Source organism: Triticum aestivum, chromosome 3B (assembly GCF_018294505.1).
Source record: "Triticum aestivum cultivar Chinese Spring chromosome 3B, IWGSC CS RefSeq v2.1, whole genome shotgun sequence".
NCBI lineage: Eukaryota > Viridiplantae > Streptophyta > Magnoliopsida > Poales > Poaceae > Triticum > Triticum aestivum.
In genome coordinates, this window is record NC_057801.1 from 760,798,431 (window position 1) to 760,869,948 (window position 71,518).

A 71,518-nucleotide genomic window follows, 5' to 3' on the forward strand; every position below is an offset into this window, starting at 1 on the left:
ATTTTAGAAAGACATCATATAGTTTTGTCATGTCATCCTGTTTAGGTACTCATCATATGTTGAATTATGCCATTATATCCTGTTAAGTTATCCATCATATATCTGAAACTGTGTCATGCTATCCTGTTTAGTTAGGCATCATATATGTGAAATTGTGTCATGCTATCCAGATTGCACACTTACACCGTTGGGCAGAGAACCAGCTACAACCCATCTAACCGCAACCCCAGTGGATAGTAACCCACTTATAGTTGACAAAGCACCATGTCCACCATAGAGTACCCCCACACGAGCAGTTTTGTAAAGCTACTGCAGTGCCCAAAGCACGAAGACCACCACAGCTAACCCAAACTCCACGTTTAAAGCAGAAGAGCAACTGTTCTCAGGTTAGATTTCGTAGCTATGGTCCATACTCCTTTGCTGTTGCATCACTGTATTTACTCATACCAACTACTTTCAAATTTAAAGGATCCAATTGAAACTCCAATGGCGCAACAGGTATGTTTTAAACCTATTTCTTTAACTGGATTGTTGTTCTAACTTCTTGCTCTATGTTGATTTCAGTTTAAGTTGTATAAACAGTTATGTTCTCATGTGATGCACATTACAAGTGCTGCCAATGCTGTGTAGTTTCTCACACTTATATTCAGTCTATGCTATTGTGTCTTAAAAATATATGAGTTGAACTGTGTCTCTATCTTGATTAGGGACAATACAGTGACCATAGTTCATAGATATATGTTTGTTTCATGCTGTTATCCTGTCCACCTTACTACTGAACCGGTTTACCAAAATGAGTTTCGTATACTACAAGCTAAACCTGTCATGTGTCTGCTTGTTTCTCTTGTAGTATGCAAACAGGATATTGGAGAAGAGCACCCCACTATGCAATGGTAGAGAAAGTAATGCAGATAAGGTTAAAGATAGTGAGACAACCCTGTTGGTCTCCAAGAAAGGTGATAAAAACGATCTTGTAGACAGTGAGAAAACCCCACAGTCCTGCGTTGATGTAGTGTTCGAGTTACTGGCTAGTACCGCTGGCACAAGCTCTTCGAACTCGCTGCCTGAATCACTTCGGCTTCTTCAGTCTCAGCTACAAGCTGAAAGGCATCAGTCAGCTGTGCTGCGGCAAGAAGCCGAAGGACTGAGGAAGTCCCTGCAGAATTCAGATGCGTACTTTCTTGTGCAATAGCAAGCGCTGGAGGATTTAAGCGCCAAACAAGAGAAAGTTAATAAGCTTGCTAAGCATCTTTCTAGCATTATGGGTACCCAGGATATTGTTTCTTGAACTCTTCTGAAGTGGCTTCAGTTCTGGACTTGTTTTGCTGCAGCGTTTATATGCTGCTTTGTTCCCTATATTTGCACTGGTGGCGAACTTTGATGCCCAGTGGATATAATATGTGTAATAGCCGTGATAGCCTAGCATAAGTTGCTTGCTTATTTATTCCTTGTTGTCTTGTTTATTTGTTTGCTTGTAGTCAGTGCAGTTCTTTTTCCGCGGTTTGCTAGTGGCTGCAATAACCTATTTTTTAAAACTAGGCCGCAATAACCATGGGCTAATATTTACTGTAGTGACACTGGGCCTCCTACGGGTCATAGAAACAGTGGGCCTTCTACGGGCCGTAGGAACAGTAGGCCTTCTACGGGCCGTAGAAACAATGGGCCTTCTACGGGCCGTATCATCAACGGGCCTTATACAGGCGGTACGATCGATTGGCCAAACATGGGCCAATAACAGGCCGCATTATGGCCGTAAATGGTCTAGAGTTGGAATCGTCCGTTCATGGGCCGACCGTAATGGGCCATCGTTAATAGGTCGTATTTGATGACGCTATGAAAACGGCCCAACATATTAACGGACCACAAATGGGCCGACTGTAACCACGGGTTGAATTTGGCCCACAAGCAGAAAATGACAGTAACGGGCCGTAAGTAAACCAATGCTGGAAATGATCCCAAGAATAAATGGGCCAGTTTCACCATGGGCCGTTAGTGGGTGTAAAGTGATACATTGTTCATTGCGGTCCAGTTTCACCATGGGTCGTTAATAGGCCAAAGGTTACAAAGGGCCTCATATGGGCCGAAAGACGTCATGGGCCAGAAGTGAAAACGGGCTGGAATCATATTGGATGGCCCAGATGACGCTACTGGGCCTAATTCGGATAGGGTGTAATGGACCTTGGGTTAGCGGGCTGTAAATGGGCTATATGCGAACAAGCCGTTAACAGGCTTTCCATGGGCCGGCCCGCCACCTTTTGACCAAGTCAAACGGGCCGGCCTTTTCACAGGAATGGGCCTCTGTTGGGCCGTGCCATGTGTCGACGTATCATTGGCGCCTTCTGTCCAATGAGTGGATGACATCTGTCCCAACGATGAGTCGACACATGTTTCCTCCAACCAATGATGATTTTACACGTGGAAAATCCCCATTGGTCGGGGCTGTTAATGGGTTATCAGATCCAAAACCCAACCCGATAGCTTAACGGCATTACGTTACGGTGGATGCCACGTGTCGGTCACCCTTGACGAAAGCACTTCTGTGACGCGTGATTTATCGTCATGGAAGTGGACATTTTCGTGATGATAATGTTGGTAATGTCATGGAACACTTCTACGACAGCACAGGTATGACTATCTTGATTCTGTCATAAAATCGTCATGGATGTACATGCATGACAAAAAACGCGACCTACTGTGACAAACATGTATTATCACGGAAGTGTATTTTTTTGTAGTGTTGTTTGTCTAAATTTGAGGCTAGAGCTCATGAGGGCATATTTGTTGGTTATGCTACAAACTCTCATGCTTACCGTGTCCTCAACAAGTCCACAGGAATCATTGAGGAGACGTGTAACATGGAGTTTGACGAGAATAACGGCTCCCAAGTGAAGCAAAGTGTTACTTGTGATGTAGGTGATGAAATTTCTCCCCAAGCCATAAGAAGAATGGGTGTTGGTCACAATAGCCATGCATGACGAGAATAACGGCTCCCAAGAGGATCCGGATTGGCTCAATGCCATGCTTGAAGAACTCAACAACTTCGAGCACAACCAAGTGTGGAGATTAGTGCCAAGGCCAACAGGGAATCATAATGTCATTGGAATCAAGTGGATATTCAAGAACAAGCAAGATGCTCACGGGATCATTGTTCGCAACAAGGCTCGTTTGGTGGAACAAGGCTACTCCCAAGTCGAGGGTATCGACTACGGTGAAACCTTTGCTCCCGTTGCTTTCCTTGAATCTATTTGCTTGTTGATTGCTTATGCTTCTCATCATAATTTCAAGTTGCAACAAATGGATGTGAAGAGTGATTTTCTTAATGGTCCCATTAATGAGTTGGTGTATGTCAAACAACCCCCGGAGTTCGAGGATCCCTATTTCCCCGATCATGTGTACCAACTCGACAAGGCACTCTATGGCCTTAAACAAGCCCCACGTGCGTGGTATGAGCACCTTACCGAGTTGTTGCAAGATCGTGGGTTCGAAATTGGGAAAATCGACCCCACTCTTTTTACTAAGAAGGTCAAAGGGGAGTTTTTTGTATGCCAACTAAATGTTGATGATATTATCTTTAGTTCCCCTAACAAAGCTTTCAATGAGGAATTTGCCGCTCTCATGACCTCAAAGTTCAAGATGTCTATGATGGGAGAGTTGAAGTTCTTTCTCAAGTTCGAAATCAAGCAAAGAAGAGAAGGAACCTTCCTCAACCAAGCCAAATACACTCAATACATGCTCAAGAGATTCAAGCTAAGTGATGGCAAGCCAACTTCCACTCCAATGCCCGTCAAATGCCAACTTGACATAGATTCCAATGGTAAAGTGGTGGATCAAAAGGTATATCGCTCCATGATTGGCTCCCTGCTTTACATTTATGCATCTAGACCAGATATCATGTTGAGTGTGGGAATTTGTGCACAGTTTCAAGTCGCACCTAAGGAAATCCACTTTGTGGTGGTCAAGCGAATCTTTCGATATTTGGCTCATACCCCAAACTTTGGCTTATGGTACCCAAGAGGAGCCAACTTCGATCTCTTGGGCTATTCAGACTCAGATTGGGCGGGAGACAGAGTGGATAGGAAGTCCACCTCAGAGGGTGCCAATTTCTTGGTTGCTCTTTGGTGAGTCGGTATTCTAAGAAGCAAAGTTGTGTATCCCTCTCGTCCACCGAAGCAGAGTATGTGGCTGTCGGTAGTTGTTGTGCTCAACTTCTATGGATCAGGCAAACTTTGAAGGATTACGGTGTCACTTGTGATGAAGTGCCTCTTTGGTGCGACAATGAAAGTGCCATCAGGATCTCTCTCAACCCGGTGCAATACTTCAAGATGAAGCATACTGAGATTCGGTATCACTTCATCCGTGATCACATTAGCTAAAGTATGTCAACACTCATGATAACCATGCAGATATTTTCACGAAGCCCTTGGATGAAGCAAGATTTCACGAGTTAAGGCATGAGCTAAATATCATTGATTCGAGAAATGTAGCTTGAACCCTTGCACACCCCACCATACTCAACTTGATATCTTGTTTAGGTGTAGGCATGGACATAGGGGGAGTGTTGTTCTCTCAATGAACTCTCCCTCCCCCCATTATGCATAAATTGATCAACTCTTTCACATTAGCCATTTTTTATGGTACTTGTGCTTCAAAGACGAGTTTTGGTCATGGGCCCAAGGATAATTCTTCGCTGTGCCATATCAATTGACTCATACATAGGTTGCTCTAGCCACCGCCCTCTCTTCTTGAGAGTTTTGTTTCGTGTTTTGGTCTTCGTTGTCTTTTGCCTTCGTTTGAGCCGTGTTTGTGTTTGTGTTGCCTCGCGTGTTAGCTCTTGGTTTATACGTTTGCGTGAAGGTTGCGTTGCAAAGGTTGTTTTCCTCTCTCATTTGTGAAACTTGCATTTTCTTGGGTCTATGGTACTACCATGGCTTGCCACGGTACTACCGCAACCAGCACGGCAGTAATTTTGACTGCCGCTGGTTGAGCGGTGCTACCGCCGAGCGTGCGGTACTTCCGCCCAGGCGGTACTACCACAATGACACGCGGTACTACCGCGCATTCATGAGCGCGTGGGGGTTAAGAGCGGGTAGGGGGAGTTCTAACTCCCCCATACCCATTCAACTCCTTTTCCCCCACGACGTCTCTCTCTCTCTCCTGCCCAAGAATGGCGCCAGAGGACCTCGCTGGATCTCCGTCTCTGGCCGCTCTCCTTGCATTCCAACCAGTGAGATCGTTCCGTAGGGTGTAGGAGAGTCGTATTGCAGTAGAGATGCTATTTGGACTGTTGCTACTCGGTAGTTTTGATCAACCGTAGTACCGCTCCATTGTTGCGGCGTTTTGAATCTGATCCTGTTTGGATCTGAACTCGAGCGGTACTACAGCACCTCCCGTGCGGTACTACCGCTCTCGCCGTGTTTCTCGTATGGTACTACCACTCCCCCAGAGCAGTACTACTGCGTGTGGCGCGGAAGTAAAATTTTACTTCCACTCTAGGTGCGGTACTACCGCGGCTAGAGTTGTAGTAAAATTTTAGTTCCGCACCATGGAGTAGTCCTACCGCTGACTTCAAACCTTCCTCGTAGCAACTACCCAATGTTGTTTCTACTTGTTTCATTTGTTTTGCTATGGTCTTTGCATTGATCCTTCTCGCTTCTTTTGCGTGTTCTTGTGTTGTGTGCTTAGGTGGTGGCTCCGGTTCCAATGTCCGTCGATCGAACCCTGTCCGTGACACGGGATCGAAGCGCCTGTGCTACCAAGATGAAGCTCCAGAGGGCTCTAATGCCTCCCAACGCAGAACCAAGCACACCTCCACCAAGCTCAAGGATCCCACGATGGGCATGGATGGGATACCACTGGCTGAGTTTATAACTCGAAGGAAGATCAACCCCTATGTGAATCCCCGTGCAAACTTCAGAGGGAATTATTTGTTCTGGACTAAGCAGCAGAATCTTATCTATCTGGATGTGATCAAGGCCAAGAAGAACATCTACGTGGACGTGCACTGGACTGACAAGAATCACATGAGGCAGGATAAGCACCGTGACTACTTTGGTGAGGCTTTGGACCTGGTGGAGCAATTTGGCATTGAGCACATGCTTACCTTTCGCCTGGACTTTGACCCAGAGATTGTGGCTCAGTTCTTCGCTTCGGTCCACTTCCATTTTGATGAGGCAAGGACCATGACCTGGATGACCAATGGACAACCGATGACTGCTAAGTGGGAGGACTTCATGGATTTGCTTCAGGTTCCTGATGAGGGCTCGACACGCCCGTTGGTGTTCGCCCTCATGCTAATCCCAAGTCAGCCAACAAGAGCAAGCTTCGGCCCTTCTTTGTTGAGAAGACGCTTCCCAGTAAGAAGAAGGCGTGGGTGCTGAACTCTTTCCTTGACATCATGCATCGGATCTTCCGCAACAATCTCTTTTCGCACATCAGTGACAAGGACAAGGTGCATGCCTATCTTGTGGATATGATGCTCATTTGTGAGGAGGCGTGTCATGCTCAAACGCAACCACTTGATGTCTCACATATCATGTGGTGCGAGCTACAGTTTGCGGTGTTCAACCATAAGGTCCCCATCTATGGGCCTTACCTATTTCTCTTGATCACAAAGACTTGGGAGAAGCTCTACCCCGATGATGGTTTGTTGCCCCCGGCTGGATTCGTCATGAGCCCATCAAGCTCCGCATCAAGAGTCAATGGGCTAACACCACTACCAGTGTTGAGGCAGAGGCTGCCAAGATGGATGTGTTGGGGAACGTAGCAGAAATTCAAAAAATTTCCTACGTATCACCAAGATCTATCTATGGAGAGACCAGCAACGAGTAGAAAGGAGAGTGCATCTACATACCCTTGTAGATCGCTAAGCGGAAGCATTCAAGTGAACGGGGTTGATGGAGTCGTACTCGTCGTGATTCAGATCACCGATGATCCTAGTGCCGAACGGACGGCACCTCCACGTTCAACACACGTACAGCTCGACGATGTCTCCCACGCCTTGATCCAGCAAGGAGAGAGGGAGAGGTTGAGGAAGACTCCATCCAGCAGCAGCACAACGGCGTGGTGGTGATGGAGGAGCGTGGCAATCCTGCATGGCTTCGCCAAGCACCTACGGGAGAGGAGGAGGTGTCACGGGAGGGAGGGAGGCGCCAAGGGCTCAGGTATGGATGCCCTCCCTCCCCTCCACTATATATAGGGGCAGGGGAGAGGGGAGAGGCGCAGCCTTGCCCCTTCCTCCAAGGAAGGGGTGCGGCTAAGAGGGGGGAGGAGTCCATCCTCCCCAAGGCACCTCGGAGGTGCCTTCCCCCTTTAGGAATCTCCCCTTTTTCCTATATATTGGCGCATGGGCCTCTAGGGGCTGGTGCCCTTGGCCCATGTAGGCCAAGGTGCACCCCCTACAGCCCATGTGGCCCCCCGGGGCAGGTGGCCCCACCCGGTGGGCCCCCGGGACCCTTCCGGTGGTCCCGGTACAATACCGATGACCCCGAAACTTGTCCCGATGGCCGAAACAGGACTTCCTATATATAAATCTTTACCTCCGGACCATTCCGGAACTCCTCGTGACGTCCGGGATCTCATCCGGGACTCCGAACAACATTCAGTAACCACATACAAACTTCCTTTATAACCCTAGCATCATCGAACCTTAAGTGTGTAGACCCTACGGGTTCGGGAGACATGTAGTCATGACCGAGATGTTCTCCGGTCAATAACCAACAGCGGGATCTGGATACCCATGTTGGCTCCCACATGTTCCACGATGATCTCATTGGATGAACCACGATGTCAAGGACTCAATCAATCCCGTATACAATTCCCTTTGTCTAGCGGTATGGTCCTTGCCCGAGATTCGATCGTCGGTATACCGATACCTTGTTCAATCTCGTTACCGGCAAGTCTCTTTACTCGTTCCGTAACACATCATCCCGTGATCAACCCCTTGGTCACATTGTGCACATTATGATGATGTCCTACCGAGTGGGCCTAGAGATACCTCTCCGTTTACACGGAGTGACAAAATCCCAATCTCGATTCGTGCCAACCCAACAGACACTTTCAGAGATACCCGTAGTGTACCTTTATAGCCACCCAGTTACGTTGTGACGTTTGGCACACCCAAAGCACTCCTACGGTATCCGGGAGTTGCACAATCTCATGGTCTAAGGAAATGATACTTGACATTAGAAAAGCTTTAGCATACGAACTACATGATCTTGTGCTAGGCTTAGGATTGGGTCTTGTCCATCACATCATTCTCCTAATGATGTGGTCCCGTTATCAACGACATCCAATGTCCATGGTCAGGAAACCGTAACCATCTATTGATTAACGAGCTAGTCAACTAGAGGCTTACTAGGGACATGGTGTTGTCTATGTATCCACACATGTATCTGAGTTTCCTATCAATACAATTCTAGCATGGATAATAAACGATTATCATGAACAAGGAAATATAATAATAATCAATTTATTATTGCCTCTAGGGCATATTTCCAACAGTCTCCCACTTGCACTAGAGTCAATAATCTAGTTCACATCGATATGTGATTAACACTCAAGGTCACATCCCCATGTGACTAACACCCAAAGAGTTTACTAGAGTCAATAATCTAGTTCACATTTACCATGTGATTAACACTCGATGAGTTCTGGGTTTGATCATGTTATGCTTGTGAGAGAGGTTATAGTTAACGGGTCTGAACCTTTCAGATCCGTGTGTGCTTTACAAATCTCTATGTCATCTCCTAGATGCAGCTACCACGTTCTATTTGGAGCTATTCCAAATAACTGTTCTACTTGGAGCTATTCTAAATTGTTGCTCCATTATACGTATCCGGTATCTCTACTCAGAGCTATCCGGATAGGTGTTAAGCTTGCATCGACGTAACCCTTTACGACGAACTCTTTTACCACCTCCATAATTGAGAAAATTCCTTAGTCCACTAGTTACTAAGGATAACTTTGACCGCTGTCCTGTGATCCATTCTTGGATCACTCTTGTACCCCTTGACTGACTCATGGTAAAGCACACTTCAGGTGCGGTACACAGCATAGCATACTGTAGAGCCTATGTCTTAAGCATAGGGGACGACCTTCGTTCCTTTCTCTCTATTCTGCCATGGTCGAGCTTTAAGTCTTAACTTCATACCTTACAACTCAGGCAAGAACTCCTTCTTTGACTGATCCATCTTGAACACCTTCAAGATCACGTCAAGGCATGTGCTCATTTGAAAGTACTATTAAGCGTTTTGATCTATCCTTATAGATCTTGATGCTCAATGTTCAAGTAGCTTAATCCAGGTTTTCCATTGAAAACACTTTCCAAATAACCCTATATGCTTTCCAGAAATTCTACGTCATTTCTGATCATTAATATGTCAACAACATATACTCATCAGAAATTCTATAGTGCTCCCACTCACTTTTTTTTTGGAAATACAAGTTTCTCATAAACTTTGTATACACCCAAAATCTTTGATCATCATCAAAGCATACATTCCAACTCCGAGATGCTCACTCCAGTCCTCAGAAGGATTGCTGGAGCTTTGCATACTTATTAGCATATTTCAGGATAGACAAAACCTTCCGGTTGTATCACATACAACCTTTCCTCAAGAATCGTCGAGGAAACAATGTTTTGACATCCTATCTGCAAGATTTCATAAATAATGCAGTAATTGCTAATATAATTCCAACAGACTCTTAGCATCGCTACGAGTGAGAAAGTCTCATCGTAGTCAACTCCTTGAACTTGTCGAAAAACATCTTAACGACAAGTCGAGCTTTCTCAATGGTGACACTTACCATCATTGTCTGTCTTCCTTTCAAAAATCCATATGTACCTAACAGCCTTACGACCATCAAGTAGTTCTTCCAAAGTCTACACTTTGTTTTCATACATGGATCCTCTCTCGGGTTTTATGGCCTTGAGCCATTTATCGGAATCCGGGCCCACCATCGCTTCTCCATAGCTCGTAGGTTCATTGTTGTCTAGCAACATGACTTCCAAGACAGGATTACTGTACCACTCTGAAGTAGTACGTATCCTTGTCACCCTACGAGGTTCGGTAGTGACTTGATCCGAAACTTCATGATCACTATCATAAGCTTCCACTTCAATTGGTGTAGGTGCCACAGGAACAACTTCATGTGCCCTGCTACACACTTGTTGAAGTGACGGTTCAATAACCTCATCAAGTCTCCACCATCCTCCCACTCAATTCTTTCGAGAGAAACCTTTCCTCGAGAAAGGACCCGATTCCAGAAACAATCCCTTATTGCTTTCGGATCTGAGACAGGAGGTATACCCAACTGTTTTGGGTGTCCTATGAAGATGCATTTTATCTGCTTTGGGTTCGAGCTTATCAACCTGAAACCTTTTCATATAAGCGTCGCAGCCCCAAACTTTTAAGAAACGACAACTTAGGTTTCTCTAAACCATAATTCATACGGTGTCATCTCATCGGAATTACGTGGTGCCCTATTTAAAGTGAATGTGGTTGTCTCTAATGCCTAACCCATAAACTATAGTGGTACTTCGATAAGAGACATCATGGTATGCACCATATCCAATAGGGTGCAACTATGACGTTTGGACACACAATCACACTATGGTGTTCCAGCCTGTATCAGTTGTGAAACAATTTCCACAATGTCTTAATTCTGTGCCAAACTCGTGATTCAGATATTTATCTCTATGATCATATCATAGATCTTTTATCCTCTTGTCACGACGATCTTTCAACTTCACACTGAAATTACTTGAACCTTTCAATAATTCAGACTCGTGATTCATCAAGTAAATATACTCAACATCCACTCAAATTATCTGTGAAGTAAGAACATAACAATATCCACTACATGCCTCAGCACTCATTGGATTGTACACATCAAAATGTATTACTTCCAACAAGTTGCTATCTTGTTCCATCTTACTGAAAACGAGGCTTTTCAGTCATCTTGCCCATGTGGTATGATTTGCATGTCCCAAGTGATTAAAAATCAAGTGAGTCAAAACGGTCCATTTGCATGGAGTTTCTTCATGCATATACACCAATAGACATGGTTCGCATGTCTCAAACTTTTCAAAAACGAGTGAGCCCAAAGATCCATCAATATGGAGCTTCTTCATGCGTTTTATACCGATATGACTTACGTGGCAGTGCCACAAGTAGGTGGTACTATCATTACTATCTTTTGGCATGAACATGTGTATCACTACGATCGAGATTTAATAAACCATTCATTTTAGGTGTAAGACCATTGAAGGTATTATTCAAATAAACAGAGTAACCATTATTCTCCTTAAATGAATAACCGTATTGCGATAGACGTAATCCAATCATGTCTATGCTCAACGCAAACACCAAATAACAATTATTTAGGTTTAACACCAATCTCTTTGGTAGAGGGAGCGTGCGATGCTTGATCATATCAAGCTTGGAAAAACTTCCAACACATATCGTCAGCTCTCCTTTAGCTAGTCTCCGTTTATTCCGTAGCCTTTTGTTTCGAGTTACTAACACTTAGCAACCGAACCGGTATCTAATACCCTGGTGCTACTAGGAGTACTAGCAAAGTACACATTAACACAATGTATATCCAATATACTTCTATCGACCTTGCCAGCCTTCTTATCTACCAAGTATCTAGGGTAATTCTGCTCTAGTGGTTGTTCCCCTTATTACAGAAGCACTTAGTCTCGGGTTTGGGTTTTACCTTGGGTTTCTTCACTAGAGCAGCGGCTGATTTGCCGTTTCATGAAGTATCCCTTCTTGCCCTTGCCCTTCTTGAAACTAGTGGTTTCACCAACCATCAACAATTGATGCTCCTTCTTGATTTCTACTTTCGCGGTGTCAAACATCGCGAATACCTCAAGGATCATCATATCTATCCCTGATATGTTATAGTTCATCACGAAGCTCTAACAGCTTGGTGGCAATGACTTTGGAGAACCATCACTGTCTTATCTGGAAGATCAACTCCCACTTGATTCAAATGATTGTTGTACTCAGACAATCTGAGCACAAGCTCAACAATTGAGCTTTTCTCCTTAGTTTGCAGGTTAAGAAAGTCATCGGAGGTCTTATACCTCTTGACATGGGCACGAGCCTGAAATCCCAATTTCAGCCCTCAAAACATCTCATATGTTTCGCGATGTTTCAAAAACGTCTTTGGTGCCTCAACTCTAAACCGTTTAACTGAACTATCACGTAGTTATCAAAACGTGTATGTCAGATGTTCGCAACAACCACAGACAACGTTCGAGGTTCAGCACACTGGGCGGTGCATTAAGGACATAAGCCTTCTATGAAGCAATGAGCACAATCCTCAGTTTACGGACCTAGTCCGCATAATTGCTACTATCAACTTTCAACTAATTTTTCTCTAGGAACATATCTAAACAGTAGAACTATAGCGTGAGCTACGACATAATTTGCAAAAACCTTTTGACTATGTTCAGGATAATTAAGTTCATCTTATGAACTCCCACTCAGATAGACATCCCTCTAGTCATCTAAGTGATTACATGATCCGAGTCAAACTAGGCCGTGTCCGATCATCACGTGAGACGGACTAGTCATCATCGGTGAACATCTTCATGTTGATCGTATCTTCTATACGACTCATGCTCGACCTTTCGGTCTCCGTGTTCCGAGGCCATGTCTGTATATGCTAGGCTCGTCAAGTTAACCCTAAGTGTTTCGCGTGTGTTCCGAGGCCATGTCTGTACATGCTAGGCTCGTCAACACCCGTTGTATTTGAACGTCTGAATAAAACACCCGATCATCACGTGATGTTTTGAAACAGCGAACTGTCGCAACGGTGCACAGTTAGGGGAGAACACTTCTTGAAATTGTTGTAAGGGATCATCTTATTTACTACCGTCGTTCTAAGCAAATAAGATGTATAAACATGATAAACATCACATGCAATCAAATAGTGACATGATATGGCCATCATCACTTTGCTCCTTTTGATCTCCATCTTCGGGGCTCCATGATCATCATCATCACCGGCATGACACCATGATCTCCATCATCATGATCTCCATCATCGTGTCTTCATGAAGTTGCCTCGCCAACTATTACTTCTACTACTATGGCTAACGGTTAGCAATAAAGTAAAGTAATTACATGACGTTTATGTTGACACGCAGGTCACAAATAAATAAAGACAACTCCTATGGCTCCTGCCGGTTGTCATACTCATCGACATGCAAGTCGTGATTCCTATTACAAGAACATGATCAATCTCATACATCACATATATCATTCATCACATCCTTTTTGGCCATATCACATCACATAGCATACCCTGCAAAAACAAGTTAGACGTCCTCTAATTGTTGTTTGCATGTTTTACGTGGCTGCTACGGGTTTCTAGCAAGAACGTTTCTTACCTACGCATGAACCACAACGTGATATGCCAATTGCTATTTACCCTTCATAAGGACCCTTTTCATCGAATCCGATCCGACTAAAGTGGGAGAGACAGACACCCGCCAGCCACCTTATGCAACTAGTGCATGTTTGTCGGTGGAACCGGTCTCACGTAAGCGTACGTGTAAGGTTGGTCCGGGCCGCTTCATCCCACGATGCCGCCGAATCAAGATAAGACTAGTAACGGCAAGCATATTGAACAATATCGACGCCCACAACTACTTTGTGTTCTACTCGTGCAAAGAATCTACGCAATAGACCTAGCTCATGATGCCACTGTTGGGAAACGTAGCAGAAATTCAAAAATTTTCCTACGTATCACCAAGATCTATCTATGGAGAGACCAGCAACGAGTAGAAAGGAGAGTGCATCTACATACCCTTGTAGATCGCTAAGCGGAAGCGTTCAAGTGAACGGGGTTGATGGAGTCGTACTCGTCATGATTCAGATCACCGATGATCCTAGTGCCGAACGGACGGCACCTCCGCGTTCAACACACGTACAGCTCGACGATGTCTCCCACGCCTTGATCCAGCAAGGAGAGAGGGAGAGGTTGAGGAAGACTCCATCCAGCAGCAGCACAACAGCGTGGTGGTGATGGAGGAGCGTGGCAATCCTGCAGGGCTTCGCCAAGCACCTACGGGAGAGGAGGAGGTGTCACGGGAGGGAGGGAGGCGCCAAGGGCTCAGGTATGGATGCCCTCCCTCCCCTCCACTATATATAGGGGCAGGGGAGAGGGGGGAGGCGCAGCCTTGCCCCTTCCTCCAAGGAAGGGGTGCGGCTAAGAGGGGGGGAGGAGTCCATCCTCCCCAAGGCACCTCGGAGGTGCCTTCCCCCTTTAGGACTCTCCCCTTTTTCCTATATATTGGCGCATGGGCCTCTAGGGGCTGGTGCCCTTGGCCCATGTAGGCCAAGGTGCACCCCCTACAGCCCATGTGGCCCCCCGGGGCAGGTGGCCCCACCCGGTGGGCCCCCGGGACCCTTCCGGTGGTCCCGGTACAATACCGATGACCCCGAAACTTGTCCCGATGGCCGAAATAGGACTTCCTATATATAAATCTTTACCTCCGGACCATTCCGGAACTCCTCGTGACGTCCGGGATCTCATCCGGGACTCCGAACAACATTCTGTAACCACATACAAACTTCCTTTATAACCCTAGCGTCATCGAACCTTAAGTGTGTAGACCCTACGGGTTCGGGAGACATGTAGTCATGACCGAGATGTTCTCCGGTCAATAACCAACAGCGGGATCTGGATACCCATGTTGGCTCCCACATGTTCCACGATGATCTCATCGGATGAACCACGATGTCAAGGACTCAATCAATCCCGTATACAATTCCCTTTGTCTAGCGGTATGGTACTTGCCCGAGATTCGATCGTCGGTATACCGATACCTTGTTCAATCTCGTTACCGGCAAGTCTCTTTACTCGTTCCGTAACACATCATCCCGTGATCAACCCCTTGGTCACATTGTGCACATTATGATGATGTCCTACCGAGTGGGCCTAGAGATACCTCTCCGTTTACACGGAGTTACAAAATCCCAATCTCGATTCGTGCCAACCCAACAGACACTTTCAGAGATACCCGTAGTGTACCTTTATAGCCACCCAGTTACGTTGTGACGTTTGGCACACCCAAAGCACTCCTACGGTATCCGGGAGTTGCACAATCTCATGGTCTAAGGAAATGATACTTGACATTAGAAAAGCTTTAGCATACGAACTACATGATCTTGTGCTAGGCTTAGGATTGGGTCTTGTCCATCACATCATTCTCCTAATGATGTGATCCCGTTATCAACGACATCCAATGTCCATGGTCAGGAAACCGTAACCATCTATTGATTAACGAGCTAGTCAACTAGAGGCTTACTAGGGACATGGTGTTGTCTATGTATCCACACATGTATCTGAGTTTCCTATCAATACAATTCTAGCATGGATAATAAACGATTATCATGAACAAGGAAATATAATAATAATCAATTTATTATTGCCTCTAGGGCATATTTCCAACAGGATGTGGATGAGGATGAGATCGAGGAGGAGGAAGCGGATGAGGATAGTTCTGATGGATACACTCCTCCCTCTATTGAGCCCTCTTGGGCTAACAAGCTGAAGAAGAAGATGAAGGCTTTGTTCTTCATGTAGGCCCAGGGGCAGTACAGGGCCCATGTTGCCTCCAAGGAGAGTCGCCAACACGATAAGAAGATATTGAGGACCTTTGGCGAGATTGTGCACAGTGGCTTAGAGGAAATCATCACTCCGAGGATGCCTGGATAGCCCAGCAGGGGTATCAGTGGATGGAGTCAAAGGAGGAGACCATTCCAGCTGCCGAGACCGATGAGGAGTGTGTGATCACTTCAGCCTGAGCTACCACCTGTGTCGTAGGTGTCCTCTTTGCCTTTTTGGTGTCTCGATGACAAAGGGGGAGAGAGTGTAGGATTTGCGTGTCTTTGTCGTGTGTTTAGCTTTGTCGCTTTGCTTTCAGTCTGTTGTACCTTGTTTGCTTTGGTTTGCTTTGTGCTCGTAAGACCAAGTTCTTTATCATATGGTGTAAGAAATATGCACTCTACCGTATCTTATTGTCTTCGTTACTTAAGTATTTCGTGATCCTATGCTATCTTGTGCCCTTCTCTTTATGCTCATATTCATTATCTTGCCTACTTGCTTAGTGTTAGTTATATTGTTGCAAGAGATGCCTTGTCTATAAAATATAGGGGGAGTGTTGATCCTAGTATGTGTGTCGTGCAGTCCAAAGCACTTCTCTAGAGTGCACACATCTAGGGGAGCCCGTCTATATTTTATAGATGGTGGGTTTGCCGTTGTTTCCTTTTATATCCCTATATGCAAATCCCGTATTGTCATCAATCCACCAAAAAGGGGGAGATCGTAAGGGCATATTTATCCCTTGGTAGTTTTGGTGATTGATGACAATGCTTTTGCGGACTAATCGTGTGCATTGAGCATTTCAGATATATCATGTCTAAACACAAGACGATTTGGTGCCCCTCGAAGACCATTGAAGATGGTGCTTCTCTATGTTTCTTTTCGGTGGATTTGAGTCATAGGAAAGTCGTACTATTAAGAGGGGGTCCGTGTTGCAAAGGTTTGGTGGAATCAAACGTACACGTCTGTTCCATTTTCGCACCACCTTTCCTTTGGCTCTTTGGAGCATCCTCCATCTCTCCGTATCTCTGCAAAATGAAGGACTCCTAATGTTGCCGAACTGAGGCAGGCGATAGTACTGCTCTCTAGAGCGGTACTACCGCAGGCCCTTGCGGTAGTACCGGGCTCCAGCACGGTAGTACCGTAGGTGCTCATGGTAGTACCGCTCCTTGGCAACGGTAACGGCAACGCAGCTCCGGCTGGTTCTGGGTTGTCCCTGCGTGTCAAATGGCTCGGCATCATCGTCGTAGTTCGCCTAGACCCTGCTCCCCCACCATTTTCTTCTCCGGCGAGCCATGCCAACGATCGAACAGTGCACGCCTGTGAGCTCGTCTTCTTCCTCGCCGGTGTCCTCTTCCTCCTCTCGTCTCCGAGCGCTGCTCATCTCCGTGACTCTCCGGAGCTCGTCTGCATCCCCCTCGTCGCCTTCCCACTCCTCCCTGTGACCGCTAGAGCATTGGCCGGACTTGCCCGGCGGCACTCCGCTCGGCCACACCTCGCCCCGGCTATATAAAGAGCCTGCGACCCCCCTCAAGCACTTCAGCAGCTTCCCCACTCTCCTCTACGCCTCCCCAAGCTCCTCAATTCCTCCCGTAGCAATTCCCCGACCCCCACCGCCGACATGGCCGCTGCCGCGATCTTCTCTGATTCTGGCGACCAGGAGCCACCCTCGCCATTCCACCTCCACCGTAGCCTCACCCGGACTCCGACGAGCCTCTCCATGGCCTCGTCCCTTCCTATCCCCCACCGGAGCACCTTGTTCACCGGCAACCGAATCCCCTCCCCGCTGCGAGCTCGGCTGCGGCCGCTACAGGGCTCGTCGGCGGCAGCAACCACCCCCATCCAATGTGCATATCTGCCCTGATCGTCTGGGTAGGTCGTGCGCCCCGAGAGGTGGCCGGAGTCGCCGGCGAGTGCCGTCGGGGCGGATGCCTCCCTCGGCCAGGCGTGCGCCCGCGCGGGAGGAAGATGTCGGTGTAAAAACCGGCGGATCTCAGGTAGGGGGTCCCGAACTGTGCGTCTAAGGCTAATGGTAACAAGAGGCAGGGGACATGATGTTTTACCTAGGTTCGGGCCCTCTCGATCGAGGTAATACCCTACTTCCTGCTTGATTGATCTTGATGATATGAGTATTACAAGAGTTGATCTACCACGAGATCGTAGAGGCTAAACCCTAGGAGCTAGCCTATAATTATGATTGTTCTTGTCCTACGGACTAATCCCTCCGGTTTATATAGACACCGGAGGGGGCTAGGGTTACACAGAGTCGGTTACAGAGAAGGAAATCTACATATCTGAATATCCAAGCTTGCCTTCCACGCAAAGGAGAGTCCCATCTGGACATGGGACGAAGTCTTCAATCTTGTATCTTCATAGTCCAACAGTCCGGCCAAAGTATATAGTCCGGATGTCCGAGGATCCCTTAATCCAGGACTCCCTCAGTAGCCCCTGAACCAAGCTTCAATGACGATGAGTCCGGCGCACAGATTGTCTTCGGCATTGCAAGGCGGGTTCCTTCTCCGAATACTTCGTAAGAGATTTAGAACACAAGGATCATGTCTGGCTCTGCAAAACAAATTCCACATTCCACCGTAGAGAGTATAATATTCCACAAATCTAATCTGCTAACAGCTTTTTATAGCATGACATCACGCCACGGTTCGATCATTATTCGAACCGTTTTTCACAACCAGCTACCGCACGTAATGCGAGGCGGTTTTCTTGACACATCTTGTCGAAGCAGAGATCGTGTCCCCTTATCACGGGATTCTCATCAATACGGGTATGGGTAACCCAACCGCGCCATCAATCGTGGCGCTTGGGAAATAAGCGATCTTAATGGGCAAGTGGGGAGGCGCACAGTTTCTACCGCCTTTATAAAGAGATAAGGATTCTCCTCTTTCACCCACGCCTACTTCCTTCTTCGCTCCTCCATTCTCGCACGCTCGAGCTCCAGCGCCCCAGTTCTCACCTTCTCCGCACAGCCAAACATGTCCGGAGCGGGAGGCAAGTGAGTGGCCTCCTCCATCAAGGAGGAGGACATTACAAAGCTCCGGGCGGCCGGATACTTGGCCGCAGATATTGCGCACCGGCTCCCAGACGCAGGGCAGATCATTCCGACTCCGGGGCCCCATGAGAGGATCGTGTTCCTCGCCCACTTTGTCCGCGGACTGGGATTCCCCCCTCCACCCATTTGTCCGCGGGCTCTTGTTCTATTACGGGCTGGATTTTCATGATCTGGCCCCTAACTTAATCCTCAATATCTCGGTGTTTATCGTCGTGTGCAAGGCTTTTCTCCGCATTAGGCCCCACTTCAGCCTGTGGCTAAAGATCTTCAACGTGAAGCCGAAGATAGTGGTTGGCCAGCAGGCGGAGTGTGGTGGCGCCATGGTGTGCAAGATGCCCAGCGTCACCTGGCTTGAAGGCTCCTTTGCGGAGACCGTGAAGGGGTGGCAATCGGGGTGGTTCTACATTACCGAGCCGCGCGACGCCGACTGCGTGGTGGCCCCCGAATTCTGATCCGGCATCCCTGTGCGGCTCACTTCCTGGAAGAAGAATGGCCTAGCCTGGGGCACATCCACGGAGCTGACCGGACTCCAGAACTACGTCAAGAACATGATAACCAACAATATCAATCTTGTCAACGTCGTCCAGGTCATGCTATTTCGTCGGATTCTCCCATGTCAAAGACGGGCATTCAACCTGTGGGAGTTCGACGCGGCCCAACACCAGACGCTACAAGAGCTCTTTGACACGACGCACAAAGACGTCTGGAAGGTGTCGTTCAAGTCCAGCGAAGTCCCTCCTCCCACTTCCAAGGACCGCGGACTCAGCGCCAAGCGACATGCCAATGCAGCAAGCATTCTACATTTTGCAAGATGTGCCTTTCCTCAGTATATTCATGGGAGGAACTTAAGCCACCATACTGATCTAACAGGAATACGTGGCGACGGCGGAGCAGATCGACTGTGCGGCTCCGTTGCCTGAAGATCCAGCAACCGCTCTCCTGACGGAGATGCTGGTCCCGGCGCCTTATGAGGTGCCGGAGAAGAAGGCCAAGAAGAAGGTCATGAGGACCAGGAAAAGTCTTCAGCGCAACATGGTGCCGAACTCATCGTCCGAAGACACCGAGGCACACTCCTCCAACGACAACGTGGAGGAAGAGGAGGAAAACCCTCTCCCCCAAAACGAGGGGGAGAAGAAAAGGAAGGCCGCCCCTTCTGGGGAGGCCGAAGGGTCCAAGAAGGGACGGACCCTCCCTCCAGACCACTCCACAACCACCGCCTACAGCGAGGAGGAGTGGCTACCCAGGGCCAAGCCCCTGGCGAAGTCGTAAGTATTCGTATGCCAGGATACTTGCATATTTTAGCTTTATGGCTTCTTATTATGTCAAGATTTGTTTGTGCAGTCCGCCCAAAGCCCATATCGACTTGCCCTCCTCGGATGGGTCCTTGAGCTCATCGGAGATGAATAGCTATTTGCTCCCGATGGCTTCCACTCCCCGGCCCACGGATGACACCGAGGTGTTATCTCAAAGGATGCCGGGCCGGGAGGAGGTAGTCCTGGAGATGCCTCAAGGCAAGACTCCCGATGCTGGGCTCATGGGGGGAAAGATCCCCATGGATTCGGATGAGGGGGCCGCAGCAGGCTTGGCCCCCAGCCGGATACTGCACTGGAACCTCCAGTGGTTCCGAATTCAGGCAGGCAGCCACCCGCCAAGGGGGGCGAGCCGTCTGTGCCAATGACCTCTGACCATCCAGAGGCATCGGATAACCTAGTGGAAGCGCTTCAGAGCGCTTCCCTTGGTGAGGGACACCGTACTCTTATGAGTACGGTGATTGCGAAGATTCAATCCACCAAGATCAGATTAACCGAAGCCTGCGCCAGCCTCCTAACAGGCTTTGAGGTAAGTAATTGAAATTATGAGAAAGTATCACGGTGTAGACAGTAGCCCCTGATGCTCTGTTTGGTGTTCGGCAAGAGAAGCCGAACAGAGGATCAAATATTGTTCCCAGGAGTCTAATCATATTATGTCTATGTGAATAAGCAGGCGTCGCTGCTGGCCGCCGCCGCCACTGTGGAGGTCTCCAGACTGAGGCAGAGCCTGGGGTAGGCCAAAGAAGAGCTCGGCCTCGTGAAGAGGCAGCTCGAGGAGAACAAAGGTAAGCAATACCCCGTCTGAATGTTATACAAAGGAAAAATCGTGGATGCTAATAGAAGCATGATAAATTTTGCTAGGGGCCACGACCGAAGTGGCGGCCCTTAAGAAGGCGATGTGCGAGGCCGAAAACAAAGCGGCTAAGGAGAGCATTGAGTGCAAAAAACAAGAGGCGCGAGTTGATGAGGTCCAGCAAGAGCTCCAGGACTTCGTCAAAGAATTTGAGTCCTTGGAGAGTGACTCCAAGACGCACGAGTCGGAGCTTGCGAAGGCCCATCAGAGCGCACTAGACGCTAAGGCCAAAGCCCAGAAGGCCCTCCAGGAAATTGAGGCGGCCAAGAAGATAGCTACGGGTAAGACTTTCATTATACAAAGCAAGCATGTGGAGGAGACTTTCCTTTTACTTACCCGAATTCGGAGCTCTCCAGGAGCATTCGCAGATCTGCCGCACAGCATCTCTGATGCCGCAGAGTTCTACCGGGCTGTGGAGGGGAGCTCGGCGGAGAAACTGTTTTGGTCCCAGTATATTGGGGCCGAACACCTGATGTCCTTGAGCGGCCAGCTAAAGCAATTGGTCGAACTCCACAAGGTGGACGAACTGGCCATGAAGGACTTCATAGTCCGGCTGTGGCCTGGCGAGCCCCTGCCCAGCAGCTAATTCGGCTTTGTCAAGCGGATGGTGAATGCCTGTCCGCAGCTTGAAGTCGTTAAGTGGTCCGTCTGTATTGAGGGTGCACGCAGGGCTTTCGCCCGTGCGAAGGTGCACTGGGGGAAGATGGACACCGAGAAGCTGGTGACAGAGGGGCCGCCGAAGGGCAAGCAACATCGCCACCCCGAACAGTACTATGACAATGTCATTGAGGGTGCCCGCCTTGTGGTGGATGAATGTACGAAGGATTTGATATTTGAATGAATGTAATCATGTCATCATGTATTATGAAAACTAGTTCATGTGCGCTATGTAGCACTTGTTAATTTAAAATATTACCTTCTGTGCGGCCGTTTTAAAAATTCTTGAGAGTTGGCCAGTCATCGGCTTCCGCCCCCATGTAACAGTACCTGGGTGTTCGGGATAAGTATAAACACTCTTTATCCAAGTTTTTGGTCCTTTTAAGGAGGTGTTTAGCGCCACGAACGAGGCAATCGGACTATACGGCTTTATCGCCCTCACTTAGCCATAGAAGTCTACAATTTTAAATTTTGGCGAAGCCCCTAGTATCCGGAAAGCCAAACTTGGGGCGCTATGCACGCCTAAATCGGACGAGGCCAATTCCTTGCCTGATGCGGAAAAATCTTTAAGGATTTGAGACCTCTCGAATAGCGACCAGCTCTCGCCTTATCATGACAGTCAGTTTTCAACTTTCTCTACTGAGGTGCTCGTCCGAAAGAACCGGGACACAATCGCAGTAGTTCTCCCTGCGCTACCTTAGCCGATATAGCGGAACGTAAGGTACCAAAACATAGGAGCCGGGCAAACCAAACTATTGACCCAAGACATGATTCGGAGCTGATGCATATAGTGCTATAAGTTCGGAGTGCCGCACTGTCGAAAGTGTTCGGACTTGTCTTGCCAGGTTATGGGGTACTGAAGCCCCCTGGCAAACTGGTCATGCCAAAATGCACTTGTATAATAAATAAGCAGTAAAGAAAAGGGGGCAAATATACTTAATAGCAAGCTGATGTTGTATACTATTTTCCCTTGTTATTCAAATGATACGTCAAAGCATACATATACAAGTAGTGCGATAAGCAGAATAGGACTGTTTGACACATCCTAACCAGGAGCAGGTGGTATGCGGTTATGTAAAACAGGTATAACGATCGTTATCAGAGACCACCTAAGGATTCCCTCGTATGCCAAAGCTTCGTGTCCTCCTGGTGTGTCCGTCCCGCTATGTGTCCGATAGCCGGTCTTTTGGAGGAGCCTCCTGAAGGTAGGGACCTGAAAGAAAAAGGGGTGCAAAAATGCGTGTGTCCTGGGGCGTTCGAACCGCATTATGGACCATGTCATGGCCGTGCCTCCGCCTATGCCCATGGTATTTTAAGTGTGTAGTTATGTACGCGCGGCACGAATGTCGCCGCTTGGCTGGGACTAGGGTGGAGGCTGAATTGCTAGTCGAGCTCTGGACGTGCCGGACGATCCTATTGTAGAGTACTCCGGACTCGCTTGACGGTATCCGCGTTCTTTATCTCCGAATTGGCTGTTTGCCTAAGAAGGCTGTTTTGTACTTCCACCGCAAGGGCCGCAGTGTGCTCCTCCATACGAAGCGAGCGCTCTGTGTTTCTATTAACTGTAATAACCCCACGAGGTCCCGGCATTTTGAGCTTGAGATATGCATAATACGATACCGCATTGAATTTGGCAAATGTGGTTCGTCCGAGCAGTGCATGATAGCCGCTGCGGAAGGGGACGATGTCGAAGATTAACTCCTCGCTTCGGAAATTGTCCGGAGATCTGAAGACCACTTCCAGTGTGATTGAGCCCGTACAACAGGCCTCTACACCGGGTATGACACCCTTGAAGGTGGTTTTTGTGGGCTTGATCCTTGAGGGGTCAATGCCCATTTTGCGCACTGTGTCCTGATAGAGCAGGTTCAGGCTGCTGCCGCCGTCCATGAGGACTCGTGTGAGATGGAATCCGTCGATGATGGGGTCAAGGACCAATGCGGCTAAACCTCCATGACGGATACTGGTAGGATGGTCCCTGCAATTGAAAGTGATCGGACAAGAGGACCATGGGTTGAATTTTGGGGCGACTGGCTCCATCGCGTAGATGTCCCTTAGTGCACGCTTCCGTTCCCGCTTGGGGATATGGGTTGCGTATATCATATCACTGTTTTCACCTAGGGAGGGAATTTCTTCTGTCCTCCCATGTTCGGCGGTCGGGGCTCCTCGTCATCGTTGCTATGTAGCCCCTTTTCCTTGTTTTTGGCATTCAACTTGCCGGCATGTTTAAACACCCAGCATTCCCTGTTGGTGTGGTTGGCTGGTTTATCGGGGCTATCGTGAATTTGAGATGAGCGATCGAGTATGTGGTCCAAACTGGACGAGCCCGGACTGTTTCTCTTGAATGGCTTTTTCCGCTGTCCGGATTTAAAGCCTCTGAATCCGGCATTGACTGTCGTGTCTCGGCGTTGTCGCCATTATTGCGACGCTTGTGTCTATTCCGTCGCGGCTTGCCGTTGCTATCCCTGGCGTCTGAATCGCCTGAGTTTTTGGGTGTGATGTTGTTACGAGCCAGCCAGCTGTCCTCGCCCACGCAGAAGCGGGCCATGAGTGTCGTGAGGGCAGCCATGGACTTTGGCTTCTCTTGGCCGAGATGTCGGGCGAGCCATTCGTCGCGGATGTTGTGCTTGAAGGCCGCTAAGGCTTCGGCATCCAGACAGTCGACAATTTGGTTATTTTTGGTTAGGAACCGAGTCCAGAATTTCCTAGCTGACTCTCCGGGCTATTGGGTTATGTGACTTAAGTCATCAGCATCCGGTGGTCACACGTAAGTGCCCTAGAAGTTATCGAGGAATCCGTCTTCCAGATCCTCCCAACTGCCAATGGAGCTTGCTGGCAGGCTATTAAGCCAATGCCTAGCCGGTCCTTTGAGCTTAAGTGGTAGGTACTTTATGGCATGTAAGTCATCACCATGGGCCATGTGGATGTGGAGAAGAAAGTCTTCGATCCATACCGCGGGGTCTGTTGTGCCATCGTATGATTCAATATTTACGGGTTTAAACCCTTCTGGGAATTCATGATCCATAACTTCATCAGTGAAGCATAGGGTGTGTGCGGCGCCTCTATGCCGGGCTACATCCCGACGTAGTTCAAATGAGTCCGGTCTATTGTATTCGGCCTGGCCGGACTTTGGTTTATTGTATCCGGCGTGACAGTCATCATCACGTCTTCTGGCGCACCCCCGTGATCCGTAGATCGATCTTGACTGTCCTGCTTTGTTTTCCAATACTTCTCGCAGGTCCTTCGTGTAGCCCGGGGCCTTGGTATTATTGTTTGATTGGCGACGGGGTGCGGTCTGGACTTCGGGCTGGTACGCCGTTTTGTCGCGACCGCGGGGTGGCCGGTCAGCCGCATCATGCGCTGGTAGTGTGGGCTTTAAAGCCTCCTCCTCGAGTTGAGGTAGCAGTCTGTGCTTTGGGTAGATTTTGCTAGGGCGTTCGAGTCCGTATTCCTCGGCAGCCAGGACCTCGGTCCATCTGTCAATTAGCAGATATTGATCAGCTTGAAGCTGTTGCTGCTTTTTCTTCAGGCTTTTTGCAGTGGCTATAAGCCGGCGTTTGAAGCACTCCTGCTCGACGGGATCCTCAGGCACGATGAATTCTTCGTTGCCAAGGCTCACTTCGTCTTCGAAGAGAGGCATGTAATTATCGTTCTCTGATTCTCCATCAGTTGCCTGTTCTTTAGGGCTAGCTTGCCCATCCTCTTGCTCGGCCTGCTTAGGCAGGATTGTCTTCGTCTTCGGCACCATCCGGATTGTTATCTCCTGTGCCGGCATCACTATTTTTGCTATGGCAGGGCTTGGAGCGGCGCCAATGACGCCGGTGTCTAGATTGCTTCCCCAAGGGGTTATCTTCCGTTGCCTCATCGACATTGTTTTCTTTAGGGGTGTCCACCATATAAATATCATATGATGAGGTGGCGGTCCAGCGTCCTATAGGCGGTGGTTCCCGTTCTTCTCCTGCATCGTCATCCATACCGTCGATGTCTTCGTAGTCGAAGTCAATCACGTCGGTTAAGTCATCGACAGTGGCTATAAAGTGGGTGGTGGGTGGGGGACGAATTTCTTCGTCGTCCGCTCCCCACTCGAGCCAGACATAATTCGGCCAAGAATCTCCTGACAAGGAAAGATACCTTAATGAGTTTAGCATGTCACCCAAGGGCGAGTGCTGAAAAATATCCGCGGCGGTGAACTCCATGACCGATGCCCAATCAGATTCGATAGGCACAGACGCACGCGGTTCGGATCCTGTGGCTGGAGACGAGTCTGAGGGTCCGATGACGCCACTTTCACAGGAGGTGGAACTAGTGTTCGGCTCCAACTCCGATGAGTGTGTAGCTTCCGTGGCGGGGTCCATCCACCCACCCTAGGAAGGCACGATCTGCTCCGGATTGATTCCCGGTGCCACCGCAGGCGCGATCTCCCGAATACTGTCTGATGGCAGATCAAAGTCATGCCTGTCGTGGCCATTCGGTGTGCCTGGTATGGGCTCGAATCCGTCGAAGATCAAGTCTCCGAGGATGCCGGTAGTATAGTTTAAGCTTCGAAACCTGACCTGATGGCCAGGGGCGTAGCTATCGATCTGCTCCAGATGGCCAAGCGAGTTGGCCCGCAGTACGAAGCCGCCGAATACGAAGATTTGTCTGGGGAGGAACACCTCCTCCTGGACCGCATCGTTGAAGATGATCGAAGGGGCCATCAAGCCTTATAGCGATGGCACAGTGGAACTCTCAATGAAAGCACCAATGTCGGTGTCAAAACCGGCGGATCTCGGGTAGGGGGTCCCGAACTGTGCATCTAAGGCTAATGGTAACAGGAGGCAGGGGACACGATGTTTTACCCAGGTTCGAGCCCTCTCGATGGAGGTAATACCCTACTTCCTGCTTGATTTATCTTGATGATATGAGTATTACAAGAGTTGATCTACCATGAGATCGTAGAGGCTAAACCCTAGGAGCTAGCCTATGATTATGATTGTTCTTGTCCTATGGACTAAACCCACTGGTTTATATAGACACCGGAGGGGGCTAGGGTTACACAGAGTCAGTTGCAGAGAAGGAAATCTACATATATGAATATCCAAGCTTGCCTTCCACGCAAAGGAGAGTCCCATTTGGACACGGGACGAAGTCTTCAATCTTGTATCCATAGTCCAACAGTCCGGCCAAAGTATATAGTCCGGCTGTCCGAGGACCCCTTAATCCAGGACTCCCTCAGAAGAAGAGAGCAGGCCAGGTGGGCCCCTCCCCGTGCGACCCCACCTGTCGGCGACAGAAGGGCCAGGCCCAGTGCCAGCAAGGATAAGTGGTCGTGCCCCCGCCGCGAAGCCGTTTTCCCCGCGCAAAAGCGTATTCCTGGTTAGTACGTTTGCCTCTTCAGAAAGCATATTTTTCCTCTTCTCCGGCCCGAAATACGTTTTCCTCTCTGGAAAATGTATTCTCAGAAAAGACACGTTCTGTTTAAACTGCCAGGGACCTGTTTGTAGAAGTATTTTTACAGACTAGTCCCTGAGCTTTAAACGTCCATATCTTTTTACCCATAACTCCGAATGAGGTGATTCCAGCGCTCATGTTCTCTGCTCGTCGAGTTCTTTCTAATGGAATTATTATCACCATGTTTGCAAATTCTGAAAACGACCATTAAACAGCCCCTCTGAGAGAGAACTGTTTCTGGCAAATCTTTCTGCGATCGTCTCACACTTCTTCCCGGAGTATTTGTCAACCCCAGGCAAGCCAACTTCTTATCATGAGCCCCGAACTTGCATGTTGGCTTTGCTTGCACCTCGTGTGTGTGTTTAGTTACAGTAGTTTCTTGTCTGTTCCGCCTGCTATTATTTCAGTCGTGCTATATGTTATTGTTATCTGCCTTACATGCTTGTGCTTTCATAAAATAATTTGACATGCTAGCTAGATGTTGTTGCTGATAATATCAAGCCTCTGTCTAGTTTATTGTTAGTAGTATCGATGTTATGATGATTCTGTTGCACTCGTGGAATTACTAGTATTCAGTATTACCATGTTTCCCATGATATCATAGTTCACTGGAAAAGATTGATGTTTTGTTACCGCATCTGTATGTTGCATTCATGTTAAAAATACTTGCATGATGATTGAGATGGAGAAGTTAATAATATGACTTAATAACAAACCTCCTCCGTCATCGATGGGATTGACTCATAGTGCCACCAAATCGAGCTTTTCTTTTCCAGTGCAGCCACATTTGCCTGTTATGGGTAGGCCTTAACTGGGTCTATTGTCATGCCTCTCGCAGGTGCCTCCAACAAGGGAAGGTTATGGGCGTGCGCTACGCTAATCAAGTAGGCGGACATAAGCCTTGTGTGCCCGGGTTTGGTTTTGAGCTCATGTCCCCGTTTGGGACCATTTTGTTTTGCCACGACAGTGGTTGTTGGTGTCTTTGATAGGCATGGGGCCACCCAGGACTAAACCCAAGGGGGTGTCGGTCGGAGTGGCCGGGAGAGTGTCATGGCAGTAGGACGGTTTTGTCGAAATGTCGTTGGTCCACCCGAATGGGAGTGCGAGGCCATGGATTTCATGGTGTGGGTATAGTGCGCTACCTCTACAGAGTGTATTTAATCTATCGATAGCCGCGTCCTCGATCATGGGCACAAGTTCGTAGTAGGTCACATTATCAGGTCTTGGTCAAAATGGAGGATGAACCTGAAATAACTAAGTTGATGAATAATGTGCAATAAATAATGTGATGACTTGGACTATGAGATAGTCGTGAGAAGTCACAGTGATGTTGATATGATCACGAGATGAGGTCTTGGTGAGTGTTGAACCAAGTGTGGTTCCGTTTGTGATCCATGAGTGATCACCGTTTGGTTACAAGGTAACCCGTTGAACCGAGCATGGTTCCGTTTGTGATCCGTGAGTGATCACCATTTGGTTACAAGGTAACCCGTTGAACCGAGTATGGTTTCGTTTGTGATCCGTGAATGGTCACCATTCGGTTGCGAGGCAACCCGTTGGTAAGAGAGTCTGAAAGACTCGGTGCACAAGTTTGGTTGCATTGCATGAGTAGTATGTTATTTTTTGCATTTAAAGAACCATGGTAGAATAGGATATGGTTGCATAAATTTAACATGTTATGTCTGCATTGGATATGACTGGTAGTTTATTTTCAGCATAGTTTCATGATGCCATGCCATGTTTTGATTGAGCTTATGCCATGTTATGATCAAGATGTTATGCTATGTTTTGTTGTTGCCATGATAGAAGTAAGTTTGATATGCCATGTTATTGCCATGCTAGTAGATGCCATGATGTCGTTCATGCTTATTTTGATCCATGCCTCTAGTTAATATCATGACATGCTTAGAAATTGTGTTGAAGTAGATAGTTGCATATGCTTGGTTCTTGCTTTGTGATCTGTATGTTTGGATGCTATGTATTTGGTTGTCTTGCAAATACATTCAATGTACTGACCTAGCGTGTCATGCCAGTTTTGTAAGCCGTGCCCAAATTGTTCGCTTGTTCCGTTATGCTAGGCCGTAATCTTGCCAGTCCTGTGAGTTGTGGAGCCCAGCCAGAGTGATATGCTGCCAAACCTAGACTTTCGCCGTCATTTAAATAGACTTCTGCTACCATTCATATAGTCGTAGGGCTATGCCAGATAATTGTATTCATCAATGATGTAATCATATACACATGTATTGGATGAATATTCTTGTACCTGGAATGATGTATTATGGACCTGTTGTGCGTCAGGTGTTATCCTGGGCTGACGTGCGAAGGCCCCCTGCTCCATGCGAATCGGGGTGCCACAGAATGGCTATGGAAATGCCATAATAGGTAGGTATGGTGGTTGTTTTGAGGAAAGTATATGGTGGGTGTATGGTACCGGCGAAAGTTGCACGGTACTAGAGAGGCTAGCAATGGTGGAAGGGTGAGAGTGCGTATAATCCATGGACTCAACATTAGTCATAAAGAATTCACATACTTATTGCAAAATTTTATTAGTTATCGAAAGAAAGTACTACGTGCATGCTCCTAGGGGGATAGATTGGTAGGAAAAGACCATCGCTCGTCCCCGGTAGGAAAAGACCATCGCTCGTGCCCTGGGCGCGCCTTCCTACCTCGTGGACGCCTCGTGGCGTTTCTGACTTCAACTCCAAGTCTTATGGTTTGCTTTCGGTCCAAGAAAGATCATCGCAAAGGTGTCATTCCATTTGGACTCCGTTTGGTATTCCTTTTCTGCAAAACTCTAAAATATGAAAAAAAAACAGAAACTGGCACTGGGCCTCCCGTTAATTGGTTAGTCCCAAAAATAATATAAAAGAGCATATTAAAGCCCATTAAACATCCAAAACAGATAATATAATAGCATGGAACAGTAAAAAATTATAGATACGTTGGGGACGTATCAGGTGACCAGCGTGAAACGCCTTAAAGGCAAGGAGGCAATTCCTATCAGCAAGGTGCCGCTTCCCATCCGCTAGCCTAGTCGAATAGAACGCAGAAGTTAAGCGTGCTCAGGTTGGAGTAGTCCAAGGATGGGTGACCCAGTGGGAGGTTGCATATCTCAAGATTCATTTAATTGATAGGTTATCTTTTTGCTGTAAAATCACCATGACTGCGCAAGCGCGAGCAAATGGTGCAGGTACTGTCTTAACCATGTGCGACGCAAGTGCTCTGTAAAATCACCACGACTGAGCAAGCGCGAGCAAATCCCGGTGGGAAGTTGCATATCTCAAGATTCATTTAATTGATAGGTTTTTTTGCTGTAAAATCACCACAACTTCGCAAGTGCGAGCAAATGGTGCAGATACTGGCTTAACCATGTGCGATGCAAGTGCGCTGTAAAATCACCACGACTGTGCAAGCGCGAGCAAATAGTGCAGGTACTAGCTTAACCGTGTGCGATGCAAGTGCGCTATAAAATCACCACGACTGCGCAAGCACGAGCAAATGGTGGAGGTACTGTCTTAACCGTGTGCGATGCAAGTGCGCGGTAAAATCACCACCAGTGCGGAAGCTAAGGGTGGGTAAATTTATTTAGAAATTAGGACTAACCGTGTGCGATAGACCAGCTAGCTAGAAATATAAAAACAAACTACATGCCTTGAGCATTGCAAAAGTCAGCGGCTCCGCCACTTTTCCTTATTATCATACATGCATATTCTTATTGGACCGTGCACGATCTTGGGCAGTCCCTCCCCGCATCAATTCCTTTACCCAAATTTTAGTAGCTATCGTACTTCAACCATCGTCCACACTCCTCCAACACCGACCTTGTAGTAAAATTGCAGTAGCCAAGGCATTTGAGTCGTCGCCCTCCCTCGTCCACCACCATCTCCACCCACCATTACTAAAAATTTCAGTAGCTGCGACGTATCCTCAAACACCACCATCCCCCCTCCACAGTCCACCCACCCACCCCCCGCCCCCCTTGAACCATAGCTCGCGGCCGCCGCCGCCACCAACCCATGCCGGTCTGCCCATTCCCCCTAGATTAGATAATAAAGTTCAGGTTACCCTGCGATTCACATACTGTCGCCCCACTCCCCTGAGTTTTTAGATGAGGCCTTCGGTGTCCCTCCCCGCCAGATCTACATCCCCTGCTCCAGAATGTCGCAACCTAAGCTCAACCACGTATCCCGAGGATCCCGACGAGCGTTAGGCCAAGAAGAGGTTTATCATGGCCTCTCCGCCGGACGTTGGCGAGGTGGCCGTCGTTCGCCCCGACCTGTCGTCCCAGAGCAACACGTCGCCGCGGAAGCCGACAAAGACATTGACTATGTTGCCATGTCGAAGGCTTCATGTCAGCGAGCTTGCATATTACTGTATCTCGGGAAAGCTGGCTATGATATCAAGCTCGTCGATAGTAACGGCTTCACGCGGGCCATGTCACAGGTTATGTGGTCCATCCCCAACCCCTCTAGTTCAACCATCATCGATCTCTTCGACGACCTTGCCGCTGATCTCCTTCGCCAAAGGGCCAAGGATTTGCTATCCTTATATGCCATCGAGCCCATTTTGTCATTTTTGAAGGACATGTTCTACGGCAGCGTCTTTGGAACCTCAATTGCCAAGTCAGATCTCATCGACCACGATCACGACCACGAGGAGGGCACCCACGAGGGTTCTTCGAAGGTGAAACAACCCATCTATGACATCAGAGAGCTCACCATGGGTATGTGCTCTTCCAACTGGAAGGATCCCATACATGAAATGTGAGGCAACATCCTATTAGCAAATCTTACCTTTTCTAGCTTGCCAACTCGCACCCTTTGTTGTAGTAGCATTTGTCATGCGGTGCTATAACTGTGTCGTGTTTAATTATTTCAGTTATGCAAAAATGTATTGTTCAATAGGGCTATGTGATGTTTAAGTATGAATTGTCCACTTCAGTTTCAGGAATGGCTATATTTGGTTATTTATAGTGAGTAGATGCCTTGTTTATCCGTGTTTGGTTGTTAGGTTGGTTGAGTGAGCATTTTTTTCCAGTTATCGAGTCGATGCCTTGTTTATATGTATTTGGTTCTTAGTTTGATTGCAGTGAGCATTTGTCCAGTTATCAAGCAGATGCCTTGTTTATCTGTATTTGGTTGTTAGGTTGCTTTTTTTAGCATTTTTCCAGTTTTGAAGCAGATGCCTTGTTTATCTGTATTTGCTTGTTAGGTTGGTTGCATTGAGCATTTGTCCAGTTTTCAAGCATATGCCATGTTTATCTGTATTTGCTTGTTAGGTTGGTTGCAGTGAGACTCTGTCCAGTTTTCAATGGCTATATTTGGTTGTTATACTGATCATTTATGCCTTGTTTATTTCAATCATTCACAATGTGTTGTTCATTATGTGCAAGTTGGAATTTTGCCGCTCGACTGCATCAATACCAGTTTGAACGGCTATATTTGGTTCCAGTTATGCCTGGTGTAGTTAACACATACCCTTTATTTCAGTTTTACATATTTATCTAGTGATGTTTAAGCATTACCTACGTTCTATTCATTTTCAACAATACCAGTTTGAATTGCAATATTTGATGGTTGTTAAGCCTGCTATCGGTAACATTGCCTTCCATTTTATATATGCTTTAACAGCATGCTGAAACCAACACATTCAAGCTATCATTTGGAGATGATATTGTTTACCTTTGCTGTATTTGTTTGATGTTAAGGTTGTTGTACTTATCATGCCTTTTCACTACTTATGCAGGACAACAATGGGAGTGGCCACCATTTTTCGCCGAGGTTAGCTTCATCCCTCAGCTTGTACTCCCCCGTCGTTACATAGTGTGGTGCATATAGATCCAGGCCTGGACACTTGTTAGCTTCTAATATTGACTTGTTTCTTGTAGGTACATATGCCCTTGGCAAAGATCCATGCATCGACCCTTTTTGCGTATGGGGCAATGAGATATTCATGAACAAGCATCAAGTGAGGAAACTGATAAGGATTATTAGCAAAAAGATATGAATGGTGGCAATCAAATTATTTGTTTATGCTCTATCCAACACAACGGTGAGCTGTAGGATGGTACCTACAAACTCTGCAGCCTTCTCTTTTTACTGTGCATAATGAGTTGTTAGACAACAATGTCTGAATCTTTTTTGTTCGTGGTGGTTCCCGAAGCAGTTCACTCAAGATTACCTCGCAAAGTACATGATTGGTGGACACGCAATAAAAGTTAAAATATTTCATCCAGACTATAATGAGCATCGAGAAGTCGTAATGAAGACAGTGAAGGATGGACGGGTAGCCATCACAAGGGGTTGGCCTTGAGTCGTGCTCACATTACGCATGGAGGAGGGCACAATATGAGCATTCCGCTTCAGCTTGTTCAACAACCAGAATGTCTTTCGCCTCTCTCTTTACAGTCTCTAGTACAACTGTGGTTCATCATTCTTTACTTGGTGCTTCTGTAGTTCTTTAGTATATGTACCTGTGCATCGAATTATGCATTCGTGGTTGAACCTATATTTGTAATAAACATGGTTGGATATGAAATAAGTGATTGCCTACTATCAAATGGCGAGCTGCAACCCGACGAGGACGAGTTACAACCAGGGGCGTGAGGGATGTTAGGGTTGTGATTATGCATTCGTGGTTGACCTATATTTGTAATAAACCTATAGCCCGATGAGGAGGAGTTACAACCAAGGGCGTGAGGGATGTTGGAACAGGCTCTGCGGATTGCTACAACCGGTTTTTTAGCGAGTTACAACCGACTCACATGGTGAGCTGCAACTGCATAGGAACGGCGGGCTGCCACCGTCGAGGGCGAAGGTGCAACCACGGTGATGGGGTGCTGGAACCGACTCCAAGGGATGCTGGAACCAGCCCCATAGGTTGTTGTGACCGTGGCTGGCATTCTGGAACTGGGCATGCTCTCGTGCTGGAATCAGCACTTGGCGATGATGCAACTAGCGAAATCCAGTACTCGAACCAACGAGTGGCCGTGCTGGAACGGGCGGATGGGGGTCCTACGTCCGGCCCCTAACGCTGCTATGGGACAATGGCACATGACGCTGCAACCGACAACCCGCCGGTGCTAGATATGGTGACTGCAGGGCTGGACGAGCAGCTTTTTTGCTGCGACCGTGGTGACCGCGAGCTAGAACCGACAATATTTTTTGCTGCGACTCATGGTGACCAGGAGCTGGGGAGCGGGCGGAGCATGATGTTGCAACCGTGGTGTCCGCGCGCTGGAACCGTGGCGGAAAAATGCTGGAACCAGTCAATCTCGTAGCATCATGCGACAACCGGCTGGCTGCGATGCCGGAATCGTTAGTGAGACGAGCTGGGAGCGGCAGGCTAAGATGCTGCAACCGACTGCCGACGATGGTGGAATGATAGTACGACAAGCTGCAAGCCGCAGGCAAGGCTGCTATAACCGGCTGCCGGTGATGCTCGAATCGTCAGTGAGACGAGCTGCGAGCGGTAGATGGAGATGCAACAACTGGCTGGGCGTGAAGCTACAACTCCTAGCATTCTTTGCTGGAAGCAGACGCCAGAGATGCTGCAGTCGTCATCGACAGATGCTCAAACGGCGGCCACCATTTGCTAGAACCGGCCATGAAGGTAGCTGGAATAGGTGGTGGCGGATGTTGCAAGCCACCACGGCAGATGCTGGAACCGGCCATGGAAATGCTGGAACCGGCAATTGTGGATGCTACAGCTGAGACCGTTGGGACCAACGGCGACAGATGCTAGAACTGGTGGTGGCGGATGCTACAACCGTGGGTCAACGAAGCTGTAACAGTGCACTACAAGAAATATGTCAACTAGTGACCTTCTCTTAGTGACCCTAGCTGAATTGGTCGTAAATCCACGTCCATTTCACTTGGAAGGGCTCAAACCCTGAATTGCCTTACACGAAATGGTCATAAAGCAGACAAGAGTGGTCCATGACCTTATTTCTACCTGATTACGACCAATATAAATGGTCATGAGGTTGTGAACATGGATGCATTAGTACTTATTGCTATGACTAGGCGCCACCTCATCAGTTTTGCCTATGTGTCATGTCCATGTGGCAGTTTTTGCCCTAGGTTGTGAAGCAACCTATATTTCTCTCATTCCCAAAATTCCCAAAAAATCTCATAAATTCTTTGGGTCATATCTTCATCAAATATGTAAAAAACCTTCCTTGCCTAGTTCATAAATAATTAAAAAATATTCATTTTCCTATTATGTTCAGGAAAACACTTTGTGAAGGAAGTACCACTTTGGCATGTCCAAATGGTATCCATTTTCTACAGTGCTTTCCTATGCCTAAATAACCATCCTCCACCAAATGCCAGCTCAATCCATTCATTATTTTGAGCTCAGCTTCAACATTCGTATTTATGTCTTGTGTGGTACTTTGCAAAGCAAGTACCACCTAGGCTCCTCCTTTTGAGCTGAAAATTTGTGAAGACGGTCTTCTTAGTAACTGATCATCCTCAGCCAAAACTCACGCCCATTAGCCATGTGCATTTCCTGTACCGCTAATCAAACACTTGGCTGCTTATTCATGTTTTAGCATCGATCGGTCTCCTCGTGAGAATCTTATGTTGTGATTTTCTTCCTAGAACCTACCAGGGGAGTGCCCAACCCACTAGACATGCCTAGGCCGCCCAGAACACATGGCAACGCCACGGTCATGCGGTGACCACGCGGCAGGCATGCGAGTTTACGCACTCTAGAGTTGGGGCCATCGGCGACCGTCCAAACCTCAATGTATCGCCACCAAACCATGTATTTATGATTAAATAGGTATTTATGTAACTAGAAATGATTTTTGGAAAAAATAAATAGCAAACTATGAGGCAGCTGCAGTTCAAATTTGACCTGCTTCCTACTGAATCGATGGAATTTTGTCTTTTTCACCAGAGGTGGATCAAAACTTTTGACACCCAAACATTTTGTCGATTGTGCATTAAATATGTCCTAATATTTTAGAAAATTGATTTGGTCCAATTTTGCAACAAATATATGGTAGGCCCTTCACAAAAAAAACTCATTTCAAGCACTCAGAAAATGGAAAATGAATTTTTCGTGCAAAGAAAATGAAAACTCCCTTAGGCAACATTATTTGGAATTCCAAGATGCACCCATGTGCACAATATGAGATCATTTGAACAAACTATGCCATGAATGTGGCCATAAGATTGATCATTTGGCTTGAAAGCCCTGAATCTTCACGCATGATAGCTCATTTTTTAGAACACTTTTTTCAAATAATTTCCGTATTACAAGTTTATTATTTTTCCTGGAAACTTGGTCACATATAATGACACAATGCAAAGGTTTTGCAATTTTTTGATTTTGTTTGAATTTTTTTATGCCCGTTTCAAAATGCGGTCAAAACGGCGGGCTTGACGTTCCTAGCTAGTGGTTGAATCTTAGAAAACTTTTGATGTTTCTCTGATTAAATAGATACTTATGTACCTAGAAATGATTTTTGGAAAAAATAAAGAACAAACTATGAGGCAGCTGCACTTCAAATTTGACCCGCTTCCTACTGAATCGGTGGGAATTTGTCTTTTTCACCAGAGGTGGATCAAAACTTTTGACACCCAATCATTTTGTTAATTGTGCATTAAATATGGCCTAGTATTTTAGAAAATTGATTTGGTCCAAATTTGCAACAAATATATGGTAGGTCCTTCACAAAAAAACTCATTTCGGGCACTCGGGAAATGGAAAATGAATTTTCGTGCAAAGAAAATGAAAACTCCCTTAGGCAACATTGTTTAGAATTCCAAGATGCACCCTTGTGCACAATATGAGATTATTTGAACAAACTATGCCATGAATGTGGCCATAAGATTGATCATTTGGCTTGAAAGCCCTGAATCTTCACGCATGATAGCTCATTTCTGAGAACACTTTTTTAAAATAACTTCCGTATTACAAGTTTATTATTTTTCCTGGAAACTTGGTCACATATAATGACACAATGCGAAGGTTTTGCAATTTTTTGATTTTGTTTGAATTTTTTATGCCCGTTTCAAAATGCGGTCAAAACGGCGGGCTTGACCGTTCCTAACTAGTGGTTGAATCTTGGAAAACTTTTGATGTTTCTCTGATTAAATAGATACTTATGTACCTAGAAATGATTTTTGGAAAAAATAAAGAACAAACTATGAGGCAACTGCAGTTCAAATTTGACCCGCTTCCTGCTGAATCGGTGGGAATTTGTCTTTTTCACCATAGATGGATCAAAACTTTTGACACCCAACCATTTTGTTAATTGTGCATTAAATATGGCCTAATATTTTAGAAAATTGATTTAGTCCAATTTTGCAACAAATATATGGTAGGTCCTTGACAAAAAAACTCATTTCGGGCACTCAGGAAATGGAAAATAAATTTTCGTGCAAAGAAAATGAAAACTCCCTTAGGCAACATTGTTTAGAATTCCAAGATGCACCCTTGTGCAGAATATGAGATCATTTGAACAAACTATGCCATGAATGTGGCCATAAGATTGATCATTTGGCTTGAAAGCCCTAAATCTTCACGCATGATAGCTCATTTCTGAGAACACTTTTTTAAAATAATTACCATATTACAACTTTATTATTTTTCCTGGAAACTTGGTCACATATAATGACACAATGCTAAGGTTTTCTAATTTTTTGAATTTTTTGAATTTTTTATGCCCGTTTCAAAATGCGGACAAAACGACGGGCTTGATCGTTCTTAGCTAGTGGTTGAATCTTGGAAAACTTTTGGTGTTTTTCTGATTAAATATATACTTATGTACCTATAAATGATTTTTGGAAAAAATAAAGAGCAAACTATGAGGCAGCTGCAGTTCAAATTTGACCCGTTTTCTACTAAATTGGCTGTAATTTGTCTTTTTCACCAGAGGTGGATCGAATCTTTTGGCACCCAACCATTTTGTCAATTGTGCATTAAATATGTCCTAATATTTTAGAAAATCAATTTGGTCTAAATTTGTAACAAATATATGATAGGTCTTTCACAAAAGAATTCATTTTGGACACTCAAAAATGAAAAAATGATTTAAAAGAACTCATTTCTCATAACTCTTTAAAAAACTATTTGTCTTATTCCAATTTGTGATTATTCCTGAAAACTATAGTCAAATTTGCTGACACAATGAGAAGTTTTTTTTAAAAAAATCAGGTCATAATAAAATAGCGAACATGATTTAGCATCTTACTTTTAGTCAATTATATGACCAATTTAAATGATCAAAATATCATACTTGTATACTGCGTTCTGATTGATCCAGAGGCCTCTCACGCGGATCATGGATAAATTACCGTCGGATACTCCTGGATCCAATGGCTCGCACCGCACCCACCGCGAGCTACCCCTAAAAAAAAACCCACCGCACATCACTCCCCTCTCTCCCCGCGCAGCGAACCCTAGCGCTCTCACCCTCTCAGCCCCGCACACCACTCCTCCTTCTGGATCCACCGCCGCCGCCCTCTGGATCTCGAAGCGCCGCTACTCCCTCCCTCCAGATCGAGAGAGAGCTCGCCGCCGTCCTCCTGCTCTCGCCCCTGCCCTTCCCTCCCCTTAACCCCGAGGCGGCAACGCAGACGGCCATCGACCTCGCCCACCTAAACCTAGCAAGAGGAGAGCGGCCATGGATCCGTCGAAGCTGAGCGAGCTGCACTCCTTCGTGGAGGAGTGCAAGAAGGACCCGGCGCTCCTCGCCGACCCCGCCCTCGACGCCAACCTCCCACCGCGGGGGTGGGGAAGACGGCCCAGGCGGCGGCGGCGCACGCCGCGCTCTTCTACTTCACGCTCCTCCTCGCGCTCAGGGTCGACGGCCGCGCCGACTCCTCCTGGTGGTACTCCCTTCCTCTCTCTCTCTCTCTCTCTTCCCCCACTGCCTCTTTCTCTCGGTTTCTCTATCTGAATCCCCACTCTCTCTTTGCAGTTGGCGTGGATCCGGTGCTGCGTGGAGGAGAAGGAGGCCATGGAGTCCTGCGGCCGCGACGAGGAGGAGCCCAGCGGCGGAAGAGGAGCAGGGGCCACCCGGCCAGGAGATTGAGTCGAGGAAGCAGCAGCCGGAGAAGCCGAAGGGGGGGGGGGCGGGGGTGCGACGGGGTGCGGCGCCTGCTGCAAGCTAGACAAGGGCCTCGAGTTCCTCACCCCCGACAAGGACAAGGCGGACGGCCCTGACCACCTCCAGGTAGGTAAACTCAGTACCAGTTAATAGCGGCGGCATTTCTTCTGTAGCTATGAACATACATACTACAAAAAGACTGGTTGTTATTTGATAGATACAAAATTTAGGTTAATATGATGGAGCATGCTGAATTGCTGACCATGATCGTAGCTGTACAAGAGCATGATTGGCCCCGATGGATGGTGCACCAACTACGACAAGTCCAACTGAACCTGCAACATCTACGAAGGTACGGTAGTCTTCAAAATGAGTTCTCCTGGTTTTAGTCTTCAGCGCAGCGCACATGTGGAAGTTAACTGACGCTGTTATGGTTGATCTTTTTGGGTGTTGTAGACTGGCCATTCTTCTACCGGTTCGAACCGAAGGTTTTCAAAGAGTTCTTTGGTGTGCCATGCAGCAAATTCGACAGCGAAGACTGCAGGTTTGCTGGCTCTTGCTTTGTTGTTCGTGTATCTACATGTTCAGTTAGTTCTTTGCGATGCTGAGTTGATTTATCTGCTGCCTGTCATTTTCAGTGGTTGTGTGGATAACATCAAGATGGTGTATGGTCAGGACTCTCCTAAGCTTGGACACCTCATGCGGGTCATAAGGGAGGAAAGTAGTAAGCATGAAGCAAGCATGAACCGGGTTACTGGTACCTGATTGATTATGGAGTGTAGAGTACTCACTCACCGAAGCAGTTGAAAACCGGAACACAAATACTGGTACCTAATTTTCACCTATGAATGAGTCTACATTTAAGTGAATCTTGTTCTGCTCAGAGTTGTTTAGTCTCGTCAGTTTAACAAAAAGCGAACAGTATTGCGATGCTTTACTGAATTGTAGATTGTCGCGGATGAATCTAGCTTGTTGGTTTCAGACTGAATTGTAGATGGTAGCGGGATAATCTAGCTTGTTGGTTTCAGACTGAATTGGTTGGATTCATGTGTACTAGTAGCGGGATAATCTAGCTTGTTGGTTTCAGACTGAATTAGGCACACTGTACTGCACACACTAGTTAATGTTCTGTCTTTTTGAGAACATTTCGTATCTGTTGTCTAGTTCTATCCGGTGATACTCGATTAGGGCCCCATGTGTTTGAACAACTAGTCAAGTAACTTGGGTCCCCACTGGTGGTACAGCGTCAAGTTTGGAAGCAGCTGAAGTGAAATGTGAGAAAAGTTGAACAGCTTACACATTTTCCTGAAATGGTATAGCTTAATTTGTTTTTTAGCTACTGCAGCATTTCTTGAATGATTTTTATTCTAAGCATTTTTCATACTCAATAAGCTAGTTCCTGAATCAAATTTGTTAATGAAATGTTTCTGTAGCATGCTATAGTTAATTAGTTGGCAAGTGTGATGTCCATTCACGCCTCCTCTATTTTTTGCAGGTCTGGCAGCACCGCCGCGTCGACGACGAAGGTGGTGACCGCGGCGGCGAGCGGCGCGAGTTGGTGGCTGCGGGACTCAACGACACGGCTCATATATGTGCTTCCGACTAATCCAGCTTCTTCTGGTCTAGCTGGGCATTACTTTGAGTTCATATATGTGCTTGTCACTCCATAGGTTGTAGTGATTCCCTCTGTTTCCTTATATGTTCTTGTAGTTTGGTTGCTTTCCTGTTCATGCATGTTTGTACAGCTATATATAGTTTTGCTGTGAATCAAAGACGACATGCTTTCCTGTTCACTCCGTAGGTCATGTGCTTGTCACTCCATAGGTTATAGTTTTGCTGTGAACCTAGGCGTGCTATGTGGGGAAGCAAAGCAGCAGGTCACAACTCCGGCCTGCAACTCCAGATGAAGGCACTCCGACGACGCATCATGCTACTCCCTTGGAAGGTTGGCTCCTGGACCGTAACTTTCTCTCAACATGTGCTCTGCTTGATACCAGTTCCTTGTATTTCTCTCAACTTGCGCAAATTGCAATATGCAGGGCTTCCTAGTCCGTGGCCTGCCTTCTGGATGGAGCAAGGAGGGGGCATCATCCACACCGCGGAGCTGGTTGAGCCTTATTGCGAACTAGATAAGCAGGGCATCGTCGGGGACATCTCTCGCTTGTGCCATGGTAAGAGCAAAGCGCCACTCTGTCGTGCATGTATTGAAATCCTAAAATGTCAAATGCATGTTCGCTCTCAGCTGGGATATTGGATTGTACTTAGTTATGTGACTCGTTCATGTTCGCGCTGCTTGTTAAGTGATTACCTTTATGTACTTGCTACCAGTAGGATGGTCAATACATGCTTGTTTTGTATCTATTCCAGAACAGTTTGCTTGGTCGCCTGATGCTTGATGCATGTATAATGTGACTCGCACATCATGAAATCTGAATAACTTTGACATAGTTGCTCTGTTATCTTGCACTGGGTTGATAATTGTCATTTTCCCTTCCCAAATATATCTCAGTTTTGCTGTTATGAGAATGCTATATGCATGGTTTCTTATTAGATCTCAAATTCTGCAGCTATTTTTCATTGTTAGGAGAATGTTATATGCACGACTTCACTTGATTATATTCCTAACTTTTCTGATTTATAACTCGCAGATTTTGGCCTTAATTCGTCAAAAGTTGCTGTACAAGGAACTACAGGAGAAGAATCCTAAAGAAAACTTGCACCCAAAATGTGTTTTAGCTCCCTGGAGCTGGACATGTTAATATCTAGCTGTATTTTATATTTCAATACCTGATTTGTACTGCTGTGATTGTAAAGTACCTGCCATGATTTGGCTGTTGTTTGAAAATTTACGTGTTATTGGCTCTGTTTGAATCAAGTTATTGGTTGTTGCACAAATAGAGAATTGACGTGTGGCACCTAAACAACACACCCGGTCTCATTTCACTAGTGGATTCTTTAAATTGGGAAAGAAACAAAAGAAAACTGACAAGTGGGACCTAATTGGATGACCTGGGACCTGGTCCAAAATGGATTATAAAAAGGCCCAAATAAGAAATGGAAGTAAAAAGGCCGAACGCCTAGAAAATAAAAAGGCTGCAATATTGGCTTGGCCTATGAACCCAACCAAAAATTGACAGACAGAAAAAACACATAGGCTGAATTGTTGGGCTCGGCCCATGTAAAACACTGAATCGGACAGGGCTGATTCTTGTGCCACATCAGCTTGCCATGCTGGATGCCTACGTGGTCTGGGGAGGTTTCTTGTGACCAAAAATTTGGTCGTGGAACCAACGACCTTTTACATATCACAAAGAATGTCACTAATTTCAGTTTACAACCGCTAGCTTTTGACCTTCTGGTTTTGGTCATAAAAAAGTCGCAAATGAAAAACTATGGCCTTTCAGTGACCAATAGTGGTGGCCACAAGTTGACATATTTGTTGTAATGGTGCCGCACGATGCTACGACGGGTGTGGCGGTGCTACGAGGTCGACGGAGCTGCAACGATGTCGCACGATGCTACGACGACTGGTGTGGTGGTGCTATGAGGTTGACGAAGCTGCAACGGTGTCGCATGATGCTACGACTGGTGCAGGAAATGGTGGCTAGCAAACTTATCTTTTTTATAAAATTGATGAGCTGAATGTCCAGGTAATGCTTTGTCTATAACTAATTTGGCTGCTAGATTTTTTGAAGTTGTTAGACTGTAGTTTGATTGTTATATATTAGGTAATGCTTTGTCTATAACTAATTTGGCTGCTAGATTTTTTGAAGTTGTTAGACTGTAGTTTGAGGGTTATATATTAGGTAATGCTTTGTCTATAACTAATTTGGTTGCTAGATTTATTGAAGTTGTTAGACCGTATTTTGATGGTTGTATATTAGAGCTAAAGAACAATATGTACTGAACAATAAAAAACAATATGTACTTTTTTCTCTTACGAGAGCTTCTCTAAGCTTTTCTAGTATGTTATCCTAGTTTATTCCTATTAGCTCGCAGCCAATGCAGTGTGTGAACAAGTATCGAATGTTTTGTTTAGGCTTTGGTTATTATGTGATTTTTTTATTCAGAAAACTACACCGTGGGCGTTCATCTTCAAGTGATTATCCATCTAACGTGCTTGTTGCAACCACTTTGGTGAGTTTCTCCACCCCATGTATTGAGGCCCTCCTTAAGTGTGGATGCAATTAATGTATACAATCCCTTTTCACACTTTGGATTTTCCTTAAACACGGGTCATGCATGTTGATTGCTGAAGTAGATTACTTTAGTATTGCAAGTGTTTTCACCTACATGTGACATCTGAACTAGCAGTTTTGTAGTACAATCTCTCTTTTAAAGCTTTGAAATTTCCATTGCAGCCATCAAGTCTGTTTACCCTATGATTCAACTTCTAGATATTTCTCATGATAATCGTAATCCAATTAATTATGTTGTTCATGACCATGTCCTGCTAGTGCGGCACAGTTTGATTCGCTCCTGGTTTAGTGTCTTGCTTACGTGCTTGATTGAGTTAAGTGTACAATAAAGAAAGGGGGGCTCAATGAGAGGGGCGATTTGGAGCCCGGGCTCAGCTGAGCCCGATATCACGCTCGTCCATATCTGGCTCGGGATGCAAGCAATTCCAGCTGGCCTGCCAATCGCGCGTCGCGGTAAATCGAGCATACAAGGAAATACGATAAGTCACAGTGGCGTACGGCTCGGGCCGCGGTTGAGCGTTAGACGAACGGCGGTAGCGCGCGGACTGGGCCGTGGACTAGGACGTCACCTTTTCTGTCTGGGCCTCGGATTAGATAATGGGTCCAGTTTGGAAGCTGACGACTGAGCCGTTTGTCGGTCCGGTAGGCACCACCCAGCCCCTCCGCCCGACCACCTGTGAGTAAAAAGAAAAAAAATGGGTTTCCCCCATCTCCCTTGTCTCGCTCATTCTGGAACCCTCTCGCCGCCGCCCACGATAGAGAGAGAGAGAGTTGAGCAGCGGGAGAGACGAGCTCGACCGCGCCGCCCTGTGCGCAGTCGCCGAAGAATCTTCAGATGTACACTGCGGGCATGGAGTTCCTACTGGATGCAGTTGACAGGTTAGGATCAAAACAAATCTATGGTTTCCCCTTGTATGATTTCCCTGCCGCAAGCAACGATCTTAAAAAACCATCTCTTTTTCCTTGATATGTGCACTGGTTCTCACACAGGTTCCCAATAAGAGAGGAATTCGCCAACAACCTTGGGCAGCCGGATCCCGTTCCACTGCATTTCCTGCTGGAGAATGGTGGGAGGAGGGGAAATGTGGATGGTGCAGATTCAGACGGTGGATCTGCTTTGGCTGAGAATGTTGGGGGAGATGGAGATGGTGCTGCGGTAGTAGGGTCTCGCCGTAAACATGCTGCTTCTCCGACGAGGTCAGCACAGTCAAGTGACAGGGTGAATCCGGAGGCGCCTGGCTGGACAAAACGGTATGATATAGTATTATTTATTTCTAGTTTGCGTTTTTGTAAATAGCTAATACCCATGGTATTAATTACGGTTTTGCAAGAGGATATCACAGATGGAAAAATGGATTTCGTGATAGGTCCCTAGAAATTTTATTTCGTATGTTGAAAAATACAGTGGTGATTGTGATTGTGAGTTTAGTTCTGAAGAATGAATCAACTTGCAAAATGCAGGCTTCGCCTTGGCAGTGCGACACCGGACAGGGTCCCATGCCCATCCCGGATGAGTGCACTCGAGCTTTTGATGCGCAAGTATCCAGAGTAGCCTGACAAAAGTGTCGTGCGACCAGAGCTAGGCCTTAGCTTCGACTCTTTTAGCGAGGCATACGATTTCTACAATCTGTATTCGTGGGAGGTCGGATTTGGAATAAGATACGGCAAGAGCCTTCTAAATGCTGAAAGAACGAAGTGCATGCAAGAAATCGTATGTGGTTCCCGGTAAGGCAGTAGAACTTATTTCTGAAGCCATGTTGTTTGTACAAGCATTAGCATCAGCATGAACTGACTTGAAATACTTTACTCTCTCATGATGGTATTGCAGGAGAAACCAGAGGTTGAGAACAGTAGGTCATGTAGATGCGAATGCCCGGCGCTGATCAGACTTCTACGTGCATCGGATAACAGCTGGTACATTACAGAACACCGCGAGAGCCACAACCACTCGATGTCGCTGACAATGGGAGAGAAGGTGCACTGGCCGTCACACAAACATATCGATGTGTACACGAAGGACTTGATTAGGCAGCTGAGGAAAAATAATGTGAATCTGGGAAAGGTCTATAGTATAATTGGCAGCTTCTTTGTCTCAGTTGAGAAGGTGCCCTTCATGAAAAGGACTCTGAGGAATATATGTGGCAAAATTAGCCGTGAGCAGGCCGATGATGATGTGCGGAAGATACTGGAAGTGTTTGCTGACATCTGTTCGAGCGACCCTGGCTTCACGTACGTGGTGTTGGCAGACAAGTCCAGCAAGGTGAAAAATCTGATGTGGGCTAATGGGAGCAGCCGAATGCAGTATAAGTTCTTTGGTGATGTGGTCACATTCGACACAACCTACAGGACAAACCTGTATGACATGCCATTTGGTCTATTCATGGGAGTTGACAATCACTATCAAAGTATAATATTTGGCGGGGGTATTGATGCGGGATGAGCAAGAAGAAAGCTTTGAGTGGGTGTTTGCTGAATTTATACGTCTGATGGGCGGGCCTGCACCAACGACCATATTGACAGGTCAGTATGTATAGCCCAATGTATTTCCAGCATAAAGTTTATAATTACTAGTACTAAAAATAGTAAGACGTGCCATTTTAATTGCAGAGCAATGCAGAGCCATGGAATTGGCGATAAGGAAGACATATCCAGGGACTGTACAAAGGTGGTGCAAATGGCATATCCTAAAAAAGGCGAAAGAAACACTGGGTCCGCTTTACCGAAAAAGGCTTGCGCCCCGCTTTATATATAAAGCAACAACCCACAAGCATCCAGTACAACCACACGCTACGCCACCGCAACACACGCACACACACAGGACGGGATACAAAGGCGCTGAGTGCAGCAACACTACTCCTAGCACTACCGCCCCGAAGATATTAAGCTACATATGACGAACCATGCGCTCCAAGGCGGCGCCTTCAGGAAGGAAACAACGCCGGAGCGCCGCCACCGCCCGATCCAAGGATCAAAGTTTCCCCCGGAGCCGCATGATGGGCAATGAGAGCCGCGACGACGCCTTCAAGAAGGGAGCGATCTTCGCCGCCGCCGGTCCGTCCGAAGATAGAGCAAGTTTTCACCTCGGCCAACATTCACCGCCACCGAACGCCACACCCCGGCTACCACGCCGCCCACACGGCCATGATGAGCGGGCAGCACCAAGGCGCGGGCTTTTTCCAAGAGCACCGCGCCACCACCACCACCACCAGGGCCGCCGCCCCAGCATCCAAGACCTCAACACCACCTCACCCGTGACCCAGCGCACCCTAACGAAAGAGATGAGCGGAAAGGTCCCACCTTTCGCGCCCCTGGGCAACCCCCAGCGTCGAGACCCAATAGGTCGGCCAGAACTGGCATCCACCGACCCATCCTGCTACCCCAAGCGCGAGATGAACTCGGTCCTGCAGCATCGTGCGCGAGACGAGCTCGGTCCTGCTGCCTCGTGCGCGAGACGAGGTCGGTCCTGCTGCATCATGCGCGAGACGAGCTCTGTCCGGCGGCATCGGGCGCGAGACGAGCGGTGGATCACATCTGGGAAAGGACCAGCCCTTTGATGGGAGTAGCGCCCGGGTGACGAGGAGATGGGGTGAAGGACGAGACGGCCCGGACGCAGACAAACCGACGCCGGAGGAGCCGGCCGTTGCCGCGGACAGATCCATCGAGTCACCGTGAAGCCGCCACGACACCGGTAGGCCACCGAGACCTACCCATGTCGCCGCCCACGGCCGGAGCAGCAGCCACGCCCGGCCGCTGCCCTACCCGCGTCGCCCGGCGGGCTCCAAGCGCCGGAGCCGCCGGGCACGCACCACCGGAGCCAGGCGCCACCGGCCGGCCCCCAAAGCCAGATCCGGACGGATCCGGCCCGAGACTGGTCGCGCGCCACCTCCCGAGATGGGAGCACCGCAGCCGCCCCGCAACGCGCAACCCGAGGATCGCCGGAGCACCGCCACAGCAGGCCACCCCGCCACCCCACGAGACTGCCGCCGCACCGCTGGATTCCGCGAGCGACCAGCACCGTCGCTCAAAGGGGCCGCCCCGCGCCGGCGCCCTCAAGCGGACGGGGAAGGAGGGCCCGCCCACCGCCTCGCCCGCTGGGCTATGCCCGACGAAGCGCGCCGACGACGGCGGGGGGAGGGGAGCGAGACGGGGCCGAGGGCCGCGGCCACAGGGGGCCCCCCGGGCGCGCGCGGGCGCGCCGCGGGAGGGGAGGGGAGGAGAGGGGGAAGGGGAGAGGGGGAGGGGAGCGGGGCGGGCCGGGAGGCGCGCGCCCGGCGGCCGGCGCCGGCGGGGGAGCGGGGTCGCCAGCGGCGGCGGGGGTGGGAACCCTAGGGAGGGGAGTCGGGCCGGGGGCAATGCCTGGTGGAGGACTGGGTCCGCTTTACACGAAGAAGAGCGATTTCCAGGGAGCGCTTTACACGAAGAAGAGCGATTTCCAGGGAGAATTCCACAAGGTTGTGAACCACATGTTTAACTGAAGAAGAGTTAGAAGCAGCTTGGGGGCAGCTGCTGGATAAGTATAACCTCAGGAGTCACGCATACATGACTCAGATTTATGAAACTAGGAGAAAATGGGCGAATCCTTACTTCAGGGGTGTGTTTTGTGCAAAAATGACAAGCACACAGTGGAGTGAAAGCGCAAACCACATGTTGAAAAGCCCAATGCATGTTTTTGTGAGGCAGTACATGCGGTTGCAGTTCGACCGCGAACATGACGAGAGCTATGAAGAGAAGAGGACCATGATTGTGAGTGTTTTTTTTTGTCTAGAATGATAATTTCTTTATGCTGCAATGGAACATGTCAGTTGCAATACTTACCAGCAAAAAATAATTCATTTGATTTGGTTATGTCCTCCTTTTGGCAAATTACAGGGTGGTGTTGTGAGACGTACGAACCTTGCCATAGAATGTCATGCCAGCAGAATATATACTAGGAGTATGTTTGAGGAATTTGGGCGCCTTCTAGTTGAAGGAACAGCCTACAATGTAACTGAAGTTGAGAGGCTATGGAAGTACAAGACCACTCACAACAATGCAGAAAAAAGGGAGAAGTGGAGCAGAGTTGAGTATGAGGTTACCATAAACGAAGACAAGTCAATATTTACATGTGAATGTGGCCAATTCGAGCACACTGGGATGTTGTGCTGCCACGCGTTGAGGGTGAGCCACTGTCGCTTTGGTTATTCCTGTGGGTACGGAAATGAAATTACGTGTGTAACGAATACTAACGCTTTGTCTGCTTGCACAGGTGATGGAGATCCTGCATCTTGAGGAGATACCCCAGCATCACATTGTTAAGGGATGGACAAGAGACGCAAGGGATATATTGCCGGAGCATTTGGTCCAGTACCAAAAAAGACAACTCAGTTAACTTATCATTCACATGTAGGCATGCAACACTGTACTTGAAAGCCAGGGAAGTCGTGCGGATGGGCGATGCAAGTGCTGCATGTTATGAGCATATGCATGCAGGCCTGGAAGCTCTCCTGGTGAGTGGGGCACCGTTGGCAGCTAGTAGGGATGGTCTGGCATTTGAGGATAGATTCGTCGAAAGAGCTGAAGCAAGGATCAATGGGAATATGGAAAATGCGGCTGCTATGAGTGTCGCACGGCAATGTCATAGTGCTGGGCATTCTGGTAGTGTCAACGGCCTCCACGGCCTCGAAGGCCCCAACAGGCAAAGAGGCGCAGGGAGGCCGACAAACAGCAGAGACAAAGCCCCGTACCAAGGGTTAAGCAAGCGAACCAAGTTCTGCATCATTTGTCGTCGCGGACGGCATGCCTGGAGAGGGGTGACGCGCCAAAGAAGCCAAGGAAGCCAGGAAAATGCAAGAACTGCGGAATAGAAGGTCATCGACGAAACACCTGCAAGCGACCACTTGGTTTAGCAGAGCAGTGATCTTTTATTTTTTTTCATTTCCAAATATGAAGCAAGGTATTCCCGCGCTGTGTTTTGCAAAATCATTTCTCTGGGGTTTGGGCCACACTTCCAGGGGGTGTGCATGTTTCTCTTGTGCTAAATTGATGCCCTGAACACCATTTCATATGGGTACTGTAGTGAGATGACATCAATGTGTGTACTCTGATGAACAAGTGTACTAAACCTGATGTAATAAATTAGTTGGCTACATGGAGTTTCAGCGTATATGATGTCTTTTTTGCTTACGTGATGTTCTTTGTATTTTTATTTTGACTAGTAAATTTTGGGAAGATTTGAAACTGCGATTTTATCATACGACTGAAACACTTTGGTTATCATGGATGTGTACTGCATTCTAGCGGCAGCTCTGACCATGTTATGCTAGGACACATGTCCTCCATGCATCAAAGATCGAACCAGGTAGGTTTTGGGCGGCACTCTCGTTTCAAAATTCAAAGAAAGCGAGAATCAGAGTTAATGCATAATGTGTTGTGGCTGTCAGCAACTACAATATAAGAGAGTGTGGCTAGACCGCTGTGCGTGCCTCCCCTCTCCCCCCTCTTCCTTTGTTCAAAAATGTTTGAAAAAGCGACGACAACCACGGATGGCGCGATCGTCTGTTCGCTCGCCGGCGAGCGGCACAACTTGCAGCGCTGCACGGCTCAAGACTGAGACTGTGATTTCTTTCAGAATGTGAATGAGCTTGGTGGGCGGTTGGGGGGTGTGGGTTGGCATTTATGGCAGGTGGGCTGGACGCCTGGATAGACGACCCGCACGGCTCGTGAAGTCGTGATGACCCAGAAAACCAGCCGAGCCATCCGTCGCAAATCTGTCCGGCGACGGCGGGTGGACGCTCCGTCGCAATGAATGCTTCGCTGCACCTTTCCAGGAAAAAGCATATACGGGCGAGAAATACATCGGGAAGCACTAATCTTCACGCCAACCATCGGTGCTGATTTCGAGATCAGCTGAGCTCGGGCTCAGAAACGGATTTTCGGGGCTCAATCTGTTATTTAGATATGTGTTACATCTGTGCTTCTCTAAAATAAATGAAATTTAGTGTTGAGTTGAACCATACTACTTGGTGAGAAATGGTAAGCATCTGCTCTATGGAACACCATGTTTTTCTTTATTGAATTGGCTATCATACGCTTGGTCCTCCTTGACAAATAACAACTTGTGTTCAACTTGTTTATTTCAGATTTTGATTTCTAATAGTTATTCTTGTATGGAAAATGTTACACCACATGTAAAACCTTGTAGGTGAACATTTAAAACACTGCCCAGCAAATGAAGGGTGGAAACAGTACTAACCAGGATGCCACTATTCAATGGGATCCGAATGACGCCTAGAATCCTGAAAGGTGGGTTATTATGCTTTGTTTGGCTATTAAGTCGTACCTGCATGATCAAATATATAGACATGGTATAGTTATCCCTGCAGGATCATGCTTGTTTAGCAATAATACATTCTAGGGCAAACAAAAACATGAGATTATACTGATATTATGCATGTACATTCATAAAGGGGAACTTGTGTCTTTGGCCAATTTTTTTTCTCTTTCAACGAAATTTATCAGGTAATTTGGTTATCCTTCAAAAAAGTTCCTTGACATTCACTTGCTATTAATGTTGCTCCTCCTCCTATGTAGACCATGGGCAATATATATAAATTATGGCATATATGTCATTCCTGGCCATTTGTTGTTAATATCATGGCATACTAATCTCAGGTGTTAATCTGAAACTACCACAGTAATTGGTACGGCCGGTATGTCTGAAAGTTCATCCAAGAAATAAATAAAGAGAAAATTGGGTTACATTAAACAGGACACTCTAATATACTTTCCTACAGTCTTCTAATTACTACTGTCCAAGTGCTGAGGTTGCATTCCTTGCATAATGTTCCCCTTACTCCTTGAGTAAAAGGGTTCTGTATATGAAGAACTGACAAAGTTTCTGCAGTCGCTCTACTGGTATTCCTATATTTTTCCCATCTGTACAAAAAAACAAAAGCAGTAAATATATTCCTACCTCTTCCATGTAAGGGGCACTTAGACAAAAAAGGAGATGGTTTTGGACATGAAGGTATAAAAATATATAGTGCATCATCAAGCAATGGAGGAAGCTATAAGATCTGAATATCAACAAAAAATGCAGAACTTAATTAGCTCCTAGAGCATATACTTAAATGGGCATAGATCATGCAGGTTCATAACATGGAAATGCTCTTAGAAAGGTGGTTTACATGGATGTTGTCCTCTATTTATCTAACCAAAAGTATGGCGAATGTTACTACAATGTAGTAGTTACACTGTCGTTCACTTATAGTAGGATAGTAAGTGATTATTTTTCGCTGTCATTTTTGTGTATATTTATTTCTTTCTAAAAAATAGGGTACAATCTGGAATATTAGTATATTGGTTCCATCCTACTTGCTGTAAATGCTTGATTTTGATGGATTTTGTTCATGGCTTTGATTATACAGTCTGGAATTTTACCCTTTTGGGACAAATTCAACAGAGTATACAATCCAATACTAATGATTTCAATTATCATGGTGTATTCAGGTCAAATCTAAATACTAGTCTGCGTCCGCCTACCTTGGCAGGGATACCAGGTTAATCTACTTTGGTGTTGTAGCCTCTTTTCTTCTTACTCTTATTTTTTAGGAGCTAAGATGATACTTTCGGGCATTCAGAAAGAGTCACATCTATAATTAGCTCCCTACCAGGTAGCTATATCCAGTGTGAAATACTAGAAAACTGTACATCTACTGAAAGAGTCACAGTTATATTTATTTAGCTTCCAGCTCATTTTATCCACTATCTATAAAGTTGTATGTTTATTTTTTTGGAAACAAGTGTTGGAATATTGGCAAGTACCTATGTACAGTAACTTAAGTATATCCCCAGCACACTCTGTGATCAGCAATCATACAGAGTAAATGATGCATTTCCTTTCAAATGAATAGACAAAAGGTGGACAGAGGGCTTATATGCCACATCCATGGCTACTGCTGGATGTTGATTGGCGGTCTTCACGACCAGAAATGCTAGTTTTGTAGATTAGGTAAGTGTATTCTTCTTTCTGCTATTGCTTGTGCACAGTGCACATGTGAATTCTGACCGCATTCAATTTCATAAATTAATTGAGCATTCTAATGAGACATGTTTAACTTTTGTAGCAAGCAAACATAAGGACTCGACTCACGGTGACCCATGAAGTTAGCGATCCGCGTCAACCGAATGTTTTACTTTTCATTTTGTACAACTGATGTCTCATACTTGCAATCTTGTAGTTGTCCTTTGTTGAACCTGATGTATGCTGTATTCGTGGTTATGTTTAGAACAGAATGATGTGTAGGTATGTGACCATTAGAGAATGGAATAAAAAATGTTTGGTGCACCTGATGTATGATGTCTTCGTGATTATGCTTAGAACACATGAACTATATGTATGTGACAATCAGTACCATATATATGCTAGTTAAAGTTGTGATTGGACAAACAAAATGTAAATGAGTTTTTGGTCGCAAAAGAAAACACTGTCTGATTGTTGGTTGGCAAAACAAACCCTGCCTGACTGTCGGTTGGGAAAGGCTAAAACCAGGCCCAACAGAATGTTGGTCGGGAAAGAATTCCCATCCGATAGTTGGTTGGGGAAGGCCCACGGCTACCCCAATGGGTTGTTGGTCAGGAAAGGCCCATGGCAAGCCCAACATATTGTTGGTCAGGAAAGATTCGCCATACCCATCAAGCAGTCGGTCGGGAAAGATATGTCGATCGGGAAAAGGGTTTCCCGTCTGGACTTTCCACAACAGACACGATCAGTCGGCAATAGTGTTTCCCGATCGACTATTTGTTGGCAGAAGTTGTTTTCTCGACCAAGTAGGTTGTTGCGAATGTAGTGTTGTGGTGTAGTATGTTAGGGTTTCTGGCACTAGCTATGTCATAGGAACTCGGTGGCGCCGAGTAGAAAGAATCGGTGAGGCCGAGTTTGACTTTGAGTTTTGGACTTATTTGGATATGAGAAAGTGTCTGAGGGTTTTAGAAGAAATATCACTAAGCACTTGAGCAAGTAATCCATTAAGCGACACCTCATCCCCTTTTAATAGTATTGACTTTTCTATGGACTCAATGTGATCTTGGATCACTAAAATATAAATGAAGAGTCTTGAGCTTTTGCCAACATGTGTCCTTAGCATTTTGAGGGGTCAACATTCTTAGCCCATGACATGTCATTCACTGAACTTTCTGAAATATCAAACTTGAAAGGATATTAGTTCAATGAGCTATATGGTGGTGCAACTTGAATAAGGCTATGGAAGAAGAGTATATGGCCCTTCAGAAAAACAAGGCATGGCATCTAGTTCCCCCACGACAAGGTAAAATTTTGATTGATTGTAAGTGGGTTTTCATAATTAAAAGAAAATCTTATGGAACTATAGATCGCTACAAAGCTAGGCTTATTGCAAAAGGTTTTAAGAAAAGATATGGTCTGGACTATGAGGACACCTTTAATCCAGTTGTGTAAGCTGCCACCATTCGCCTTTTTGTCTTTATTGTTTCCAGGGTTTAAGCAAATATGTGCAGAATGCATTTCTTCATGGTGTTCTAGGAGAGGATGTTTACATGAAACAACCTCCTGGGTTTGAAGATAAAAAATTTCCCTTACATGTGTGCAAGCTTGACAAAGCCATATATGGACCAAAACAGGCCCCCAGAGCATGGTACTCGCGTCTGGTTTTACTCCCTGCGAGTGATACCTCATTATTTATTTACAACAAGTCAAATACTTCCATATTCGTACTTATCTATGTTGATGATACCATTGTTACAAGTTCATCTAATGAGGCAGTGGCAGGATTGTTAAAGGATCTGAGTGCTGAGTTTGCTTTAAAGGATCTAGGAGATTTACACTTCTTCCTAGGTACTGAGGTGCAGAAACATGGGATTATCTTCATATCTCTTGGGAAAAACATGCAACTGATCTAGTAAAGAGAGTTGGCTTGCAGGGATGTAAACCATCACCAACTCCATTGTCCAGCTCTGAAAAAATGTCTGCTATAGTTAAACAAAAGAAATATCTGGTCTTGTAAGGGTCAAGATATGTTAAACATACTTTGAACACTGGTCATACTTTCAGCAAGGGAAAAATATGACCAGTGTTACCACTGGTCATATTTCTCCATTGTCAGATATGTTAAACATACTTTGAACACTGGTCATACTTTCAGCAAGTTACCATTTACTCTTGTCAGTGTATTCTCTGACTCTGATTGGGCAGGGTGTTTAGATGACAGGCGCTCAACAGGTGGTTTTGCAGTATTCTTTGGACCCAATCTTATGCCATGGTGTGCAAAGAAACAAGCTACTATCCAGGTCAAGTATAGAAGCATAATACAAGGCATTGGCAAATGCCACAACAGAAATTATCTGGGTTCAGTCCTTGCTAAAGAAACTTGGTATAAAACGTACTCAAGCACCATGTTTATGGTGTGGCAATCTTGGTGCTATGTATTTATCTGCTAACTCAGTTTTTTCATGCTAGAACAAAACATATTGAAATAGATTTTCACTTTGTCAAAGAAAGGGTTGCTAGCAAGCAATTAGAATTTCGATTTATACATTCCATAGATCAAGTTGCAGATGCCTTTACAAAAGCATTGTCCACATGAAGCTTTGAAGAATTCAAGCATAATCTCAACTTGTCCAAGTTGTGATTAAGGGAGGATGTTAAACATATTGTGTACGTGACAATGGAGACGTGACAAAGGATGGCGTGGCTCCGATGGACTCCAAGAACGATAGGTTGTTAGACATAGAGTTTATCTCATGTAATAGAATATCTAGTCTATCTCTATCCCTTGTCTTGCAAATTGCAATCTCAACCATATTGTACGCACATTCTAGGGATCAGCTCTTGGTTATTTAACACGTACTCGTCGCCCTCAACAGGGTACGACGCTTCCCCTATTTCATCACACCAAAATGGTTTGCCTACATCTCTAGTTACAGAGGGGTGAGAGGGGCTTCGTCGTTTTAGGTCACGTGACCAGGTCATTGGTTGTTTCGAAAAATAGATATGTCATTTTGCTCTTATGTCCTGAGCACACGGTGTGTGGAACAGATGCATTACAGAATAGTACTTTTAAAGTAGCACAGACCAAACTGGAAAAGTGAAGGTAGCAAGTGCACTGCAATTGAAGCGGCACACAATCAATCAAATGTACTCCTCTACCGTGGACATCACCACAGGACTAGCGAGCACCAGGCAACGGCGCTATTCCCCTCGAACTCATCCTCCTCTGCATCAATTCCCCTTGAACTCGAGACCTCAATCGATGGTGAGCTCTTTCGCGCATGCCCACCGGGCCCGGAGGGGGAAGAGGGCGGCGACTTTCCTTTGCCTGGTGGTGGGACGGGCACGAATGAAGGTGGCGGCGGCTGGGTGAAGGACACATGGGCGGCTGCACTGCTGGCTTAGTGCTGACCGCGGGTGGCTCGGATCCTCGCCGTAGACAAGGGTCGGGGCGGCATTGCCGGTCGGCAGGAGCAGAGGGGTTGGGGTCGTCGGCGATGAGGGCGGCTGCAAAGCTCGGCGGCGCTGGCTATTGGTCGGAGCCCTGGCTGTGGGGGCTCAAAGGAAAGATGGAAAGGGGAGAGATAGAAGCAGCGGGGCGGCCGGGACAGGTTGCCGGCGGCCGATGGCGCTCCGGTGGGGTCAGGCGGTGCGGGGAGGACGTGGGGAGGCTGGACCGTGGGGTGGGAGCTCCTCGAGGGAAGGGGGAAAACAAAAAAAACGTCTCGGTGGTCTCCTGTAGCGCCGTCTAGGGCAAGTGTTTTGCCACGTCAGCTTTTCGGGCTCCACTTGTCATGATCGTCATTAAATGGGTTAAAACCGTCAACTAGTGTTTTTTGCAAAAAAAAGGCTCAGAATTAGTGATTTTTGGCACAAAAGTGTATAAGTGTGGTTCTTGCAACCCTAGCCTTCAATGTCGATGTTTTGTGCAATTCACTCACAATGAAGCAGAGGCCGAGCTCCCGGAGGTTGGGGAAGCTGACGCCGTGCAGCATGACGGCCACGTCCGGGAGCCTCCGGACGCAGAGATAGAGGCGGGTGAGGGAGGCGCAGCTGAAGAACGTGGCGGGAGGCGAAGGTCAATCTGCCAAGGAAGGTTGACAAAGACGAGTTCTTGGATCCCCTTGGCAACGAGGGTGTTGGGCCAGCGCGCAATCTCGCCTCGGTGTTCGTCCATGGTGCTGCGGGTGAGGTGGACGCAGTGGAAGAGCCCAGGGTGCTCCGCAAGGACGCGGGACACCACGGCGGTGACGGCACGGGGAGAGGGAACGCCGATGGGGAACTGCCCGGCCGCGCCGTCGTCTGGAAGTAGGTGGTCGTCGACAAGAGAGAGGGGCGCCAGCGCAAGGAGAGGGCAGCGATGTACGCGGCGTCCTTGGCGGGGAGGCGGGAAATGGTTCCACGGAGGACCACGTCCGGGAGGCGGCTGATGCGGTCGACGCCGTCGAGGACCCACAACGCGCTGGCGAGGGAGAGGGTGGGGGTGGGGAAGGCGGGCGGGTCCGAGGCACGAAGTGGAGCATCATGTTGCAGTCGAGATCTAGCGTCTCAGGGTCCTCGCCGTTGCGCTCCATGCTGGCGCGCATATCACTCCTCGAGACTTCCCGGAAGGCGCCGATGAGCAGTTGTGGTCGTCCATGGCCACCTGTGGAGGGGAAGGTGGGGTGACGGCGAGGGTTTTGGTTTGGGGATGGGGAAGGAATGGAGGCGCGAGGAGTGGTGGCTTCTCTATGACACTGCTTAAAAGTAATAGAAGAAATTTTTTTACTTTAAAAAGAGCATTCTTCCTATAAGGCTGCCGCCGGTCTCAGAGAGTTCTTATAAGTTTGGTTAGAATGATAGATAACCAAACCATCTCTTGGTTTTCCTTTCTTTAATGTGTTAGCTCCTGTCGTGAAACAACTCCTTCCTTTTTCTTTGGGCTCTCAAAATTTTATTTCGTAGCACTGGGCTGTATAATGTCTTGGCCAGACTTTGATATGGATGGTGATTTCAATCGGACCACCCATTGTGTATCGGTGTGCTTCCACGGCTACTGTTATGTTTTCATTTTTATTTCTGTAACACATCTTGTGTAAGAGCCAAGTTTATATTCTCACGTTTTCAATTTAAATCTTGTTAATAGATTGGCGCACAATCTTGCTAGACATAGTTTCAATTTAAATTCTACTTTTATTTGGGATGATGATCCTCCCAGCTTTTTACTTTCGGACATTATGGATGATGTAACTTTGATATGAGTTTAATAAAGTGCGCCAAGTAGTTTAAAAAAAATATATTATATTCTCACGTTTTCATTTCTTTGTCATCATTCTTCAATATTATACTCCCTCCGGTTCTTTTTTCTTTGCGCATAACTTTTTTCCGTTTTTCCCCATATGGTCTGCGCATTCATCTCTTCTGACGATCTTTATCAAATCTGCCCCTAATAACTCGCTTCGCATGCAATGCGTGCAGTTAATTCATCTCCCTAATTTACTCGCCTCCCACGCCTGTATTGGTCTACTTCCCTTCCGGAAAGAGCTCCTCCGACATACGGCACCTGCCGTTGGATAGCTAACATATGGGCCAGGTTCCAAGTGAGCCCACTTGTCACTGGTGGAATGGCACCCTGCCGTAAGGCAGGGGATCCTCGTCCGTTCTCTTCCATGCGCAGAGAGAAAGTTGTTGCATGCAGAAAAACTAGGAAGGTGTGCGCGCATGCGGGGAGGGACATGAGGAGAGCCAATCAGCTGCATGCACGGTTATAAGAGCAACTCCAACGCTGCGACCCATTTCGTCCGCCGCCGTCCGTTTGGCTTCACGCGGACAAAAAAGGAGGCCCAACGCGTCGACCCAAACCCAAAACGCATCCGCCGACGCATTTGCGGCCAAAATGCGTCGGCGCGGACACGGAACGGATGCCACACGCGCCTTCTCGATGTCCGCAGCGGCCCCACCTGGTGGTCGCCCAACTACCCGCCACCTCACCGGTCAGCTTAATTTATGACCCTGGGCCCACGCGTCAGCGACGGCGGTCGTCCTTTTTTAAGCCGATCGTGTGTCGGGGCTGTCCTCATCCAGTTCCCGTCCTCATCTAGGCCACACTCGCTCCCCGTCGCCGGCAAGCAAACCCTACTCAACCCTAGCCACCCTAGCCGTCCAAATGGGGCTCTTCTCCGGCGCCGGCAGCAGCAGCAAGTCGAAGGGCAAGGCCCCCGCCGTCCCCTTCCCGCGGAGTTCATCCCGCCTCCGCCTGCACCGGCTCACCGGTAGAGGCAGCGGGTGAACGTGCCCGTGCACCAGGCGGAGTGGCACTGGCGCCACCGCGTGCCTCTGCCGTACCCCGACGTCGCTCTGCCGCACGACTGGCATCTGGATCCGGAGAGGATCCCAGTGTCGGCGGCGCCGCGGTCGGCTAGGGCGCACGCGGAGGAGGTGTGTCACCGGCGGGCGCTCCTGACGCAGGAGCAGCGCCGCGACCAGGCCTATGCCTTCGACTCGCCCAACTGGGCGCGCTGGTTCGCCTTCGAGCACGAGGAGGCGACGTGGCGCGGCGTGCACGAGGTCGACCACAGCTTGCCGCCGCTGCCGCTCATCGTTCGCGAGGAAGACCAGGCGGCAGAGGACGCCTACCAGGCGGCCCTTGCGGCCGTCTACTAGGAGAGTGAGGAGGATGAGCGGCACAGGGCGGAGGCGGCGGAAGAAGAAGAGGCTCGGTACGAGTCGGCCACGGCGCATGCCATGACCCTCTCCGCGGCCGGCGACTGCGTGGTGCCGCCGTTGGCCCCGTCGTCCCCTTCCCGCCGCCTCGCCAAAGCCGAGCTGGAGCCGAAGCCGGAGCCCATCGAGTGCTACTCCTGGACAGGAGTAGTGCGCAAGTGGGTCAGGGCGCCGCCGGTCTGGCTGGGGGCGATGGCGGAGCAAGAGGCGGCGTACCTCGAGCACTGGCGGCAGATCCGGGTGGCCGAGGAGTGCCGCGACGGCGAGTACCTCGAGATGCACGAGCGCGACGCCGAGGCCGAGCGGTTCCAGGCCAAGGAGGAGGCGCGCCAGGCTGCGGCGGCACTGCCAGCGCCGGCACAGCCCGCGCCCAACATGACCGCGCTCTGAAACACGGCGTTCGGTTGGGCCTGTCCGGCGCCGACGCTCATCTACCTCATGGACATCGAGGACGACGACGACGATGCCTAGGGCAGCACGCCGGCGCGTAGTTTTTAGTTTGTTTTTATCTTTATTAAATGCTAATATGGACGCGTGGACTCCCGCGGGCCTTTGTGACCGGCTTTAATGTTTAATTAATTTTGTTTTTATGTTAAATATGTATGCATTCAGTTTTTTTACGCCCGTCAAAATGGGTCGCGCCAGCTGTTGAAAATAATAACCAGACGGTTATTAGTGGAAATCCCCGATCCCGATCTCATCCATGATTCCACAGACGTGGGAACCATCACGGCAGTTGTTTCCCTGGAACGACGCCTCTTCCCTCGAGCGGCGCCTCCTCAAACCATCGCATCCCTACGATGCGACTATTCCCTTATATATAATTGTACTTCATCCATCAATAAAGATTACAGTTCGATCGTTTTTCGTTTTCGATCTTAAACACGTTATCAGCATGCTCTTCTCTGAGCGAAGGTGGAGGACGCCTCAGGCCCCGCGCCGCGACGCGTCCCACGCCCGGCTGTGCGCCGCACTCGCCGGCGGCATGGCCGCTACCTGCACCGCACCCACCCGCGCTCCGCCTGAGCCCGCACCAGGCCGTGGCCACCACGTCGCAGGACGCGGCCACCGCGCCGCATGGCATGGCCACAGCGCCAGCTGCGCCGAGACGGTGCTCGCCACCTCGGCCCTCTTCCGCCTCCGCCAACGGCTGACGACTCCATGCCCGCGCGCTCGGCTGTAGCCAAAATTGTGGCCGCGCCCTCCTACGTCGTGGCCTCACCGCCTGCACACGCGCCTGGCCGTGGCCGCTCTCCGCCCGGCCGTGCCCGCGGCCGCCCGGCCTCGACTCGCCACTGCCGCGTCTTCGCCAACCGCCTGGGCTCGCCTCCAGCCCCTCCGGCGTCGTCCGCCTTGGAGCAGGGATGGAGAACACCGACACCACCGCCCCGCCACAGCCGGAGATGGTCGCGAGCTCGAGCAGCCACACGGGTCTGCGCTTCGGTCGCCTCTTTGGTCGTGTCGTCGCCGCCCCGGCCGCAGCCCTGGAGCATGGGCTCCGACGAGCCTTGGCCTGCATCTTTTTGACGAGGCGGCCAGCCGCCTAGCGCCAGCGGCCAACGGCCGGTGCCCGGCATGGCAACGCCCGCGGCGCGACGAGCCCCTCCAAGCCAAGCGGTGGCTTCCGGCTAGCAACGCCCCCAGGGGTGGCTGCGGAGGCCCTCGACGTACGGCGTGTCGTCGTCGTCCCTAACGCCGCCTTTAGTTATTTTGCACCGTCGCCATACATTGTGCGCACAGCCTTTTGGCAAAAAATGCCTAGCGACGCCTCCAAGGGAAGAGGCGGCCTCCAAGCCTCTGATTAAAATAATCTCTTTACCCTACTTGTCATTCACTAGTTTGTACCTGTGCACAACGTTGAATAGGAGAAAGTACATGCTTTGGCTCTATATTATATTTGAACCTAGGGTTCACTTAGAGACAATGTGCAGTCGCTATACATTACACACTTTTCAGCTGAAATTAGAGGTTGGACGAGGGGCCCACCTTAGAGGCAGCGTTGCCTCCAAACATTGTGGATGCTCTAAGTGGCAGCAGCGTCCATTGAGGAATCGCACGGGAGAACCCCAGCGTCCACACAAGAGAAAGATTGGGGAATCTTATCTCTTTGGCTATTTTGCACTATGATCACTGTATTGCAGGAATTAGCAAAATAGACTAAAACAGTGGTCATGTCTGATTTTTGCAACAATACAATTCCAGTTCTGGAATTTTTGAGAACCGGTTCAGATAACAGTACTATTTACTAGTATTTACCTGTTTTTGACCATGTTGTTTATAAATAAAATTTCTGTTGAGTATTGTTCTCCGGAATAAAATTATGCTATAAATAATTTCCATGCTCACATATGTTGAGATTATTTATATCTATTATTTGCAATTGAGATTTTTAATCTCTTGCAAAGATAAATTCAGTACCTCTGCAGTACTGTTTCTCCATTGAGTACGAGGTATTCCGGAATGTTTCTATGATGTATCTATTTCCATTTTTTTGACAAATATGTATCTATTTCCATGTTAACCACATGTCGAGATTAATACGTCTATTTGTAATTGAGATTTTCAATTTCTTGCAAATACAGATGCAAAATTCTTAGTGCTTTTCTTCAAGTTGATGCATTGAGATCACAACGTAGTGTGTAGATCTACTGTTTTGCACATTATCACCACTACGGTTAAAGCCTACATTTTGTCACTTTGACATTATGATTGCTTAACAAAGTGCTCTCCCACATATTTACTATGTCGTGACATAAGGTATTACGAGTGAGTATCTACTGATTTTATCAGATTATACTCCTTAGTGCTACAAGATCTACTCCATTATGAAGATTATCTTCAAGGTGTCATACTTAGCAATTTGAGATTCACACTAATGGTTTCAAGCTAAGTTCTTGAAATATCCATTAAGTTTGCAAAATTCATTACAACAGTAACCATGATGGTCTTTAATTTACTACTCGTAAATTAATTATCTCTGGTTTGCCCCTATAAGTAATAGATGGCTAAGTAATTTGAGGCTCTTGCTCTCAATGGCCACAACTTACTTAAGCGGGTCATGGACATCAAGATCAGTCTTGCCTCCCATAGGATAGCGCGTGCAATCCAAGCCACGCCACCGGGACGCAAAGAACCTCAAGGCTAAAGGTTTGAAACACACTTCAAACCTTCAACCTAACACCATTATGGAAGTCAGTTGTTTACATGATGGTCTTCTAGAACTGAGCAATAAAATGACTATCCTGTTGTCACGGGACCCTATGAGCACGGAGAACATGAAGTTTGAATATGCATCAACTGACATGTTTGGAGACTACATTTAGTCCCTCAATCTCCTTAGTGATCTATTTATTTATGTCCATTTCTGATGTTCTAATATGAACATGATTATTGTTATCATCATATATTGTATATCACAATATATTGTATCAGCACTTTGGTACAAATACATTTGTATGTATTCTATATATCTGAGTGATTTTTATATTGAGAATCTTCATGTCTATATATAGATTTCTACGGGGGTCAATCTGATGAAAGATGATTTGTGCCATGTGGACATATGCACCACGAACTCTATACTCACGGAAGTGAAATGTTTCCATTCTCATTAAGAGAAAAGAGATATTTTAAAATCGCTAGATGCGATGAGGTATTTGTTGGCTCAAATCGAGTCATATTTACTCTCCTGTGGGTACTCGAGTAACGTCGGGATGCTTTATTGCTTCCGAGTTTAACTCGTACCCTCTAAACTATAGAGGTATCCATCAAAATAGTTTCCATAGTGAAACTTATGATGATAACAAAGAGAAATAACTTCTCTTTACCATATGCAACGGATATGGCAACCACATTCTCTGTGTATCATCTGGATTGTACTACACATACGACACAACCCGTAGCACATGTTGTGTACGAGATATTTTTCCAAAATGTCTTGTACATGACAAACTTGGCATACTTGCCTTGGTCATCGAGACATTGGGTTGAAATCGAAACTATCAGCAATTCCAATAGTTTATGGTTATTATGATGCTAAATTCTAATACCATTTGGATTTTGTGTGCACTACAAGTGACACAGGGAAGCTAATTTTAAGGCTCGCACACCTTAAAGTCTACGTTGAACCACTCAGACTCCTTGAATGCATCAAGTTGAGGTAAGTGGCTCTTCCCATCCATTGACTAGACTATTCAGGTGTTCCATGATTCTAAAAGACACATCTATATGATGGTCCCAAGTGTGTGTGTTTTTTCACGTGAAACCATTGGCTCATTATCCTGACATCGATTTCAAGCAAATCAAATGGATAACATTGTAGAATTCTCCTTGAGTGCCTTCTCTATGGCCCTTGGATTGAAGTTTAGCAAATTGTCCTAATGTCTAGACTCAAAATGGTTTGGTAGAATCCTATATCCAAAGAATTAAGCTCATTGCATGATCTTTACTTTGGAATTGCAACTTACCAACTTTACGTTGGGGTCATGCAGTTTTACACGCTCATGACCAAACTGCATACTATTATTCCCCTCTATCTTTGATACGTGGAAACATACCAAGTATTCCCCATCTGCGGTAATTCGGTTGCATACCGATATCACCACCCGGCATACATCATTGGCCCCTCAACATATAGTTGGGATCTATATGAGGAATAACTGTATTTCCGTCAATACCTCAAGCCCCTCGCATGGGGAGTTATTCAAGGTCAGTATGCTAATTCAATGAGGAACATTTCCAGGCATTAGGGGGAGATTTCAAGTACCATAAAGAATGCCAGGAAATTAGTGGAATGGTCAACACATTTTTGCCTCAAATCCACGTACGCAAAGATCTGAACCATACGTTCAGAAGATTTGCAACACTTTGCAAATAACCTACCAGATTCATTTACTGATTATAAAGGTGTCACACAATCCTACAATCCTGCAAAAGTACGCCTGAAAGAGTGGAGGTACCAACAAAATCCACTCCACTCACCGTTCAAAGCAACAGGGAGAGATGTATGGCAGAAGTACATCAGGATTCAGCTTCTCACAAACAAGGATATCAAGGCCTGTGAATCAGTAAATGCAAGCCAACTTCATGTTGGCAGACACCTAATGGGTAGTATACACCCAGTGGACGGGAAACCTCCACCAACCCAGGTCATAGTGCACACAATGACCGGGACATAGGAATAACCGACTCAATCGCATTGGGAAATCGCGAGCAGTCACCATGGGTAACGATATTTCCATCAACTATATATTGATATATAGATTCTGGAGAATCATATAACCGGAAGTCTACAATTGTCGACATACATTTCTCAACTAGATTGCAAAAACCTTTCAAATGATTCAGATCCAAAGACCATGGCCATGACAAAGTGTGAACAACACCCGGACTGAACTCATGCAAAGGGTATAATCTAGGTAGAAGTATCTTGCTCAATAATGGGAAGGTATTCATAAGCAATACCTACACCAGTTTTCTTCTGGAAACAGGATTGAGAACAACAAAGTGGTGAAACAGGGAACAAGTATTGTAGCACAAGGGTTCACACAGACACTCAACTATTCTCTAGAGGTGGAATCTCTTTCTGATAACTCATATCATTGCCAGCACAAAATCATCTATCTCTGCAGTTGATAGATGTAGTGATTACATATCCATGTGGATCACTAGATTTAGATATAGATGGTTCCCGATGGAATCTAATATCTGAATCAAAATGCAAAATGCAACATACATTGTGTAAAATTAATAAGCCACCATATGACTTATTATTATCGTCGGTACATTTGGTACAACTGACGTAGTGAGTTCTTTATGCACAAGGATTACTCCTACGCTGATGATTACCCGTACATGTCAAATGGCGGAATTTGAGACGAAGGATTTGAGCAAAACCTCGAGCACCTTCACTCATGCATTATGGTACACCATGTTGTCTATATCCAGAATATTGGATAGATTGATTGTGGACAAGTCTTATCCATCTATAATTCCCATGGTTGTTCGTTCTTTAGACATAGAGAAAGATTCATTTAGACCATGAGGAGATGGAAATAAGATGTTGGGACCTAAGATTCCATATCACCGTGCATGCATTGGATCCACCAAATACAAATGGTTGAAACTCAAGAATATCTTTCGATATCTCCAATGCATCAAACATCTTGTCCTAATCTTTCATTTTCAGAGAAATCTGGATACCAATATTGTTGGATACACCGATCAGATCCCTACTATGTCAAATCGTAGACAAGATTGGTGTTCCTGCTAGGTGTGGTAGCCATCTCATGAGGGTATTTGAAATTGACCTCGTGGCTACATCCACCAACCACTATCTCAAAGATAATGTTGCTCGTTTGCCCGGATGCAAACATGTTACATAATAAGCAATATCACTATATTGCATATCTTGCAAAGTCAAATCATGTGAATGATTTGTTCATCAAGTCTCTACCAACTTCTACATTCCAGAAATATATTCATGGAATTGGTATGTGACGGCTTCGAATTTGCAAGAATCAGGGCGGGTATCTTCCTGAACTGTTCCTGTTCAATGCATCATATTATACTCTGTTTTCCTTCATGAGTTTACTATACAGGTTCTCATAAAGGTTTTTAATGAGGTAATATCAACATGAGATCATATGTCATACTTTCAGTTTTCCCCACTGGGGTTTTTAGGAAAGTATATGCGACATATTTATTGTCCTCCAAATTCTATGAATATACTTCATATCGAGTTAACAGAGGCAATAATCATTATATGTTGGGTCATTTTCTCCTTATTTTCCCACTGGGTTTGAAGGAGTTTTACCAGCACATCCCACACTACTTCTCATATTTTTTCCATAGGGTTTTTGGAGGAGACTTTAATCGAATGATGTATTCTTATGTCAAGCGGTGATTAGGGGGAGTGTTGAAAATAATAACCAGACGGTTATTAGTGGAAATCCCCGCTCCCCATCTCATTGATGGTTCCACAGACGTGGGAACCATCACGGCAGTTGTTTCCCTGGAACGACGCCTCTTCCCTAGAGCGGCGCCTCCTCAAACCATCGCATCCCTATGATGCGACTATTCCCTTGATATAAGTGTACTTCATCCATCAATAAAGATTACAGTTCCATCGTTTTTCCTTTCGATCTTAAACACCAGCATTGGGTGCACGCGCCGACCCAAACGTGGATATGAACGTTTGTGTACGCCTGGCCGACCCAAACGGACAAAAAGCGGACAAAATCGCCATCTGTTTGAGTCGGCCCATCGGAGTTGCTCTAACAACCCAGCTTTTAATCCATGCATGTAGCATGTACCCAAGGGCAATTTTGTTGAGAGAAAAACGAGGGAAGCTATCCATGGTATCCAAACTGCAGAGAATAGAGGACCGGAGGGAAAAATCCCTCTGTTGGATTATGTAAGGGCATCTTCAATAGTTGTAAGATTGTTGTTGGTAGACTTTGCCACATAGGATTTTTAATGACGTGTCATACAATAAATGAGGAAAGAGAGAAAGGTTGTATGTAGATGAACCAACACCCCTTGCACAAGCTCCAATGTAGAATAAGAGAGCACCATATTCATTATCTCACATCATATTGGGCAAATTAGATACTCCCTCCGTCTAGGTGTGTAAGTCATCTTACGAAAATCAAATAATCCCAAAACACTTAGGCGCGGTGCATTAACTTCTACCTCGTTTCTTGTTTCTTGACATATCAACCAATAAAAGATGTGGGGTGTGCATATTTTTAATGACTTGAGACTACCAAACATGACATGCAGTGGTTAGTTCATTGCATGCAATGCTATTAATTAGCAAATAAGCATTAAGTTCTCTCGTTTTCCTCTTCCCTTTGGTCACGGTGCACAACCTAAGATGACTTACTCACCTAGATGAAGGGAGTACAACCTATTGAAGTTGTTATACGTTAAGGTGTTAGTTGATAACATGACATATTTTACCAACAAGCTAACATACAAACTATTGGAGATGTCCTAAGATGACCATGCGTTCTAAGATCTACCTTTGACAAATACTAGTCAGTTTTGTAGCTGATGCACCCTTCCCTCTCTCCCTCCCCGGACCCCCTCGTTAGCACTCTGCAAAGTGTTATGCAAATGTATGAATGCTTCCGTGTTGAGCACCGTAGACGCCTCGTCATTAACGGGAACGTCTCATCCCACTGAAAGCGCATTGTCGGAAATCCTGATATAAATCCAGAAATAATGCGAGCACCAGGATTTGAGTTGAGGATACCACTGTCCATCTAACCATCTCAATGCTCGCCCCACGTTGACTGCTCAAAAAAAGAAAGAAAGAAATAATCAGTTAAGTAAAGTACTCTATATCCACGGACAGGAACTTTTGGAACATGGTTCCATGCACACCCGTTAGTACAGTAAAATCAAAAAAAATGCAAAAAAAACCAAACGAATCTAAACTTTTAGGGTCAACTTGATCGACCATTTCACATCGGTGGTTTCGTGGCAAAGAAATACCAACTTTCATTCCTTAACGAAACTTCACATGTGATTAGAATGGTCAACCAAGTTTGATACTTCAAAATTATTCACCGTGCTTTCTATAGCTAGCAAAAAGTTATATGCAGTGATAGTGCTCGATAGCATAGTTAAAATGCCCACATACACCTAAAAAAAAAGGTTAAAATGCCCACAATATCTGTATTGGCACTTCTTTGGTATTTGTAGAACTGCTACAAACTTATGATTATATTTTTCAAGTGATATATCAATAAAATATAACCTGTCAATAAAGTTATCCATTTAATTTCTTTGAAAAGGGGGGAATGGCGGTACAAGCAATAGGAAAATAAAGACAATCAAATGTATTAAAAACATGTATTGAAACTTTCAAATTCAGAAGGTATTGCACCACGGCTGCAAGCAAATCAAGTTGTAGCTCTCCACAACCAAACTAATAATTCACTGATAAAATATTAACTTGGTCTAAGATAATTCAACACATGATGAAGAAAACCAAGAATTAACATGTGAGACTTCTTTTGACATCTGCGTTATCATAGCTTTTTCAATCATTGGTGGGGCTGTGCAAGATTGCGTAGGCCACAGTCGAGGACATTTACAGGCGACAGCAGACCAAAGATGGGGATGTTCGGCCTCCAAGAAATGTTGTTCAAACCCAGGTGCTTCAGCGAGGCTGGGAGCGTTGACTGGTGTGCTATCAGTGAGTTGAACAGCTTAAGCTCTGGCCCCGAAGGCTTTGAGAAGTGGCAACCCAACGGCAAGGAGAGCCATATTTTCCCATCTTCTTTAGTCTTCAGCGATAGTTTCATCCTCGGGTGAAGATAGCCTTCAGCAAAAGCAAGGTTAGTAAAGTAAGATTTATGATCAGCTGCAGGTAACACCTGCTAAAGCACCTATTTTTCAGAACTTCAGCAGATGAGCTGCACAGCTTTACTACAAATGACGTTACTGCCCTTAAAAGTTTTGCATTCTACTCAAATTTATAATTTCCTCTTGTGAGACGATGAAATGAACCTTAGCTCAGTTCCTCTTACTTATTCAACCACCACCTAAAAAATGTTTTGCACTTCCTACTCCCTCCTGGCGGCTTTGTAAGTTGGTTCATGGACCCTAGGTGTTTCCGGGGTGTAATTCACCCCATAATGACCTCGTATTTAATCATCCCGTAATTATTCGCCATGGCTATCCAAGGGAAACAACATCCACCAATGCATGCAGGTTTCGCTAGCCATTTACTACTGTAGTTGATAGAGGATTGGGCAATGGGAGATGTCGTTGATAGAGGATTGCATGGAGGCGCATGCATAGATAATGTAGAGTACTCCCTCCATCCTTCAAAGAGTGTACTTCCAACTTTGCAGGAGGCTCAAACTATCTCAAGGTTTGATCGAGTTTGTGCAAAAATATATCAATATTTGTGAAACCAAATAGAAGTATGATGAAAATATATATTATCATGAATCCAATGCTACTAATTTGATGGCATAAATGCTGGTGTACAATTGTATAATACAGTCAAACATAAAAATGTTTGACTTTCCAACAAAGTTGGAAGTACTCTTTAAAGGATGGAGTACGCGCAAATTTTGGTATGCATGGAGGATGCCAACAAACGCTGCATTAATCATGGGAATCAGCCACGGGCCAAAGAATCAATAAGAAGTGTAACCACGCGTCTTGGTCGCAGCGCAAGGGTACTCCTGATACCCGTCAAGAGGGACAACCAAATTTAGGGTCTCTCACAGCAAGGAAGTTCAACCAACCAGTAAAGAAGATCCAAAAATTTGTAAAAAAAACACAGCACCATACCATAGAACAAGCATCATCAATGTTTACCTGATTCTGATCCTGATGAGGTCAAAATGGCATGCAGGGACTGTAGTGTAATGGTCTGCCCTATATTACCACATTCATTCGAACTCAGTGGCTGTACAAGAATAGTTAAATATCAGTGAATTGAGATGGCAAGATGAACACATCTACAACATAAAGATCAATAAAGCATACCTGATTGGTTTCCTCGAAATTCAATGTTCTTGGTGCAGATGTGGCTTCCCCAGCACATGATCTTGAGCAAATTACAAGAAAAGGAAGTTGTCAAATGTTATCATGACAAAATAGAAAAATATGAAATTATATCAACAAATTTGGACCATCGCTGTAAAAAAGTTGTCCAAACATATAGAACTTACAGTGGATCGTAACCCAAATCAGGTACAGAGGTATCACCATGGATCTATGACCATAAAAATAGGAAGTTAGGTCATAAAATTATTCAAAACGAGGAAGGAAGGACAGGTCACTTACTGTTGCATTATTGAGGGCATTCTCAGAGTAGTTTGTCTCTGTGGATGGGAAAAGACCTGTAATATGATGAAAATCATTAACAAACTCATAAAGTCAATGCAGTTGGAAACATGGGTTTCAGCAGCAACAGGACAACAGATTTAGCACAATAATTCAAAAGTATGGTCCAGGACATGTTTGAATGCAAAGTAAATTTGGAGTACTCATGCAGTGGTAAAACAGATTGTGGTCTATATAGTAGTTTGAGGTGACGAACTGCATACACTATTCCACAGATGTGTAAATTCTGTAATAAATTCTTCCAAGACCATTAATATAAGAAAAGGCTTGCTGCAATTACAGTTGTACTTGGAAAAGTTACCCGCAGTTCTCATTTTTTCCTTTAGTACGAATTTTTTAGAGTATTAGAAGTTCTTCCCTAGAGATCTTCTACATAGAAAAGAGAAACACCTCTTTCGTTTCACATGTTGGCTAGCTTCATTTATATGGTTGATTAGGTTTTCCATGGCAGACTGTGAATCCTAATAGTATAAGCAAACAACCTCAAAAGAAGACTAGGTAGCAACATAAGCACAATAGCTTACAGAACCAAATAGAGAAGCAAACCTAGCAGTATGAAGCACTATTCATGTGAGATGCACAATAAATACCTGGAGTTGTATTATTCAGATAATAGGAGAATGTAGAGGGAAGCAACGTTGGTAGAGCATAGCCACCTTCCGCATAAGTATATGGTTGAATTAGTCTCAACATCTTCTTTTCAATGTCAACACCAACAATCCATGTCTTGTAATCTTCAGGTTTCACCTTTGCTAAAAGGTAGACAACACTGTCACCATGAATGCCAAAGGTCGGGCAATATGTTTTCAGGTTCCTCAATGTCGAGTTTTCAGCAAAAGCAAGCCACTGAGGCGACACCTTACAATACTTTGGGTCATACTCGGAGATGTCATCAACATGAACAGCATGGGTCCTGAGCCAATAGTCCCGTGAAGGAAACCTAAAATATGACTGGATCTTCCAACCATCAGGGACAATAATAGGTTCCGCTTGCTTTAAAACAGGATAGATGAGCTCTGAATCATGTATGATATCGTTGCTGTCAAAATGCTGCATCGTCTTGGAAATGATATTAGAAGTCTCATCACGAGCAATAGCTGGTATGCAAAAATTATCAATCTCAATGAACTTGAAGATCCCATTGCGGTAGGTGACATCCCGGATAAACTCCACATCTCCTCCAATTACATGGGGATTGTTGATTTCAGGTTTGGGGAGAGGGATGAGTCGGAGAACTGGGTCATTATCAAGCACCTTGCAGGTGACAATGCCACGCCAGAGGTCTACCCAGCCAAACTCATTTGCTCCAAGCACGAGCACCTTATTGAATTGACAAGGCAGGTCGTCATTTGTCCTGACGGCAGGAGATTCCGGCAGCTGCAACGGCTTGGTGCTCCACTGGTGCGTCTTAGACGAGTAAACGTGGAGGTCGTAGTGCCCAAGGTCCCTACCCACAGAGAGATCGGCAAGGACATAGTTGTCCTCGTCATCGGGGCAGGGAACGATGCTCAAGCATATCGAATCGCAACTGCTACCTAGAGGAGTTGACGGGATAGGTTCGAGCGACGGTTTGCCGCCCCCTGCCTTGTACATGAAGTACTCGACGAGATTGCTTCTGTCGCTTCGATTGATGAAGAGCAAACGAAAGAGGACGAAACCCTTAGCTGAAAAGAGAAACAGTGGCTGGAAGTCGAAGTCGTCGTCGTCGCCCTCGAGCTTGGAGAGGTGGAAGCAGAAGTAGGAGA

At 46.6% G+C, this 71,518-nt stretch overlaps 3 protein-coding genes and 1 long non-coding RNA gene across 9 annotated transcripts in view; 3 read left to right on the top strand and 1 right to left on the bottom strand.

Moving 5' to 3' along the window:
• The first annotated feature begins 38,280 nt into the window (after positions 1–38,280).
• Positions 38,281–41,870, top strand: LOC123072266 (uncharacterized). Of its 5 annotated transcripts, none has more exons than XR_006434973.1 (8): positions 38,281–38,781; positions 38,871–39,129; positions 39,230–39,351; positions 39,456–39,543; positions 39,638–39,826; positions 40,495–40,944; positions 41,039–41,170; positions 41,648–41,870. It is a non-coding gene; the product is annotated as an uncharacterized lncRNA (long non-coding RNA). The 5 variants fall into 5 exon arrangements; XR_006434975.1 differs by having other exon boundaries at positions 38,871–39,125; positions 40,495–40,959; XR_006434974.1 differs by having other exon boundaries at positions 38,281–38,778; positions 38,871–39,125.
• A 2,016-nt stretch (positions 41,871–43,886) lies between these two features.
• On the top strand, positions 43,887–47,387 carry LOC123072269 (uncharacterized). Of its 2 annotated transcripts, XR_006434976.1 has the most exons (5): positions 43,887–44,077; positions 44,189–44,449; positions 44,660–44,923; positions 45,027–45,718; positions 45,806–47,387. XR_006434976.1 is itself a non-coding variant. In XM_044495839.1 (3 exons), the coding sequence occupies exons 1-3, from the start codon at positions 44,034–44,036 to the stop codon at positions 44,748–44,750; spliced, it is 396 nt and encodes a 131-aa protein (XP_044351774.1). In that variant the 5' UTR covers positions 43,887–44,033; the 3' UTR covers positions 44,751–44,924. The 2 variants fall into 2 exon arrangements, 1 of the variants encoding a protein (XP_044351774.1); XM_044495839.1 differs by lacking the exons at positions 45,027–45,718; positions 45,806–47,387 and having other exon boundaries at positions 44,660–44,924.
• Positions 47,388–47,443: 56 nt separating this feature from the next.
• LOC123072268 (protein FAR-RED ELONGATED HYPOCOTYL 3) lies at positions 47,444–49,340 on the top strand. The gene is made up of 3 exons (XM_044495838.1): positions 47,444–47,941; positions 48,068–48,355; positions 48,444–49,340. The coding sequence occupies exons 1-3, from the start codon at positions 47,738–47,740 to the stop codon at positions 48,564–48,566; spliced, it is 615 nt and encodes a 204-aa protein (XP_044351773.1). The 5' UTR covers positions 47,444–47,737; the 3' UTR covers positions 48,567–49,340.
• An 18,406-nt stretch (positions 49,341–67,746) lies between these two features.
• Positions 67,747–71,518, bottom strand: part of LOC123072270 (uncharacterized) — a 4,053-nt gene continuing 281 nt past the window's right edge. The window contains exons 1-6 of the mRNA XM_044495840.1: positions 70,364–71,518; positions 69,714–69,769; positions 69,599–69,642; positions 69,414–69,474; positions 69,243–69,333; positions 67,747–68,232 (exon numbers count right to left, since the gene is read on the bottom strand). The exon at positions 70,364–71,518 is cut by the window's right edge and continues 281 nt beyond it. Coding sequence (XP_044351775.1) covers positions 67,955–68,232; positions 69,243–69,333; positions 69,414–69,474; positions 69,599–69,642; positions 69,714–69,769; positions 70,364–71,518 — 1,685 coding nt within the window. The 3' untranslated portion in view covers positions 67,747–67,954. The remainder of the gene's footprint in view (positions 68,233–69,242; positions 69,334–69,413; positions 69,475–69,598; positions 69,643–69,713; positions 69,770–70,363) is intronic.

Coding starts and splice junctions, on each gene's coding strand:
- LOC123072269 (XM_044495839.1), top strand. CDS start 44,034: ATGTACACTGCGGGCATGGAGTTCCTACTGGATGCAGTTGACAG. Junction 44,078..44,188: donor CTACTGGATGCAGTTGACAG/GTTAGGATCAAA, acceptor GTTCTCACACAG/GTTCCCAATAAGAGAGGAAT. Junction 44,450..44,659: donor GCGCCTGGCTGGACAAAACG/GTATGATATAGT, acceptor TGCAAAATGCAG/GCTTCGCCTTGGCAGTGCGA.
- LOC123072268 (XM_044495838.1), top strand. CDS start 47,738: ATGACTCAGATTTATGAAACTAGGAGAAAATGGGCGAATCCTTACTTC. Junction 47,942..48,067: donor AAGAGAAGAGGACCATGATT/GTGAGTGTTTTT, acceptor GGCAAATTACAG/GGTGGTGTTGTGAGACGTAC. Junction 48,356..48,443: donor TGTGCTGCCACGCGTTGAGG/GTGAGCCACTGT, acceptor CTGCTTGCACAG/GTGATGGAGATCCTGCATCT.